This window comes from Rhinopithecus bieti, unplaced genomic scaffold, assembly GCF_001698545.2.
Source record: "Rhinopithecus bieti isolate Rb0 unplaced genomic scaffold, ASM169854v2 scaffold_7509, whole genome shotgun sequence".
NCBI classification, from domain to species: domain Eukaryota; kingdom Metazoa; phylum Chordata; class Mammalia; order Primates; family Cercopithecidae; genus Rhinopithecus; species Rhinopithecus bieti.
In genome coordinates, this window is record NW_016805750.1 from 1,881,215 (window position 1) to 1,953,303 (window position 72,089).

Genomic DNA, 72,089 nt, shown 5'->3' on the forward strand with positions numbered 1-72,089 from the left:
ATGTTCTTTCCAGTTTTCTGTTATTAGAAACAATTTGGCCCTAAACAGCTTTGTACACAGCTCTTTGCACACATCTCTGGTTATTTTCCTCAGGATGCATTCCTAGAAGAATAATTGCTGGGCCAATTGTACTTTTGAAAAATTGGACCTGAGTACATAGAATGGCTTTAGCACAATACTTAGTTCACATACAATCTTCCTTGCTCTATGCATGGCCTATACACGGTGTAATTATTTAAATGATACTTTTTTTTGTTTGTTTCTGAGACAGAGTGTTGCTCTGTCCCCCCAGCTGGAGTACATTGGTGCAATCATAGCTCACTGTAGCCTCGAACCCCTGGGTTCAATAGATCTTCCCACCTCAGCCTCCCAAGTAGCTGGGACTACAGGTGTGTGCCACTACATCTGGCTAATTTTTGTTTTTTGGGATTCTTTGTTTTTTTGTTTTGTTTTGTTTTGGTAGAAATGGTCTCAAAGTCCTGCGCTCAAGCAGTCTGCCTGCCTCAGCATTTAGCCACCATGCCTGGCCTAAATGATACTTTTTTTTTTTTTGAGAAAGAGTCTTGCTCTATTGCCCAGGCTGGAGTGCAATGGTGTGATCTCGGCTCACTGCAGCCTCTGCCTCCTGGATTCACCTGCCACAGCCTCCACCCCAGCACCATCACACCCGTCTAATTTTTGTAATTTTAGTAGAGACGGGATTATACCATGTTGGCCAGGTTGATCTCAAACTCCTGACCTCAGGTGATCTGCCTGCCTTGGCCTCACAGAGTGCTGGGATTACAGGCATGAACCACCGTGCCTGGTCCTAAACAATACTTTTAATAACATGAGCCCACCACCAAAACACAAACTAAGAACTTGACGACAATGTATGGCTCCCCCACTTCTCTATGTCCCCACCTCTCTTACCCAAGGTAACCATCTTCTCAATTCTCTGTTCATTCTTTTGCTTTTCTTTTTACACATTTCTCTTGTTTCTACATTGTATTTCCCAAGGCATGTATTTTCGTTTGGTTGTTTTTAACTTTAAAAGGTACCATCTTGTATATACATTTTGTGACTGACTTTTAGGATAATGCTGAGATTCTTTCATATTGTTACATCTCAACATTGTTCACTCAATGTAGTGTTCCACTGTAGTGTTCCACTGGGTGAAAATACAAGCTAGCTATCTGGTATCTTGTATCTTGTAGCTCCTGTTCAAGAGAGTTTGGGTGTTTTTAGCATCTTGATATCATGAACGGTGCTGGCACAGCACTCCTGCATGTCTTTCCTTTTGCACATGTGCAAGATTTCGTCTTGGGTATATATACATAGGAGTGGAGTTTCTGTGAATATTCAACTTTAGGAGATAATTTCAAGCTGTTTTTCTAATGTGGTGAGCCTCTCCCACAACACATAAGCAACGCTGTGGCTCCATATCCTCTCCAACGCTTGGTGTTATTAGACTATTAGTATTTATTAATCAAATAGGTACAAAGTGGTCTCTCATTGTGGTTTTGATTGTATTTCCTTGATCACCATTGATGTTAATCTTCTCTTAATATGGTCATATTTATTTACTCTTCTGTGAAATGCCTATTGATGTCCCTTGCCTATTTTTTCATTGTATTGCTTATGTTCTTACTGATATGCAGTCCTTTTTTTTTAGATGGAGTCTTGCTCTGTTGCCCAGGCTGGTGTGCAATGGCACAATCTTGGCTCACTGCAACCTCTGCCTCTCGGTTCAAGTGATTCTCCTGCCTCAGTCTCCCAAGTAGCTGGGACTACAGGCGTGTGCCACCACACCTGGCTAATTTTTGTATTTTTAGTAGAAACGGGGTTTTACCATGTTGGCCAGGCTGGTCTTGAACTCCTGACCTCAGGTGATCCACCTGCCTCAGCCTCCCAAAGTGCTGGGATTACAGACTGGGATTGTAGGCATGCACCACCACACCCAGCCCCAGTGTATTTTTGATATTAATCCTTGTCAGTTGCATGTGTTGCAAATATCTTGTGACTTGTCTCCACTTTCAGAGTTGTCTTTGATAAATATAAAGTTCTTAATTTTAACATAGTCAAATGTGTTAATCTTTTTCTTTATAGTCACTGATGTTTGTTTAAGGAAATCTATTCTTACCCCAAGGTCTAAATGATATTTAGTTATATTTTCTACTAAGAAGTTTAAAGTTGTGTTTTTAACATTTAAGTCTTTAATCCATCTGGACTAGATTTGTCAACATGGTATGAAGAGAAGATATAATTTCTTCATTTCCCAGATGGCTAATCATTTTTCAACTTCACTTATTCAATAGTAATTTTTTGTTGTTGTTTTTCCCCTACTGATCTGACATGTAACTGTCATATACCAAATGCCATAAACCTTAATGTGAGGTTCCTTTTCTAGACTATTTCTCTGATTGATTTCCTTTTCCCTGCACTAATATGACACTGTCTTAGTTACTATAGGTTCATGCTAAGTCCTAAATAAGGTGAGGGAAGTCTTTCCTCCCTCCTTTTCATCTTCAGAAACATCCTGCTTATTCTTGCCTGCTTGCTCCATATCATTTAACAAGTTTCTTTAAAAGTCTCTGTTGGGACTTTGAAATAATATTGAATCAATAGATCCATCTGGGGAGAATTGATATCTATATAATGTTCAACTTTCCTATCCATGAATATGGTATATTTTTCCATTTAGGATTTCTCTAAGAACTCTTAGATAAAATTATATAATTTTCTCTGTAGAGATTATGAACACAGTTTGTTGGATTCTTTTTGTTGTTGTTGTTGTTTGTTTGTTTGTTTTTTGAGACGGAGTCTTGCTCTGTCACCCAGGCTGGAATCAGTGGTGTGATCTCAGCTCACTGCAACCTCCGCCTCCCACGTTCAAGCAATTCTTCTGCCTCAGCCTCCCAAGTAGCTGGGACTACAGGCATGCACCACCACACCTGGCTAACTTTTGTATTTTTAGTGGAGACGGAGTTTCACCACATTGGCCAGGCTGGCCTCGAACTCCTGACCTCGTGATCTGCCCACCTCAGCCTCCCAAAGTGCTGGCGTGAGGTTTGTTAGATTCTTTTTTAAGTACTTGATATTATCTGTTGATGTGGATCTCATTGCCAGGTAGCTCTTCTAGCTGCTTCTGTTTATTCCCCTTTTCTCTTAGCAGAGTATTGGAATCAGGCCATTGAGAGCTGGGGTGAAGGAATGTTTTGGGAATGGATGGTCTGGCCCATTTGCTATTGCCTGAGAAAGCTGGTGAGGATCTCTGCTCTGGGCTCATTTGGGAGGACAGCATCTCCTTTTCTCTGGGGAAGTGTCATGGGTGCCCTGGGTGGAGTAGGGAGGAACTGCTTAAGGGAGAAACACCCAGCTAGGAGATACTTTGTAGGGAGGAGGTAGGGGCTCCCAAGATTCATACTTGAGTACTGGCCCTGCAGTCTACCAGCTGAAGACTTCAAAAAAAGACTTAACCTCTTTGTCCTCTATTAGCAAAGGAGCTCAAAGATGAGGTTCACAGGAGGAGATTTCTGCACAGAGTTTAGAAAAATATGAGGGATTTTCTTTTTATCTCCTCACCAGCTGAGATTGGTGAGCCATTCACATTGTCAGAATGCTCATGACAAATGAACAGCCACAGAGGCAAAGCCAGGCTAAAGTTTGTCACAAAACAGAACAGATGTTCCCACCCCCTGAAGACAGAGTTGTAGTTTCATAGGCCTCAAAATGGAAAGGTTCATCCAGGGAGTATAAACTAAGGGGACACTGAGCAATGCCACTTCTGCGACTTTGAGAAACTGGGCACTACTTGTTCCCTTCTATGGCAGAATGCTAAGGAGAGGAGCTGTCATTGCAACGTGAATAGAGGCAACTGGGAACTGCATTAAAGGGACTTCACAGATCTCCCAGCTTCATTCTGGCTACAGCCAACATAAAACCCTGCCTTAGTCCCAATCTATATAACATTCGTCTCTAACCCTTCTTGACCTCGTGGTAGGTTTCCTCCAATACTCCAACTGGGACCTTTGCCATGATGACATCAGGGTATTTTTTGAGTTCCCTTTGGATTTCATCGAGACTTCCCTATGATGCTTGAGAGGGGCTGCCCATCTGGCAACCTTTAAAACACAGTGAAAACAACCTTCCACAAGTTCCTGGAAACTCCCTGGTGCCCTTCTCTGAGGTAAAGGTCTTTAGGTGGTACCTAGTCTTGTGCTAGAAGCTTTTACACCAAGCAGCCAAAAAGGCTCCATCCTCACCTGATTTGTGGTCCCCAGAAAGGAGCCTGCATTAGGCCGGTAAGTCATCATCCAGAGAGGTGATGACAGTCATCTCTATGACCATTGATTAATGAAAACAGGGCTAGTTGGACACAGAGTAGATGGTTATAAATGGTGCTGTCAGAGAAAAATAATTATTGTATTAATAAGGAAACGGTTCAAAACCAGGCTCTAAAAAAAGAGAACTGGCAACTTAGCATTTCCATGGGTTTCTGAGGCAGACTTGATGGAATAGCGGGGAGGCTGGGGAAAGTATTCTAGCTCCCCCACCACCCACCTCTCCAGAAGGCAGCCCCTCCTTGCCTGTGCACATGCCCACGTCCACGCATGGCTGTGCGGTGGGTGCGCTGGACCTGACCTACCTCTCCCGGGATGCGGCAGATGAGCTGGGGTTGCGTGAAGGCTTTCGGTACCACTTCCAGCAGGAACGGGGAAAAACGAGCATATCTTATTGTACCTGAAACACTCTATGATATGTACTAAATATTATGACTACTCGGGGCCTTGCAATAATTGATTCACCCACACAGCCATTTAGTCTGCGAGCTGTTCGTTTTACAAATTCTACAATCTTTTAGAAATTCTTTCAGTGCGGAAGATTGCTGCCTGGCCTCAGATTCATTATGGTGATTGAATCCTCTTCAATAGAGAACGGTTTAAAGAGAGCACAGGCCCCGTGCGTCTCACTCAGAGTGAAGGCGCATAGGTTAAAAGCTTGTCTGGTGGCATAATTCACTGCCGCTATGCCAAACAATCACGTCTTATTGTGACCTTCATAAGATACAAAAAGACAACAGGATAGAGCTTGGCTTTTTTTTAAACCCACTCACAGAGTTAGCTTCCCAACATCTGAAGCTTGGAGAATTCCTAATTAAATAACCAATTAATAATGTAGAATAGAAAAAGCTATTTTTTTTCTGAAATGCAAAATCATAATTAATCAGAGTACAAAAAGCTGCCTGTCTTTATATCAGAAAAATATAGACTAGGTATTTAAATATTCCACCACACCTGAACCCTGGCCATCCGTCATTGTTATGACTTAAAACATCTCAGACTAAATTAGGTTTTGTTTGTATAGAGCGGTGAAAGTCAGATGGCTTGAATGACAAAATTAGAACATGCTCAAATCACTGAGACAAAACCGCATAAAGAGAAAGATGTGCAGGAAAAGGGCTGCCAGTATGAAGCAGAAATCTTCCACTGATTTTTTTTTTTTGAAAAAAAAAAAAAAAATGCGTTCTTTCCTATTTATCCAACCACTTGGTGTAAGTATAAATTTTTGACCCCCAGGCAGACATTCCAGGAAAAGAAAATTATCCCCACCCCTTGTCAATTGTCCAGAATAGCATGCACAACTCTAAAGAAGTCGTACCCTCCCCATCACGTCCCCCACCCCAGTTTCTCCACCCTCGAGCTGGCCCTGGCCCTGGTGTCTACACCTTCAGCAGACCCGCCCACCGCTCCAGCCCACGCCCAGCCCCCGCCCACTGATATTGTCAGTAACACCAGGCAGCAGCCACTAAGGTTCTCCCCCGGCCCACCCAGGCACTCCGCACCACCTCCCAGCACATTTATAGTTCAAAAGAAAAGCTCATTTTTATAGTTGGTGCCACCTCCACAATTTATACTTTACCCATGAAATACCAAAACCAGGGAGTCAATTTTCCAAGGAAGAAATTTTATAAAAACACTTTTATTGATGGAAGAGATCTGCGGAGATGGTCGCCATCTGCAAGGAAGCGAAGGCTCCTGCAGGTGCGGGTTGATCCAGGGCTGCCCAAGCGTCCCTCACTCAGGACCGTGCGCCCAGGCACTAAGCATGTTATTTCTGTGTCTTCCAAACATGCTAAGCATTTCCTTACCCTCCGGCTTTTGCTCCTGCGGTTTCTTCCTCGTGGAAGTGAATATTTGAAACCTACCTGGTCTTCCCAAGATGGCCCAGTTATTACTGCGTGAGGACTTCTTCCTGGCTTCCCTGGTGAAAAACTGTTCCGTCCTGCCTGTGGGCTCCTGTGTTACTTTGCTGATCACATTCTTCCTCATGTCTGTGGGTGTGGACTCTACCCATGACTTCCCTGTCACCTGGGGGCCAGTGCCCTGAGCCCAAGCCGGCCCTGCATCGGGGCTGGGCAGAGGGTGTACTCAGGTGATGGTGGGGCCACAGTGCAGGCTTACAGGGGCCCTTTCTCCACCAACGATGCCACCAGCCTCTGTCCCACCCAACACCACAAATCTCCTTCAATATATAATTTGCTGTTATCATAGCAATAAATAATTTTTGGTGACGTTTTTACTGTGAGACTTTGTGTGGTGTTTTTTTATTGACAAAACTGCTATGAATCAACATACATGAACACAATAAAAACGTGAGAGCTATCTGCATTACGGCTGAGGTTTTGTCAATAGGGCAGTGCATTGATCTCCGTTCCTCTTTGGGGTTATTTGTGGAGCTTCAGCAGGTGGGTTTAGGAGCTACAGTGCTCAGGAGGTGCAGCCCAGGCCTGGTGTTTCCTGCCATACTCCCTTGGGCACCGCCTCCCTGAAGATGGCACAGCCAGAGAAATCTCAGCCTTGTAGGGCAAAGGGAAGAAGACAGGGAGCTGGGAGAGAGTGTGCTCACCCTTCCCTCCCACCACCCCATCCCCAAAACCAAACACACAAAACAACACCCAACATCCAACAAACACCTCACCCACTACCACACTCAAAAAAAAAAAAAAAACAACAACCCACAACATCAAAACCACAATAAAACCACCACCTCCAACCAAACCCTCCCTCCCTCCATCACTCCCTCCCTTCCTTCCTTCCTTCCTTCCTTCCCTTCCTTCCTTCTTCCTTCCCTCTTCCTTCTTCCTTCCCTCTTTCCTCACCTCTCCCTTCCTCCTCTTTCCTTCCCTCCCCTCATAACCAAAGCAGTCAGTCCATTGCCTTGGCACATCATGCAGCTGTTGTCCTGGGGGCCTGGGGGTCAGCCCTGGTCAGCTCTCAGGGTGCTCCCATCTGGAGGAGGCACAGACCTGCAGACAATGGGTTCTCCTGATGGGCATTCTGTCCCAGGGGGTATGGGGGTCAGTCCTGGCCATCTTGCAGAGTGCTTCCATCTGGAGGAGGCACAGACCTGTGGACAGTGGCCCCTTCTGATGGACGCTGTGTGCTGGGGGAATGGGGGTCAGCCCTGGCCAGCTCTCAGGGTGCTCCCATCTAGAGGATGCACAGACCTGCGGCCCCTTCTGAAGGCGGCTGCTCAGGTACTCACCCCCACCATTGACCGAGTGCCTCCTGCACACCAGACTTGGGCTGGGGTCTGGCTGTGACCACGGTCCCTGCTGTCAGAGCAGGGGGTGGAGGGTAGGTGACGTTAAAAACGTAATCACACAAAAAAGCCTGTTGCTCCCCAGAGTGGTGAGGCATCTAAGGAATGCCCCAGGGTGCTCTTAGTAGATAGCAGGGGATCTGCCCTGGTCAGGGGTGGAAAAACTCCTAGATGTGGTGTCTGTACCAGGCTCACAGGAGCCTGGAGCGCTCCTGGCAGGCACAGCACCTGGAACAAGCCCAGTGCCTTCGAGGAGCTGCGAGGGGGGCCTCTGTGGCTGGAGTGGGTCAGGGTGGGCGAGGAACAGGGAGCAGACTGCGGTCAAGAAGGTGGGGGGTGAGGCTGGGACGGTTTCTAAAGGGGCTGGGGCCCTGAGATTTTCTGGGCAGCAGGAGCCAATGTGACAGGGCTCCATCCCTCCACTGTCCCCACCTAGCCGCCACCATGGGCCTGTCCTCTTCAAGATCCCTTCAGATCATCCCTGCCCAGACCCAGACCTGGGCTGCCCTCTCCACCACCCTCCAGGTGGGAGACCAGGCCTGCACACCCTCCAGGACACATGTCTGCTCCCCACCCTCCCCTCAGGGCCTCGCAGGGGAGCCTGCTCACCTTCACCTGCCCACAGGCGGGAAGCACAGGGGACTGTACCCCCATCACACTATCCCTGCACTGGGGTTCCTTCTTGCTTACAGCCATCATCCAAATCCTACTTTCTACGGAGGCCCAACAGAACCACCCTCCTCCAGGCAGCCTTCCTGGACTGTGCTGCCTTCAGGGCAGGGCCAGGAAAGCGAAGACCCTAGGGAAGGAGAGAGGGCCTGTGGCCAGTGGTGTGGGTCCCCAACCTGCCTGAGGCCATCAGATCCACCTCCCTCCCTCCCTCCTTCTCTGTTTTTAGAGACTGGGCTTGCCACACTAATGATATCTGGGAGCTGCCCATTCATGTCCCCAGTTTAGTGAGGGAAACAGACCCTGACCCAGGTCTGGGGGTCCAAGTGAGGGGCCAGCAAGGGCAGGGTAGAACCTGGTGTCTCCGCAGACCCAGGGTCCCTCCGGAGTGCAGCAGGCTTTGGAGTCACGGGCCAGCCAGCTGTGAATCCCTGCGCAGTGCCTGTGCAAGTCACCCACTCGCCTGCCTTGTCATGACCCTCCATGAGGCTGGGGCCGCTTTTTCTGGGAGTTATCACTGTCCAGCTTGGTGGTTCACTCGTCGGAGGTCTGTCTCCTCCAATCAGACCCTGAGCTCCTTGGAGCAGCAGGAGCAGGGATGTCCTCCTGGAAGGACACGGGCACAATGGACAATCTCATCAGGAGAGAGGGGACTCGCAGTGGCACCTGCATGGAAATCAAAAGAGCACCAGCTCTGTGCTGCAGAGGAGGGGGTCCCTCCAACCCCCTTCATTTCCCGCGTCCGATCCTGTCTGTCCAACTCGGCACTGTCTCGCAGCACCTAGAGACACACCGGCCCAGGGTCAGCCACCAAGCACAGAGCAGCACTCACTGAAGCTCCAGGCACATTTTGGGGCACACATCAAGCCACCCCAGGTGGGGGTTCTTCCTACTTCACCCTCGAGGGTAAGGCCTGCCCTGCTGAGGGTAGTCGCCCTTCCCTAGTTCCCCGGGAGCTGGCTGGGAAAGCAGGCTTTCCCTTTAAGGGTGGCGCCTGCAGCAGCTACTGTGGCCCGCCTGGCCCCGCCCCCGCCCCGTGGCACCTGCCCACGCGGCACCTGCCCGGGCGGCCCACTGTGCTCCTGGCAGCCCTCCTGACGTCAGCGGCAGCCGTGGGGACGCTGCCTTCTCTGCCACACGTTGCTCACAAAGTGTAGGCAAAAGGCAGGCGTCCAATTGCTGCGGATGAGGAAGAGAAATAATTTAGTTTCTAAATCAGGACTCAGCACCGGTGGCCAGACCCCGGAAGGGGCATCTGTCGGCTGCGGGGCAGCCATTCCTGCAATGAAGGATAGGGTCCAGCCCTCCACGGGGACCTGGGGGGCTCCCCAGCTCTGGCCCCGGGTGTCGAAAGCCCTGAGAATAAGCCATCTGAAAATTAGGATTCTGCGTTGCCTGTCAATCCCCAGAAGCCCACAGCCTTTCATTAAGATCCGCCTGACATTTCTGTTATGCTCAGAAATCCCGAAGACATGCCAAGTGCCTGCTATTTGCCATCACATCCGCCTGGGAAGCCATGGGGCCGCCAAGCCCATTGTGCTGAAGTGCCCCCCAGGAGGCTGGATGGCAGGACGTGCGGGCCCTGGCAGGGGCAGAGGGTGGCTTGCCCCAGGGGCAGCTGACAGAGATCCCAACGTGGGGGCCCCTGGGCTTTGGGTTCATGCCCAAAGGGGGCTGTGGGCAGCTTCTCCTCACTCACATTCCATAAGGGTGTCTGTGTCCACAGAAGCTCCTGCAAAACCAATCAGGAGCTGTGGCATCCCACAAGCTTGCATGGAACCCTTCTGTGTGCCAGTGCTGTGTGGACCCCGGGGCACCAAGGTCTGGTTTCTGGGCTCTGGGGCCTCTCGTCTAGGGAGGGAGGTGGATGTGGAGCAGGAAATGGGTGAAAGGGCAGCCCAGGTGCAGGGAGAGGAGGCAGGCAGGCTCTGTTGGATCAGGGGCTTTGTGGATATTGACCATTGACCCGGGTGTCTCAGAGGGAGGACCTGTCATTTGGCCAGCGTGCCAGGAGTAAATGTGCCTGAAAGGTCACGGAGATCATAGAATGTGTGCTATGGAAATGCAGCCTCTCCAGGAAGGTTGGGACAAGCCTCAGGAAGGGAGGGAAGGACCACATTGTAGAGTTAGGTGACGTGGTCACATCTTAGCTTTGCAACCAGGTACCATGGGGCAGTGGAAGACAAACCATGCCTCTGTAGGGAAGTGCATGGCCATCCCCAGAAAAGCATGGGGTAGCAGAAGGTGTGTGGAGGGAGGAGGGCCATGCAGAGGCTGAGGAGGCAAGCCCAGCATTGCTATGGGAATGGCTGTAACAATTTGGATTGAAAAAAACCTGTGGTCATTCAGGAATGCCCACAGGACATGAGTGAGACTGGCTCTGGGGCCTGTATAATTCCAGGAGTCTGACTGCAAGTGACATAGATCCAGGTTTTGGCCTCCACCAAAAAGCAGAATGTATTGGTTCATGTAACATGTTGCTTTCAGGCATGGCTGGATCCAGGCTCCTAAAGAGTGCAATTAAAGTTCTGCTTCTCTTGAGCAGTCTTAGCTCTGCCTTCCTCTGTGTTGGCTTTATTCTCACCAGCAACTACCAGCAGCAGCTCCTATCACCTTAGCAACCCAAGGACAATTGCTCCTATAAAAGTCACAGGTAGGGCTTTGTTGGCTGGGCTCTGGGCATGTGCCTTTCTCTGAGCCAATCACTGGCCAGGGCAATGTGGTGCTCTGATTGGTTAATCCTGGGTCATGTAACCATCCCACAGAGTGTGAGTTGTTGCCTGAAGAAGAGGCATGATGTGGGACTGGGGATGGGGAGAGGGGACAGAGACAATAGAATTCACTGTGGCTTCCCCAAAGCAGGTCACACATTCGTCGTGCCCTTGAGCTTTCACACTTGTCCTAGACACCTTGCTCCTTCTAGGGTCTTCTAGCTTCACGCAGCCAATCCCAGTGAAGCCATAAGCATCACATACCTGCCCCCAAGCCAGGCTGAGCCTGGGGAATCTGGATGAAGGGGCAGGTGGAGCCCGGGCATCAGCTCCTCACCCCTGTGCAGGAGTTGGTGAGCTCCGGACAAAGAGGAAACTGAGGTGAGGCCACGCAGCCACTCTGGTTAATGGCTAGAGTGATCAGGATAGGCTTCCTGGAGGAGGTGGGGCTGGGGACAGAACATGAGAGGTGGACAGAATATGGCAGAGAGTCCCATTTTCAACCTTCGCCATCAGAGTTTCTTGCACAAGCTGGAAAGTGGTTGGGCTCAGACCTTCACCTGGAGCCCAGGTGCAGCCACGGGGCTGAGTTGAGACAGCGAGAAGCAAGTGCAGAGGCCCTGGAGTTTGGAGTGGGGTCCTGGCCAGCTGTCCCTCCAAGAGCAATTGTGGGTGCTGCTCACAGAGCTCTGTGTACCCATGGGGTGGTGGGCCCTGCATGGCACCCTCAGAGCTCACGCCACAGGACGAGCCATGAGGCCATACTTTGCCTTGCCCACCTGCTGCTTGGAGAAGCTCATGGTACTGCCTTGTGATTTTTGTATGGTGACCAAAACCCCACTTCCTGCGACACAGCAGCTGAGGGACCTCAGGTACCTTAAACAGTCAGGCTTGATGAGACTGAGTAACTACCTCTTGCCAGGCCCTGGGAGAAGACAGACCTTCTAGGAAACCTCCCCCAACCCTGGCCACCATCCATCTCCCTTACCACTCCAGCCACCAGGGAGCTTCCAGTCACATGCATGAGATCAGGAGCTGTGTGAAGCGAAGGGGAATAGGAATCACACCTGGTCTAGCCTTGAAGGGTGTGGAGCCTGGAGCTGGGGAAGGGAGAAAGGTCTCTGGAGACTATGCCTCGTCACCACAACCCCTGCGCTCTGCCAGAGAGTCGATTCCTGGCAATGAAATTTCAAATCGGCACTCTTAGGCTTCCCATTTCTCGGGCACCCCTGGCTCAAGGCACAGGGATCCCATGGAGCAGTGGTTCCTGCCCCTGACCTCACCTTTGGCAAGGAGAGAAGATGGCAACAAGCCTACCACCATCTGACAGCATGCAGAGCTCCAGGCAGGGAGAGGCCCAGGAAGCTTTCTGAGAAGGGAGACACACAGAGTATTAGTGATCCCAGTGTGTGGGAAGGTGGGGAATACATTACGAAAGTGTGTTGTGGGCAGTTGGCAACAGACTCAGCCAGGCTGGGCAGAGGGATCCTGGAGGACAGTCAGGGAAAGGCAAGCCACAGAGGCAGGGCCTGACTGGGAAGGCCTGGAATGCCAGACGAAGCTACCAACTTCATTCTGTAGCTCGCACAGCAGGAGAATGAAAAGATAAAGCAAGTCTCCAGAAAAGGAATCTGGCCAAGTTCACTGACCCCTGTCATCCATTCACTTATCTGTCTCTCCATTAACCCATCGATCTATCCATCCATCCATCCATCCATCCATCCATCCATCCATCCCTCCCTCCATTCACCCATCCATCTACCTATCCATCCTTCCATCCACCCATCTATCCCTCCATTCACCCATCTATCCACCCATTCCTTCATCTCTGCATTTTTTCCTCCATCCATCATCCATCTATCCATTTCATCCTTTTCCTATTCTCTCCCTCACCTCTCTCCCTTTATTTATCTATTCATCCATCTACCCATCCCTCCCTCTCTCCATCCATCCATCCATCCATCCACTCATCTATTACTCCATCCATTTATCTATCCACCCATTTATCCATCTATCCATTTATCCATCTACCCATCTATCTATCTATTAATCTCTCCATCCATTTATCACCCATCCACACATTCATCCATCCACTCACCCATTCATTCATCTACCTACCCATTTATCCTTTCATCCCTGCTTCCATCCATCCATCCATCCATCCATCCATCCATTCATCCATCCACCCATCAATTGATCTATTCATCCATCCCTTCATTCCTGCTTCCTTTCCTCCATTTATCCATCCACCCTTCCACCATTGATCTGCCCACTCATTCCTCAATCCATCCACCCATCCCAAGAGTTCACTCACTGGGATGTGACCTTTTGAAGGTCTTAGTCAATGGGGGCTGGGGGCCTAAGGACAGCAGACTTTGGTCTCTGAGCATGGTTTTCACTTTTGTTACTACCCTCCAGCCAGGAGACTGGGCATGTGGAAAGCCAAGGGCTGTGCTGTGTGACAGACAAACCCCTCCCCTCACCAGCTGCCAGGCGAGGGTGGCACTCATACCTCAGCTGCATGATGTGAGAGGAAAAGCTGGAAACAGGACCCTAATCCTGACCAGGCTGGGTGAGCAGGATGGGAGGTCTGTGTTCCCTGTCAGTTCACCCTGACCACAGGAGACAACATATTCTCATGGCTGTGCCCAGATGGGGTGAGTGTCCTGAGACTGTGGACGGTCGGAGGACAGAGGATCACTTCTCCTCTCCCTCCCTTTGAGAGTTATATAGATAACTCCACTGTGCCAGACCCTGGTAATACTATAGTGGTAGGCAAATGAGACTGGCCCTGTCCCTGGGAACTTGTAGCTCAGAGCGGGAGATAAACAGCAGTCAACAATCACCCATCTCTAGTTCTACCCTGCACCGGGCCTGCTCATGGCATCTGAGACACATGCACCTCATCTCTGACAGCAGGGGCAGGCCCAGCACCCCACCTTTAAGGACAGGGAATGGACCCGGCACCCCAACTTTGAGGGCAGGGATAGGCCCAGCACCCCAAATTTCAGGGCAGGGGGTGGACCACCTTGTCTTTGAGGGCAGGGGATGTGCCCCACCTTTGAGTGCAGGGATGGGCCCAGCACCCTATCTTTGAGGACAGGGTTAGTAGGCCCGGCACCCCGACTTTGAGGCCAGCACAGGCGTCTCCTCAACTAAGGGGCCCACACCACCCCTCCTCCGAGCTTGGCCTCAGAGCTGCAGGAAAAGCCTGCCCGGGCCTTGTTTATTTTTGGAGAGTTTTAACTGGTTGGGCGAGGAAGTGAGCCTTGTTAAAAGAGATTTAACTGTGGGTCACCGCGAGTTTGAAGGGCTTAGGAGGAAAGAAAGAAAGGGCTTTTCCCTTCATCTTCCCCGGAGCAGGGGCCCCTTCCTCACAAAGGCCCGGCCGGAGCGGGGACCTCAGTGCCAGCCCAGCTGGAGGGAGCGTTAATAGGGAGAGCTTAAGTCACTTTGGGAACCGGAAAGGTTTCTCAGCCGCGGGAAAGAAAGGCCTCCCAGAGCCAGAGCACCGAGCGGCTGGGCGGGAGGATTTCCTGGGGGCTTCTTTCACTGGCTCCTTCACTGGCGGGCTTGCCCCTCTGCTCTCTGAAACTTGGACACAGCTCGGGGTTCTACGGCATACTCAATATCCACCCCCCACCCCAAATGAACCTCAGTAACGCCGCCTCAAGGCCCAGGGGGCTGCAGAGACACCCCTGGGTCTTTGCTCCTATGGAGTCCTGTCCAGGAGACAGGAAAATGACCCACGGGCCGGCCTGGGGCCTGCTGTTCAGGGCCCTGGAGATGCCGCGCCACACCCCCGCCCCTGCCACTCCCTCTGTGACTGAGGGTGGGTCCGTTTCTCTTGCTGAACCTCCTCTGCGTGGGGTCCTGGGGTGCTGCCACTCCTCGCCAAGGGAGGAGAGGCGTCTTCGGCGTGCCCCGCAGTCCACCTTCTTGGTCTTTGTCAGCGGCCATGTTGGTAGCTTCTCCATCGCACCGCACAAGGGGCTGAGTCCCAAGATGCCCTTTCACCAGCGCGGGTAGAGTTCACATAATCGGATCCCATCCTGGCCTAGCGGAGGGTTTTATTATTATGGGAAACAGCAGAAGTGGGTTGGCGGGGGGTCCATCATCTCCTGCAACCAGATAAAATAGAAACAACTAAATAAAGCACCCTTGCCGCTCAAGGGAAAAATTATGCTTGTCAATTATGATTTATGAGTGATTGCCAAGCGGGGAATGGGGCCTGCCCGCCTTGGAGGCCACTCTCTGCCTCCCCCCAGCTTGGTGGGTGAGGCTGGGGGTGGTGAGGCTGTGCTGGGACAAGGTGGGTCCTCCTGCAGCTCTGACTGTTAACCCCTTGTTGTCTGCAAGGTCAGTGCCCGGCTGCTAGAGGGGAGGGAGGGGATCTCGTGCCCCCGATCTGGCACCGGGGTGGGGAGGGCATATGGACGGCAGCCATTGGCGAGGTGCCCACACCAGGCCCTGGCTTCGGGCCCAGCATGAGCTTGGCCCGGCGGTGGGTAAGCTCTCTATCCCTCTCTGCCCTATAAAAATCCCTAGCAGAGCCTCCGGTCCGTGCCCGCGCCGCCTCCGCGTCCTCCCGGGCTCCCCGTGGAGGGGCACCAATTTGTCCTCGCCTGCGCCTGCTCGGGCCAGATGGTGGGTATTTCCAGGCCACAAAGTCCTCTGACCTTTGAACAGTTGCCGCCGAATTTCAATAATAAAAGGGCCTTTTTTGAATATGTACAAATGAGACGTTATATTTCCATACATTTTATTTCCAACCTCATCTGCGAATCTAATATTGACCCGGAGTTATCTGTGATGGGGAAGTTATTAATTCTGACAGATATAAGGGAGAAGCTAATATTCGCCTTTTACAAACACCTAATATTAATCTCAGGCGCTGTAAACGAGTGCCGCACGCCGGCATGGGGGAGATGACACCAGCTCGGAATTTGATAATGAAAAACGGGAAAGTTTAATTTCAGGGAATGGATAAAAATGTTTGCCCGCTGAGAGGTGAGCAGCGCCAAAAGCTCTGGGTGAGCGGGATTCCCGGAGGACAGGGTGGAGGTCTGGGAGGTGACCCCCATCCGAAGGTCTGCGACTTGCGGCATGGGCCCAGGTGCCCTAGTGGGGACTGAGGTTGGAGCCCTCCATCCCTGCCACCCTCACTGCTGACACCTTTAGGAGCTGCCTCTGGACAGGCCTCTGCCCCTTGTTTTGTTCGGAACTCAACCAAGGACTTCTTACACTTTTTTTTTTTTTTTTTTTAACTTTCCATGGTCTTGTCTGCTCTTTTTTTTTGCCTCCTTTGCCTCATCCGGCTTCTGGGCCAGGCATCTATTGTAGGCTGCCATACTGCCACAGGTTGAATCATGTCCCCCAAATTTAGATATTGAAATCTTAATGCCAAGTACCTCTGATCGTGACCTCATTTGGAAATAGGATCATTGCAGAGGGAATTCGTTAAGATGAGGTCACCCTGGAGCAGGGTGGGCTCCTCATCGGGTAAGATGGTGTCCTTATAAAAAGGGGAAATTTGAGCTGAGCATGGTGACTCACACCTGTAATCCCAGCATTTTGGCGGCCGAGGAAGGAGGATCACTTAAGCTCAGGAGTTTAAGACCAGCATGGGCAACACAGGGAGACCCCATCTCTACAAAAAATAAACAGAATTAGCTGGGCATGGTGGCACAAACCTGCAGTCCCAGTTATTCGGGAGGCTGAGATGGGAGGATTGCTTGAGCCCAGAAGTTGGAGGCTTGAAGTGAGCAATGATTGTGCCCCTGCATTCCAGGACTGGAGACAGCACGGTTTTACTGTTTAAACCTTCCAGTCTGTGGTACTTTGGTACCCAAGTGCCCAAACGGGTTAATACACATACGTCTCCTTCAGAGCACTTGACACCACAGCAATTATGCACTGAGCTGAATGAGTTTTGTAACCTCCACGAGGGAAGGAACAATGTCTACAGTCGCCTGTGCACTCTGCCATATCCCAGCACCAGGCACGGTGCCTGGTGTACCCTAGATGCCCAAAGAGTGGCTGCTGGATCCATGGCTGAGTACCTTGCTGTCTCCAGCCAGAAATACATCTGTAAGCACTCACTGGATCCCTCTTGTTTGCCCAGGACTGTGCCAAGGGCTGGCTGTGTATGCGGGGCACACCCAAAGAACCTGCCTCAGCACATCTTGATGGAATATTATTTTTATTTCCTGCAGACCGTGTGTGCTAGGAGTTGGGTGAGGTGGGGGCTTTGCCAGGAGTTGGGAAATTCAGGATCGAACCCTGAAGGTAGCCCTCAGCTTAGCAAGAGGGGTGGTCATGGAAGACCTGGGGGCAATGGAAAGCTGGGGTTGCTGCTGGGGGCAGGCAGGGCCTTGTGGCCCCTAGCAGCACTGACTGGCTGTCCTCTCCTCGTCATCACAAAGGATCCTTGCACCATCTGGCTGATCAGGGCATGGAGTCGAAGCTCTGGAGACACCGCAGGGTATCACAAAGGATGGTTCCCACCTCTCCTGAAACACAGGGGCACTTGGCACTCCTTGCAGGAGGGGGCTTCATGGTGGAATAGACTTGGTGCCCTTAGATCACCAGCTGCCGGAACTGGGGAGGACTTCAGTGATCCTGGAGCTCATCCTGCGGCCAAGTTGTCAAATGAGGAAACAGAGAGGGGGAGTGACTTCTCCAAGGCCACACAGCAGCCCAGGTTCAGAGCATGGGAAGGGCGCTGTCCCGGCCCTGGACTTAGGGGGTCAGACGCTTTTCCAGGAAGCAGGGATTGAGGAAGCACTGGCATTGATAGGGAACTCAAGATTTTTCCTTTCTTTTCCCCTTGTTTCCCGCCCATGAAAACCTGAGTCTTCAGTGTTTGATGGGACCCCAGGAGCTAGCGGCTCTTCTGCTTCCTCATGCTGCTCCTTCTCACTCCCTCCTCTGTCTGGCCACCCTGGTCCTCACACTAACCCGTTCAAGCCCTTGCAGCCACACATAGTGAATCTTGGGGAGCCCACACACAATCAGACCAAACACAAAGTGTATCCATGTGCTATGCTTGTGCATCCACAGAGCCACACACAGGACACACCACACACACACGCACCTCAGGTGCAGCATGAACACGCGCAAGCCGGCACTCACACACATATGTGCACGCACGTGCACACACACACACACAGCCCCCACTTTCACCCCTCACTGTTCCCACCCCAGGCAGTCCCCTGCCTCTCCTCAGCATGGTGGGAACAAGGGATGCTGACACTAGATGAGCTCTAGGGAAGGGGTCCCTAGGAATAGACCACTGCAGACCAGCTTCTCAAAATCAAGACATGAGCCAGACCCACAAACCCACGTTTCAAGCAGAGCCTGAGGACTAAGGCTTGGAGGCTGGGAAAGCTGAGTGCCATGGTCTCCTTCCTCTTCCAGTCTCTCCCGGTCATGTGGACGCCTGGCCTGGGGACATGCCATCCCCTCCGGTTCCTTCCCATCCCCTGCATGGCTCATGATCAAGGTGATGGGGGGAAGACAGATGTCCCTCTGCAACTCCTACAAACTGCAAGCCAGGCCTCCTCCACTCCTAGCCTCTGGCATTCCTGGAAAACTGGGCTCTCAGCAGGAACTTCCAACAGGTTCAACCCAAGAGAGCTGGCCCTGACTTCGCCTGGATCCAAGCCTGCCGGCTCGCTAACGGGCTGGGAGCAGGTCCTGCCCTGCTCTGGTAACAGTCACTGTGGCTCCACCCATCCCAGGGCCATTCCTCCCTGGAGTCCTTCTCCAGCAGGAAAGCACTGAATGGCGAGCCAGTGGCCCCTCGCCCGACCTTTGTGAGCTAAGGCTGAGTTTATTGTCAGAAAGATGACTAAGAAATCCCCGACATATCGTATCATCAGCAGTATGATCAGAGAAACAACACCTACAAAATCTATTATTCATTAAGTGTAACCAATATATAATTTAAAACAGTGGGTTTTGTCAAATAATGTTAGGTCAGCATAATTTTCTGCCTATTACTAATATCTATAACATCTTTGCCTTAGTCAGCTCTATTTAAATATGCAATCATTTACAGCTTTTGAGAATATTTCTGTGCACTCCCAATTTCCAATATTCAACTACGACAAATTTTATGCTGACATCAATAGCAAACTATTAAAGACAGTATTTCATTATTGGTTTTTCATCCCAAAAGTTATTTACAATTATATACTAAGCACTAATATTAAAAGAAACCATTTAAATGAGGTGCTATCTACTTTAACAATATGTCTGTCACAGAATGAGATTGTGTTTAAAGATTTTATCAAGAAATGGTTGTTTGCTGAGGTTATGTTTTGTCCATGAAATATGCATTTCATATCTCTTTCATTTCATTAACATAATTTAATTTGTGCTTTGCATTTTGTGCATAATACATATTTGATTTACAAAACAAATATTTCCATTAGAAAATGAATTTCATGCAGGCAAAAAAGCAGAACCAAATGATGTATTGAAGGAAAATAAGAAGAAATGAAATGCATTTTCTCAGTCTATTAAAAAATCTATGGCATTGACAGAAAGTGCACTTAGTGCTACATTTAAAAAATAGCACATATGTCAATGTATTAACAAATAGAATTGGAAATACAAATATTTCCCTATATCAAGCCAAGAATCTCTTTATTTTAATTGAGTTGATTTAAAAGCCCAACTACAATTTAATTTTTATTTCATGATGTGGCGCTGGGGCTGGTGCCGTTGGAACTGCGTGGGGTTGGCGGTTGATGCAAGAAGATAGTTGACCTTAAAAATGGCTTTTATTGACAATGGAGAGACATGGTTGAATAGGAAGGAAATGGGAAGCAGGGCCTTTGTGATCTAGGGGACTGGGAGGGGTGAGTGGGGCTGGCAGGCTCCTGAGCCGTTCCTGGCTCGGCTGTTCCTCTCGTCCCCACCTGGGGCTGCTGGGCTGTTTGGGGACCCAGGAAATGAGGAATGTGAGTCTCCCTTGGCCCACGCCCATGATGGGGCTCTGGAGTTGGAGGAATGTGGGAGCTCAGGTCTCAGGACCCACTAGGACCTTGCTCCCCGTCCCAGCCCACAGTGGGGCCCGCTCCAGGCCAGGAGCGGGTCTTGTATGCTGGGGGCAAGTGCTTCTCAAGCTTATTGAAAGGGGATGTGTGGGGCTGACAGAGGCTATGTCAACAATGGAGGAAGTGGCTGAGATGCCCACGTCAGCCACTGACACAGGGCACCAGGCAGGACCCCCAACCCACTGGGCCAGGCCTGCGCCTCCTACGCCTCACTATCCCCACCCTAGGCAGTCCCCTGCCTCTCCTCAGTGCAGTGGGAACAAGGGGTGCTGACTCTAGATGAGCCCTAGGGAAGGGGGCCCTAGGGATAGACCACTGCAGACCAGCTTCTCAAAATCAGATGAGGAAACTGAGCCCCAGGGGTCTGTGGCCAATCTGTCTACACTGGCTACCATGACTCTGATCCTATTCTCTAATCTGAAAGCTCTCTCCTGTGCCCTGCTAATCCACATCCAGCCTACCCTGGGTCCCCACAGAACAAGGAAGTAGCCGTTGGCCTGCCAGACCCTGGGACTCATGAAGCAGGGTGGGAGGCTCTCACCTGCAGGCTCAGCCTGTTGAGAAGATCCCAGTAGCCTCTTTGTTGGGGCAGGCTCCTCAGGGTGCCTGAGAGCCTCTACTTTATGTATGCAGAGGGCGGTGGTGAGCATGCGGATCTCAGTGTGGCTGTGGTGTACAGTTGCACAGGCTGTGCACTGAACCACAGTAGGAGTGTCTTTCACACGGATGAACATGAGAGGGGCTCCCCCAGGAATTGTGTAGTGCAACAGCTCTGGCTCTGTACCAGAGCTCTCAACCAGAAGGTGACACCACTGTTGTGTCAGCCATGGGACATCACAGGCAGGGATGGTGCTGCTGCCACACACTCATACACATTTACACATGCTCATACACACTCTGACATACTCACACTCACAACTCACACTCTCACACATGCACACTCCTACCCACCCACAAGCACACACACTCATCCATGACCACCACCCTCTCACAACCTCCGGAGGCCCCGAGGATCAGCCTGCCCACCTGTGCACAACCTGGCCTGTGCTCTCCCCATTGGAAAGGGGCTCCCCTGAAGCTGGGCCATCCTTCCCTGACAGTCCCTCTAGAGCCTCCAGGCCAAGGAGCCTGGGCCACTGTATGTGGCATGTGGGCAATGTTCACAGGCCTCTTGGCCACAGGTGCCAGGCCAGGGGCCAAGGGGGACAAGGAGGGCTTCCCCCAGCATCTGGATGGGACCTTTGGGCTGAAGGTGTGTGCTGGCCAGCTCTGGGATGCCCTGGTTCCTGCTTAAAGCCTTGCTCCACTTCTCCAGCCTCTGCCCCTCCCATGGCCCCTCTGCCACCCAGGGCCAGAGAAGAACGTGGTTTGTAATTAGAAAAATCTCTTTTCTTTAAATCCCAAGGATTGCAAAACAATAAAGAGGGAGGAAAGAAGCAGAGAAACCAAGAAGCTAAATTTCCACTCAGGAGAGGCATGAAGGGGAGTAAAGAGGGTTGGGGCAGGCCTCCAGTGAGGGGCCAGGACGCCTGGCCGTCTGTCTTGAGACACTGTATGTCAGGAGCTCCTGGACAGCAGCAGCCCATGCCTGTGGGCACCCAGCCCCAGCCTGGGCTTCTAGCTGCACTGCCTGGGGCTGATGGGGAGCCAGAGAGCCCTCTTCACCTCACACGTCTCTGTTGCACCACGGGGCTGCTGAGGCCACTGATCCTGGAGGGGCAGCACAGAGGGTGAGCCTGAGCCCATTCTGATCCTGTCCCAATGCCCACTTGCGGTAACACCTTCCTTTCTCTGAACCTGGCCTTTCTCACCCACAAGGTGGAAATGGTGATTTCCACCTCTCAGGAGAAGACAGAATGGGTAAGAACTGGCTCACTGGGGACTGGCTGTGGGCTCTGCATGAAGGGAGCTGCTGGGACAGAGTGGGAGGTCCTGGCTCCCAGGAGTGCCCGGCCAGCATTCCCTTGGCCAGGAGGAGGGTGGGAATGTGCTGATACAGGAAGGCGGCCTGCTTTCTGGCTGGGATATTGGAAAGAAATCCATCTCTCGGGGAGGACAACCTCATCATATTAGAAGTATAGATTTCTGGCTTCACCTAGGCCAGAAGTCCTCCTTCCCAGGAGGGAAGGGCAGGCTCCCCTACCTTTTACGGCTCCTTCAGAGATCCTGGGGCTGCAGGAACCAGCGTCTCTGGGAAGGACTCACCAAGGTAAGGTGGTCAGGACCCAGTGAGCCCTTCCCATAGAGGGTTCAAAAGAATGGGGCCAAGTTCAGGTCTGGGGACGTGTCCATCCCTGAGGAATTTGGGAGCTCTCTCCTCCCCAGCCAGGTGCCATCTCCCATGGCCCTGACCCAGCTGCACATGGGACAAGGCATCCCATGCTGAGGTAGACACTTCGTGTGTGTCCCATGACACCATGTGTCTGCCTCACCTGATGTCAGGCACTGCAGAGGCTAAAGCCTGGGACCCTCTCCCCACCAACAGTGAAGCATGTTCACCAGAGGGAATTTATTCTGGAGCTATTTTAACAGACAGCTCAATTGCAATACTTCCTTTTATTATATATATTTAATTTGCATACAACTAATATAGGTGCAGAATTTTAAACAGCATGTCACACATGGAGTGAAAAAAAGCAGTCTCTGTTTTATCCCTTCTTGACCTGATGCTGGCTCCCCTGGGGGCCACTTTCTACACTTCGAGCTGTTCTAATTGCCCTGGGTTTTTTTTTTGTTGTTGTTGTTGTTGTTGTTACTGTTTTGCTTTTATTTTGTAATGTACCATTGGTAATTTATGCAGATTTCTCACAAGAACGGTGAACTCTTATTGTGATTGTCTACATATTAGGCTGTGTTCTGTTTCTATTTTTTTTCTCTTGAGGATGTCCTTCTGACAGTGTTTGGGTCTGCTAATTGCTCCCAAGAATCGGGGTTCAGCTGCTCTCCTGGTGTCTTCCTTCAATTCCTTCTTGCCACCTCTGTGTTCCATAAGCTACTTCCTCCTCTTTCTTGGTTGCCACCTTTGTTTTGGTGGTGCACATCCTCCAGTGGCTTTTGGAAAAAAGGAGCCTGGAAAATGGCTTTTTAAAGAATTGCATGTTTGAAATGCCATTTGCCCACCATCCCTCTTGATCAACCCATTCAGTTGGATCTAGAATTCTGGGTTGAGATTATATTTTGTCAATGTTGAAGGTATTACCCCATGGCTGTCTTAATTCCTGGGTAGCTTTAGAGAAGCTCAGTGCCTTTTCTAGTCCCAGTCTTTTGACTGTGGCCTGTTTTGTCCTCTGAAGCTTTAAGACCCTCTCCTTATTCCTGTCATTCTGAAAGCCTGCAAGGATGGGCTCTTTCTATCTGGAGACTCATGTCCTGTAATCTTAGGATGCCTCCTTGAGTGATTTCCTTCGAAGTGCTCTACCCAGACTTTTCTCAGTCACATCTTTCCGGCACTCTTATGAGTCCTCTATCTGAAATTCTAACTCTGCTATCCACTCTCTCCTTGGATCTCATCTTTCCTCTCTTATTTTTTTTTTATCTTTTTTCTTTCTGTTCTACTTTGCAGGGGATTTCCTTAAGTTTAATTTCCAACCACTCAATTGATTTATTTTTAAATTCTGTCCTCCTATTTCTACTTTTAAAAACACTCTTTCTTTCTCTCTCTCTTTCTCTCTTTCCCTCTTTCTTTCTCTCTCTTTCCTTCCTTCCTTCCTTCCTTCCTTCCTTCATTCCTTCCTTCCTGATGGAGTCTTGCTCTGTGGCCCAGCTTGGAGGGCAGTGGCGCGATCTCGGCTCACCGCAATCTCCGCCTCCCAGGTTCAAGCGTTTCTACTGCCTCAGTCTCCTGAGTAGCAGGGCTTACAGGTGTATGCCACCACACCAAGCTAATTTTTGTACTTTTAATGGAGATGCGGTTTCACCATGTTGGCCAGGCTGGTCTTGAACTCCTGACCTCAGGTGAATCTGCCAACCTTGGCATCCCACAGTGCTGGGATTATAGGTATGAGCCACTGTCCCCCAGTCTTTTTCTTTCTTTCTTCTTTATTTTAGCAAACGTTCTTTTTGTCAATCTCCCATTCCTGTGACATAGAGTCATGTCCTTTCTTCCCTCTCCGGGGTGTTCATGATGACTTTGTGGCTGTTTCCTCTTGCCCCTGCATTGCCTGCAACTCTGACAAGTTGCTCTTTTGGCCTCTGCCTCTTGCATTGGAGGTCCTCAGATGTGGTGGCCATCTTGGAATGAAGGGCTGGAGGAATTAACCAGAAGGTTTGCAGGCAGGGCTGGCTGACTGAGGTCTTGTGGTGGGTGACAGAGAATGCATGCCCCTTTCCCTGGGAACTGTCACGTATGGCATCCACTGGTCTTTATTTTGGGCCAGTCATTTTTTGTCCGTGAGAAGTCCGCTGATGTCCTGTGGGCACAGAGGTCAGTTCTGGGGTCCTGGGGGGAAGCTGGGCTCACAGTTCCCTAAGAAGCATTTCTACATATCTCGTTTTTATCAGGGGGTACTGCCTCTGCTCAACTTCTCCAGAGAATGAACTCCACTTTCTGCTAGGCTGATGGCCTTCTCTTTTGGCCACAGAGGGCTGGGAGATTATTGGGGTGACTCTGACTCTCAGCCAGCCCTTGGGTTTTAGCTCTGTCTACACCCCATGCTCAAATGTACCTGGTGCCTCCAGTCCCTGAGTGTCCCCTGCTGCAGCTGCACGGCTGCTCCCACTCACTCGGTTGCTGCTGCTCATCTGCTTTCTGTCTGTCTCTGTCTGTTTGTTCTGCTTTAACAAAATCCCCAAGACTGGGTAATTTATAAACAACAGAGATCTATTTTCTCACAGTTCTAGAGGCTGGGAAGTCCAAGACCAAGGCACTGGCTGTGGAGGGCCCAGTCTCTGCTTCCAGGATGGTGCCCTGTTGCTACATCCGCCTGAAGGGAGGAACACTCTGTCCTCTAATGGCAGAAGAGAAAACAGCAAAAAGGCCTGAACTAGTGCCCTCCAGCCCTTCTAAAAGGCATGGACTCATCCCAAGGGCAGAGCTCTAATGTCCTGATCACTTCACAAAAGGCCCCATCCCCCAACACCACCACAATGAAATTAAGCTTCAACATAGGAATTCTGGAGGAGACTCATTCAAACCATTGCACCATCTCTCCAACTTTTTGTCAAAATCTCTTTTGTATGTTGTCTCCCTTCCCATTCTCTCTGCTTTGTGGACTTCAGCCTTTTTTATTCTCTTACTGTCAGCTAGTGGGATTTGACATGAAAACAGAGAGGTACTTGCATGGCGACTCTTCCCCTTGTACCCAGAAGAATATGACTGCTGGATAGCTCTGTGCCAGTCCCTTCCTGTCCCTTGAACTCGGATTGCTCATGTGAGGAAGAGGGAAGTGTTGGGGAGATGGCTTCTCAAGCATGGCTGGCTCTGGTGGTGTTTCTGGGCTCTGCTGAGGTCTCCAGAAACCTTCATAGACTCTGCAGAATGAAGCACCACAGCTTGGCCTAGGGCATCTGCAGATTGAGACGGCCCTCTCTTCCTCCCAGGCCCAGCTGACTCCACCAGGATCCAGCACCCAGCAGTGACCATGCAAGGAGCCCATGGGCCCCCTCCCCAAAGGCTGGGGCATTCCTCCTGTCACACTCCAGCCCCCAGGGAAGGAGTCTCCTAGTTAGGACCCTAGACTCTTGAAGATTCAGGCCCAGCAGAGATGTGGGTATGACAAAAGAGGGAGTGGTAGAGACTGTGGCTCCAGGCAGCTCATGTTCTCTCAAAAGACATGCATTTCAAAGCTTATGTAACACTGAGCTGTCTTGTAAATACCACGTCTGTCAGCTGTATGCTCTGTTTTAAAATATAATATATTAGCAGGAAATTTGAGGTACAATACAGCCAATGGATCAAGAGACAACTGCTGCAGACAAGATGGTTTGTTACTCACAGTCCCCACCAGGAGGGGGCATGCCACAACCCCCAGAGCCATGTGGGGCAGCACCAGGGTGTGTCTAGAGGCAGAGGGAGAGAGGGGAACACCAGGCCAGGGCCTCCATTGTGGTTTCCATGGGCAGGAATGGGAGAGGGAGGGTAAGCAAGTCTAGGAGGGCTAGTCTGTATCATTTCAGCTGCTCTCGGGCACAGGGACTGTCCCTGATTCTCTGGTATTTGGCCCTGGGGTGATGAAAGCAAGTGGAGAGTGGCCTGGAAGACAAGAGCCAGCAGAGGAGGTGGTTGGAGTGTGGGCTCTGGATCAGTTGGGTTGCATTTGAAAGTGCCTTGCTGGTGATGAACTGTTTACCCTCTCTAAGCACTGGCTGGCTCTGGCAGGGGTGGTCCCTTCTGGGCCAGCAAGGCTCCACATGTCCAAGCAACAGAAATACAGAAAATAAGAGATGTAACTCATGCGTTCCTCCCTCCCGGCTGCTGGTGAGGCACCTCTGCTACGCATCAGGGGACTGGAGAAGGTGCAGACCTGGCCATGCCAGAGGCTGTGTGCTGGGGGTTTCCTCTTGGACTGAGGGAGTTCTGGGCTGTGTCGGGGAAGAGCAAGTTCTGCTCAGGAAATCCTAAGTAAGGACTTAAGAGGGAACAGGCTGCATTGGGCGGTAAGGGGTTTCTGGATGAGGGCTGTGAGCTGGCTTGCAGAAGTAGAGCTTTGAGATGAGTGTGGCTGTATGAAGGAGACACCCCTGAAGAGAGGGCAGATGATCACCAAAAGCTATGCCATAGGACAGCCCTGGCCACTGAGGGGTGGGGCCTGTGGCTGTGGGAAGTTCTTCCTCTTCCACTTCTCTGTGCCCAACCTGTCCCTGCCCTCTCCTCCTCCTCATCTGGGGCTGTCAACTTGTGGCCCAGTTCTGTGTGTCAATTGGCCTCTAAGAAGTACCCAGCAGCCCCTGCTCAAATCTCCTCTCCCCCTGTCCGGTGTGACCTGGGAGGTGAGTCCCTCCCCAGGCCTTAGGGTGTCATAGGTGATGGGGTACTGTAGACAGATGGGTTTGTGCTCCCCTGTTAATGCTCTTGCTGGCTGGGAAAGGCTGGGTACCACCCCATGGTTCCCGGACGTTGGCGGGTCAGGGAGCTGGCGTGGGGCATTGCCCAGGGGAGGGGTCTCCTCAAGTGGTTCCTGATGGCGGAAAAATAAAAGTGGTGATTTAGAGGCCGCCCCCACTCGACGGGCTTTCTTAGCTGAAGACGTTCAGCTAATGAACCTCAAGCAGATTCATGGTCGGGTGTGAAGTCGACGGAGTCCTCACTCCGTGGAGACGAGCAGCATAAATCTTTGTTTTTAATGTCTAATGATATGTAAAATATTTAAATTTGCAACGCAGAATTATTAAGCTGCCAAGGTTTTTTTGCCTATTAAAGTGTATTCTTGCCTGAGAATTTATGGGGCACCCTGTGGCCGCCGCCAGCCCCGTTAGGGGACAGGAGGTATAGATTTGTGGTCTCCTACTGTAAAAAACTTCAGGATCGCCTGACCCTGTAAACTGAAAATTCATGTCTCTCGCCCGGGGACAAATGCATTCTTTGTAAAGGCGGCCCATGGCCAGCCTTGGGCTCATGTTAGTTTATTGTCACTGGTTGATAACGTTTAATGGAAAAGATACAAGAGTGCCAAAGAATTTTAATTATTTTTGTGATAAAGTTATATGTTCGGCCTTGAAAAAGTAGAGATAATGCGGGGATTCATTATTATTCCCAGTGTGTTTAAACAGACAACGCAGAATGCAAACAAAAGCAGATGAAATTTGAAAAGTATTATCAATATTGCAGATAGCAGATGCCCTTTCGAATCAGAACAAGCATATCTTCTATAGCAACTTTATGGTTGAGTAGTTTATTCATTTCCATTAGAAGGTTGTACGTTTCTAAAATATGTAGATGGTATCTAGAAAAACCAACCAACCAGACGGGTCATTCTGCTTGTTTTCCTAAATTTATTATTTCACTTTTGAGGCCCGGATCGGAGGGGCATTAACATGGGAGTGGAGTCTTATTGTGTCAAATTTATCTTGTTCATGACCTTTGGCGGGCTCTGCGCTGGCACGGAGAGGAAGTCGGAGTGAGGTGTCTGGACCATGGTGAGGTTTGCGTTTGTCGTTATCTGGGTTGCATTGACGAAGCTGCCAGTCAGGGTCTGCCCGCCTGTCGTTAAACTTTCCATATTCTCTGGGCTCCCTCTGGCACCTGATGGAAGAAAGCAGAGTCCGGTAGAAAACTGCACACGTCCCTCACCATCCATTTCTTCTTCCTGTGCCCGCCGCTCTGCATTCAGATGTGCAGAGGTGGTTTGAGTCCTGTCTCAATGTGTAGAAATGGACCTGACTTCTTCCCAGGCCTGTGGGCTTCTCTGGTGTTGTGCTAGGGGATAAAGTTCTGGCTTTCTTGAGCAGTCAGGGCTTTCCAAGTTGTCCCAGTTTTTTGTTTTTTTTTTTTCTTTTTGTTTTTTTGAGATGGAGTTTCACTCTTGTTGCCCAGGCTGGAGTGCAGTGGCATGATCTCGGCTCACTGCAACCTCCACCTCCTGGGTTCAAGCAATCCTCCAGCCTCAGTCTCCTGAGTAGCTGGGATTACGGGCATGCACCACCACGCCCAGCTAATTTTTGTATTTTTAGTAGAGACAGAATTTTGCCGTGCTGAGCAGGCTGGTCTTGAACTCCTGACCTCAGGTGATCCACCTGCCTTGGCCTCCCAAAGTGCTGGGATAATAGGCGTGAGCCACCGCGCCCAGCTTTGCCAGTTGTTTTTTAAGGTTAGGAGCAGTCCCTAGAGAACCAACTGATCCCAAAGCTCCACTGACTCCTCTTGGAACCTGATCACATTCCTACCTTGATTTTTCTTTCTAGGAAATGGATCAATTATTGCCCTCGTGTTCACTGAATGAAGTGGCTTAGGGCCCCAACTTTGCAGCCAGACAGAGCCTTGGGCAAGTTACCCTGGCCTGGGAGCCCCCACACCCAACACCCCACGTGTTCTCAGCTATAACGTGGGTTGCAGACACCCATGTTGCCAATGTTATTACCGTGATTGTTGTTTTCTTCCACTGGCAGATGCACAGGAAATGGCTCTCTCTGCTGAACTGAGCACCTCTGGGGCTCCTTCCTGGCCCGGAGTTTCTTTGAGACAGGCCCAGGAGAGTGACAGCTGGGCCTGATAGGGAAGGACAGGCTGTGACTCACAAAGGTGCAGGAGTCCTCATCCTGTAGTCACCGGGAGCTGGCGGGCTAGGCCATGGGGAGGGCTTGAGACCAAGCTCTGACTTTGGAGATGAGCCAGGCTTGGCTGGGTGCCTCCAGTGGTTTTGAACAGAGGGCTCCATGAGTTAACTGGTGCTTTCAGAAAGCTAAACCTGGCAGCAAGTGGCTTCTTCAGAGAAGGGACTCACCCAGCATCAGAATGTTTACCAAAATCAATCACACGATGGGCCGTAGAGGAGGTCTCCTTACACTGCAAAGAATCTGTGTGGTTATACCGTGTCTGTGATCACAGTGAAATACAATTAGAAATTAAAAGCAAAAGAATAGCTCAGAAATTCTCTTTGGAAGCTAAATAGCATATTTAAAATAGAAACAATAAAATAAATCAGAAAAATCAAGGATGACATGATTTTGAGGATGCTACATGCCCAAATTTGTGGAACACAGAGAGAGGGAAATCTATGCCTTTAAATCCATTTATCAGGAAACAAGAAAAGCTGAAAACAAACCGGCTAGGTGTTTGCTCCTAGAAACTGGAAAAAGAGCCACCGAGCAAACCTAAAGGAACGAGAAAGATGACGGGAATAAGGACAAGGGCGGGCACAAATAAAATAGAGATTAGCAAAGGTGCAGACAGGTTGTTTGGAAAGATTAACAATGGCAGAGGGAGGGCCACGAGATGGTGCTGTCAAGAGGGAGTGCAGGACACAGGATGCTTTGGGCTGTAGGCATGGGGAAAAGGGAACCAGGTTTCTCTGCGCATCTCACAGGACTGGTTCGCCTGGGACAGCCCTGGATTCTGCCTGTGGTCCTGGCTATCACTCATGGCATCTCCCATGAGGACCCCTCAAAAGGTCCTGCTTTGGAAGGTAACTGACACCAGTGCTGTCCAATACGGAACCAAGACCCATGTGTGGCTACTGAGATGTGCGGTTGGTGCAAATTCACACCAGATTTTGAAGATTTAGTATGAAAACAAGAAAGTCAAACATCTCATATATATATGTATATGTGTTTCTGTGTATGTGTGTGTGTGTGTGTGTGTGTGTGTGTGTATTTTTTTTTTTGAGACGTCTCAAAATTTTTTTTTGAGAGAAACTTTTTTTCTCTCTCTGTCATCCAGGCTAGAGTGCGGTGACATGATCTCAGCTCACTGCAACCTCCGCCTCCCGGGTTCAAGTGATTCTCCTATCTCACCCTCCTGAGTAGCTGGGATTATAGGTGCCACCACCACGCCCAGCTAATTTTTGTATCTTTAGTAGAGACGGCGTTTTTGCCATGTTGGCCAGGCTGGTCTCGAACTCCTGGCCTCAAGTGATCCAACTGCCTCGGCCTCCCAAAGTACTGGGATTACAGGTGTGAGCCACGGCACCCAGCCTCATTAATATTTTCTATATTGATTTTAAGTTTAATAATATTTTGGATCTATTGAATTAAGAATTAATACATTATTAACATTATTTCCACCTGGTTCTTTGATGTGATTACTAGAAAATAAAACATGATGTCTGTGGTTTGCATTCTATTTTTGTGTTCAGTGCTGATTGACACGGTCACTCCAGCCATGGGCAGGACGCTGGGATAGGCCTGGTTAAAGGCAAAGGCTTGAGGTTTAAATGCAGACCCCAGAATAAACTTGTCTTAGTCAAATACCATCTCCCTACGTTTCAATTTCCCCTTCTCTGAAGTGGCAATAGGACGGGTCTCGGTCTCCAAGTGAGGAAGGTCCACTTAGGTAACTTGCATAAAGCACTCAGCGCTGTGTGGTTGGCACTCATTAAGTATTAGTTGCCAGTCATAAAACAGCATAACGATGAGACGCTTTTTCCCCACAGCCCTGTGACGCCGCTTTATTGCTTAGGAAGTGATGGTACACTGAAATGTTCAGCGGTTTGCCCATGGCCTCAGGAGAGCAAAGCTGGCCTGCCCACCTCACCGCACGACAGTGGGGTAAGACAGACAGCGGGATCTGTCGCCTGTGCTCCTGTGAGCTGCCTGGCCTGGCAGAGGGGGCTTCTTTGCTTCTAACCAGACTTCCTTCTTCCGGCTCATCCTATGCTTCCCTAGAAGCTTTGTCTGCCCACCCAGCCCACACCAACCTCAGCCTCGAGGGAGGTGAGGATGTTCTCTCAGCCTCCTCTGCACATTCCGGGTTCCCCAAGTTTGGAGCTTCGACTTTCCCCCTCTTTCTCCCTGCTTGGTGCCCCCAGCACAGAGCATGAGTCTTGGTCCTCCACAAAGCTTGGCTGGGAGCTTGACAAATGTTTCTTGGTTCGTCAAACAAACTCTCCGGCTTGAACTAAGTGCCTTTCTTTCAGATTTTGGAATGGATGGGTTTCAGCCATAGCAAATCTGAGAGTCCTGGTGTGCAGAAATGCCCTTGGGTGCCCTTGTCTCTGCACGGCTGCCAGAGCTGGTCACCCCAGCCAGACATGCTGGTCTGGGTACCTCCTGGGAGGAGCCCCAGGTGATGGCACCTGTTTTCATGAACAACACAGCAATCTCCACTTTAGTAAGGGCCGACCCTGCTGTTGATTCCTGTCCTGAGACACTTCTCCCCTGCCCTGGTTGTAAGTGTAGATCCCTGGAGATCTAGGTCTGACCAGATGAGACTAAGAGGGGGCGTAGACAAGGAGCCATGGAAGGCAACACTCCCGGTGGTGGATTCCCACCTCAGTTCCAGGGAACTCAGAATCTGGGGGCCATGCGGACAACATCTGTCTCTTGGCTTCCCAAAGAAAGACTAACGTGCCAGCAAAGCCAGGAAATGTCAAGACCAAGAGCTCACATGGACGTAGAACTTCACAGTTGACAAAATACTTTATGGTCTTTTATTTAATTTTCACAAAATCTCTGCTGAAGAGTGGTATTATCCCCATTGTACAACAGAGGAAGCCCAGACAAGTGAAGTAACTTGGCCAAGAATTCACAGGGCTTGAAAGGGGCCCGCCCCTCACCTGGCTGGTGTGAGGGTTTGGATGAAGTAATGCATACCAGTGCCCAAGACAGAGGAAGCGCCCTGTGAATGGTGGCCACTGTTGCTACCATTGGGCCCGAGATGTTGGAGAAGTCCCTGAGTCCAATCAATTACCTGGGAGGGTGAAGCGGTGAACCCTGGGAGAGGGCGAATGAGGTGCTGGAGACCCGGTTCCCTCCAGGCTGGGAGGCACCTCCAGCTTCCGACTCCTCCCGTTCTCCAGACTCCTCTGGGACCAGACCCTGCAGCCTGGTCTCTCTCACTCTTGCAGGGTCTCTGACCCTGAAAGCAGCTTGGGAATGGTGTTCTGTTGCAAGGCGTAGCGGGTTTATCGGAGGAGTCTGGATAACCGGAGGAGTCTGAGGTTGGAGGTGCCATCCAGCCTCCAGGGCACCATCCTCCCTCGACAGAGTGTCACTCACTCTCTCCCAGGGCTGCACCGCTTCATACTTCCAGTTCTCTGTATGTCTTCTGTCTCCTGTCTGTCTGCACCAACACGGTGACTTGCCCAAGCCCCATGACCGTGCAGGGCCAGATCCCACCACTGTTGCACTGCTTGGTCAGCTCAGTTCCAATAGGCTGTCATCTGGTTTCCTGGGCCCTGCATCCAGCCCTGAATTAGCCACATGTCATGGCACACTCAGGCCTAGTCATAAATTCGGAAGGGGACAATGACTGGCTTGACAGGGCGGACACACTGAGCTGGGTCCTAGGATGAGCTTGCCCACCCCGTGGTGTGACCAGGGGAGCCTTACACCTACACGTATTAGGGACCAAGGAGGGAGGTGGCCACGTTCATCATGGAGCTGTCTCCGCAGCCCGCAGCCCTGGAAAGGAGCCACGATTTCCCTGCCTGGCTGCTCCCAGCCACGACCCCAGTAGCCCTCCGTGGGGATCAGCTGAAGCCACTTTTTCTGAGTGCCAGCAGAGGGGAGGTGCCTCTGTTTTCTAAGCTCTGCCTTTTTTTGTAAATTGAGCTTCTTAAAATCATCCCCTTTGGGACAAGCAGCCTTGACTCTTCTCCCATGATGTGCAGGGCTAATGTTAAAAGGTAAAATTGTGTGCAGGTTCCCAGGCAATCATAATTAGAGTAATTGTCCTGTGTTGCAGACACCCCTCTTTCTTGGAAGCTCAAAGCACTCTGTGAGCATTATCCAATTAATTCTGGAAATAGCCGGGTGAGAGAGGTGGGGACAGACCACGCACTGTTTCTGGCCGGAGAACGACAGCCGTGAGAGGTTAAGTGACTTGCCCAAGGTCCCAGAGTCGGAAACCAAGACCTGTTCAGTACTCAGTGGATTAGCATCCAAAAAGCATTTACTCCACAGCTGCAGCTCACATGGCAGGTAGGAAGGCCCAGTTTCATATGAGTGGCAGAAATTCCCCATCTAGCTCCCAGGTTGCAGTTTTCTCCGAAACCCAGTGGCGTAGCCCCTACCCTGTCCACCTTAGCTGACTACTGGGCCTCCCGCCCTCCTCCCAGCTCCTGTAGACCCCTGAAGGTACTGAAGAGCCTGAATAAACATTCCTGTAGATAACAGGTGGTGGTGACCAAGAGAACTAACCAAGCCAGATACATTTTATGGGTTGCAGAACAAATTAGCTCTGAGGAATAACTGTTTTTGAGAAATAACAGTCATAACTGTTTAAGTAACTCTCTTGCTGGTGTGGGTTTATGGCTAGCCTCCACTGAACTAGAGACACGCCAACCCACGGGGCAGATGGTCAGTGGGACCCCTACAAGTGACTTTGACCACAGGTTCCGTGACAGAAATGGACTATGGACACCCCAGGTCATGCTGGGGAAACCGGTGGGAGAGGGTGAGGCCCTGCTGGTGACCTGTGAGAGTCCAGGGTGTGCTGGGACACAGGTGGGAGAGGATGAGGTCCTGTTGGTGGCCTGTGAGAGCCCCAGGGTATGCTGGGACACGGGTGGGAAAAGATGAGGTCCTGCTGGGGGCCTGTGAGAACCCCAGGGTGTGCCAGGACACGGGTGGGAGAGGAAGATGCCTTGCTGGTGACCTGTGAGAGCCCCAGGGTGTGCTGGGACACAGGTGGGAGAGGATGAGGTCCTGCTGGTGGCCTGTGAGAGCTCCAGGGCATGTTGAGACATGACTGGGAGGAGGGTGAGGCCCTGCTGGTGACCCGTGAGAACCCCAGGGTATGCTAGGACATGGGTGGGAGAGGATGAGGCCCTGCTGGTGACCTGTGAGAGCCTCAGGGTGTGCTGGGACATGAGTGGGAGAGGGTGAGGCCCTGCTGGTGGCCCGTGAGAGCTCCAGGGGATGCTGGGACACGGGGGGGCGGGGGGAGAGAATGAGGCCCTGCTGGTGGCCTGTGAGAGCCCCAGGGCGTGCTGCCATTCAGGATGTGTATGGAGAGCAGGTTTGCTGGAAAGTCCTCTCCATGTGTGGGGTGATGACTGGAAAGATGGAGATGTGAGAATTTGTGAATGCTTCTGGGGATGGCCTCCATGCTGGAGTCCCAGAGCAGGAGCGTCCTTAGCAAATGCTGTATCTAACCAGGAGGAGGGACGGGCCAAGCCCCGTAAGGTGCATCAACATTTACACACTCATCACAACATAGCAGTGCCAGGCTCTGGAGAGGTGCCAGGGAACCAAATGAAATAACAAAAACCAAACAAAGCCCCAGGTCCTTGCCCTCCTGGGGCTTGCTGTCTCGTGGGGGAAGCAGACATCCATTTTTAAGAGCCACACGGATGCATGTATTATATATGTGGTGAATCCCAGGAGGAGTGGGGCCAGGGAGATGTGTGGATAATGGAGCTGGGGGCGGGGACCGGCAGGGGCTGGGGATGTAGGAGACTCCCTAGGAAGGGGCGGTTGAGGAGGACCTGGTGGGCATCACTTGTGAAGCGGCATGTGTGTGTGTGTGTGTGGTTGTACATGTGTGTGCATAGAACGGACAGGAAGGAGGCTGTCCCAGATACAGGGAATAGTAAATCAGGCTCCCTAATGGGAAGGAACCAGAGAATGCATAAAGGGGGAGGGGTCTTGGTACTGCAAGCAAAGGAACCCTATATTCAATATACCTTTTTTGGGGTGATGTAAATCACGGATATTCAAGTCCATCTAAACTTTCCTTATGGGACTGTACAAGGGAGAGCATGGAGAAGCTTAATGGGGGCACATTTAGGAGAAGGTTAAACCCAGGGACCTTCTGGCTGGTCCCTGGCTCCTAAGCTGTGCCTGGATTACAGCACCTGGGGCCACACTCGAGCAGCAAGGCCCTGACAGCCCTCTGGAGACTTCCCTCTCACTCCCTGTGTCTGGGACAGGCCTGGGGCAGATACCCAAAGGGCCTTATCCTTGGCAGCAGACGCAGCCAAGGTGGACAATGATCTCTGGGAGGCTACCAGGGACGGACGATATAATCATGCTGGCCGCACTTCTTCTGTGCCAATCCCCTGTGTCATTGTGTAATCCCTTGGACTCTGGGCCTCCAGTCAAGACTCAGGCTCCAGGGACCCTCACTCTGCAGCCCTCCCAGACACAGGGAGTGAGAGGGAAGTCTCCAGAGGGCTGTCAGGGCCTTGCTGCTCGAGTGTGGCCCCAGGAAGTCATTGGGTGGGGTGTGGGGGCCCCAAGTGTCCTGTGATAATGTCGTCTAGGGCCTCTGCAGGTCCTTCCAACAGTGGGGTCTGCACTGCCAAGCTCACTCGTTTTGGCCCCCCCCCCCCCCCGCCCCAGTGACACAGGGAAATGGGCAGTTTTGCCTTTCACAGGGCTCATTACTTCACTATCAATGTCTTCTGCCCCCACCCCTACTCCCTGCCGCAAGGTCCCCCATCTTCCCATCTTCAACAGTGGGTAGTGGGCCTGCGGGCCTCTGAGGCTCAGCCCCAGCTCTGATCGGGCCCAGGGCTCAGCAGGCTGCTTCCTCAGGGGGAGGTCTCAGGCTCCTGGTGAAGCCCTCTGAGCGTCAGGAAGGTAACTGCAGCCATTTGAACAGCCCTCAGTGGCCGCCTTCCCATCACGGAGAATTAGGTGGCTGGGCTCCTCCCTCCTGCCCTATGATTATACAATAGATTTAAAGTCTCTGATATCCACAAATCTACATCAAAATATATTCTCTAGCTGTAGGGAACGTCTCAGAATTGTTAACCTTCTCCCCAGGTATTAGAGGTAACACACTGTGAGATTAGATGTATATTTTCTTCAAGATACACCACCCATTGAGGGGTTCATATTTACATCTTTTGTTGATATTTTTTATAGATTAAAAGCGCCTCTTTGCTAGGTGATAATTCTGCTAAGTACTGTAATTTGCTGCCATTAATATTTGTCTGAGTCCTAGTTTGCAAAATATATTTGAAACCACGTTAGAAAGTCGCATAATTGCTTCTTCGCGAGCTGGGGGAAATAAGCAGTTTCTTTACCCAGGCTTTATCCTGTTAACCTCGGAGGGGAGGGGTGTTCACGCAGTCCTGGGATCGGCTGAGCACGTCGGCCACTGAATTCCAGTGCCTACTGGGGGAGACGATGCGGCCCGGCTGGGCCCAGCTGCTGGTGGCTTATGGGCTCTGCCCTGCTCCTCCCTGGGCCACGGAGGGACGTGAGACCCATGGAGAATGCACCACTCCTGCCTAGGTCTTAAGCCCTGGGGTGTGGGCATTCGACAACTGTTCAGGGCATGTGTGAATGACACAGCTGGTGGCCTGGCCAAGCCTGATCCCTGGGAGAGTGGGCTGAGCATGCTGGGATGCACAGGGCTGGGTGGTGGGGCAGGGGGCTCTCTATGGTCAACACTAGGGGCAGGAAGCCCAGGGTGACCAGCACCTGAGCCTCTGGTTTCCAAGGCAGCTGGAGACCCCGGCTGTCTCCTGTGCTCCCCACACCACACACACCCACTCTCCAGGCCTCCCACCATGGGAACAGGCAGCTCCAGGCCCTTGCAAGCAGGGGGGTTTTATAGTCATGGGACTGCTTACAAGAGGCTGCACCACACAGATCGAACATCCCTCTGTTTCCAGTTTCTGTGCGCATTCTTCAGGGTCTTCCTTTGCACCCCAAAGTGGCAATCAACTGGGGTATCTCTAATCAGAGGAGCCTTCTGCCTTCTGTTGATCTGAAATCTTTCCTCTCCAACTACCCAGCAGCTGCTCCCAGGCATGAGCTAGGGCCACACGGAGCAGGACTGAGCTCTCACCCCCTCCTCAACCATCAGAAGCCTTCCAGTTAGCCTCAGTTTACCCAGCAGTGAGATGGGGGTAATGATGGTCCTCACCTCACGGTGGTGTTTGCTGTGAGGATTAAAAGAGTGAAGGTGTGGCGAGCATTTGGAATAGCACCTTGTGAGAGTATAATAGCATTTGGTAAAGGTTATTGGATATTATTTTATGGTACATCCATCAGCGTGCAGAGTGTATATTTGTGTGTGCAGAGCCTGTGTGACTGCATGTGTGTGCTCACTATGTGCGTGCTCACATAGTGTGTGTGTTCACATCCTGTGGGATGTGTGTGCACACACAGTGTGAGTGTCTGTGTCTAGAGGGGTTGCCCATGTCTCTGTGGGTGATCGACCCAGGCCCACACCCTTCTTGGGGCACACACCAGCATGGCCTCCTAATGGCTTCGTCTCTTGTCCCTCGAATTCTATTCTCTGATCTCCCCATGTCACCCTCCTGCCTTGGCTCCCAGCCCAGCCTGCCCATGGCCTCCTGACCCCTCCAGCCTGCCCTGACGTCCTGCCATTGCTCGAAATACCTTCAGCGATGTTCAGGCCTTTGCCCTGCCATCCTCCCTGCCTGGAGCACCCTCGCTTCCTCTTAGCTGGGCCAACTTCCACTCCTGCATGGATCCTGACTGAGATGTTGCCTCCTCTGGACCCTCCTCAATCTCCCAGGGCCCCTGCATTGAGCTCACCCTGCAGCCCTCTTCTGCATGGTGCCAGCAGCTGCCTGCTCCCCTGCCTAGGTAGGGATGCACCTGAGTTGGGAGCCATGTGGCTGGGGCTCACTCCCACAGCCTCCTTATCTCCCGTCCTGGCTTAGCCCATTGTGGTCCACAGAGTCCTGTCCTCTGTGGCTCCTGAGGGTCTTGGACACTCAATACCCTTGCTGAAGGTGGAAAGGCTGTCTCAGGGGTGGGGCCAGTCCTCAGACACCCGGTCATCACACACCTGGTCATCATGCCCCCGTCCATGCCTCAGCATGACATGGTGGAGGGTGAGAAAGTAAAGGGATAGTTTGGGTGAAGTCAGTGAGTCAGCTGGCTCCAGTCTTCTGGGCTGCTGGGCTTAGGACAGTTGGGAGCCAGTGCCCAGCTTGAGAGAGGCCCCTCTAGCTGAGGCTGGCCACTGGGCATAGTATAGCAAGGCAGATGGTTGTAGGGTCCAGCCCCTCTGAGCCAGGAGTGCAGAGGCTGCCCTAGCCTGCCTGGGCCGCTCTGCCTGCTAAGAATCTTCCACCAGTGGCCAGTGTCCCTCTCCCACACTGCAGTTTCTGGTCTTTGGAGGGCGAGTGCTTGTGTCTTCAGGCATGATCCCAACTCCTCAGATTCCCACAAGGTAGGGAGGGTGCCTGGTGGAGCCCTACTTGGCTGAACAAGAATTTAAGGCTCAGAGAGAAGTGAGTGACCCCAAGTCACATGGTTCACTGGGCCTTGGGCTTCTGATGTCAAATTGGGTTATTCCTGAGACCCACAAAGGGTGGTACAGCCACCCAGGTCCAAAGAAAAAAGCTCACGGCAGGAAAAATTGGGTGCTTGAGCTGGTAGGGGGAGGGGCTTTGTCCTATGGGCTTTGCTCAGCAGATTCTGATGCAGGCCCAACCCCAGCCAGACCCTTCTCTGTGCCTAGCCACTGGCCTTGCCCTGGCCACACAGGCCACGGAACGGGCCCTGCACTCTGGGCTGAGGGAGGGCTGGCCCTGGCCCTGGAGGTGCAGTGCCAATGACCCTACAGAAGCCTGTCCTGAATCTTGAGGGGTTGGAAGACTGGGTCATCCACTCTGATGGGGTGAGGCCTTGGGGCAAATTCCCCAGCGTCAGCAAAGTGAGCTGGAGCCTGCAATAGGGCTCAGGCCGTCAGCTACATGCCCTGTGCCGTCCCTCACTTGCTGGCCCCGGGGTGAAGGGGACTTACTCCTCTGAGCCTGGTTCCTGTCTGCAGAGTGGTGACTGTCCTGGCACTTGCTTCCCAAGAGCGTGGTGAGCATTAGAGGAGATGTGGTCATTCGGGTTTCCGCAGAAGCAAACTCTGAGAGGAATCTGAGTGCATTTGGGAGGAAGTGCAGGGAGTTAGCAGGGGAAGAGAAGGCAGCCAGGCACCGTGTTCAGAGGCAGCTTAGGGCTGCTGGCAACAGGGGCTTGGGTCTGCTGGGGTCCCCCAGGAAGCAGCAGAGCACAAGAGCCCTGGGAGTTATCTTCCCCAAGGGCAAGGACCCTGGGTGATTATCCAGCAGTTTCCCTCATGGCAAGGGCTGCTCCTATGGTGTGAAACCCCAGGATGCATGGCCTGTCCATGCACCTGCTAAGGATAGTCCAGGGCCAGTGACCATCCTCAGCACAGTGGTAGGTGCTGGTGGTAGGAGGCCGGGGGCACTGGGAATACGGGGGACAGGGGTGGTGCATCGACATTCTAGAAATATAGGCTGGGTGTGGTGGCTCATGCCTGCAATCCCAGCACTTTGGGAGGCCGAGGCACGGGGATCACATGAGGTCAGGAGTTCAAGACTAGTCTGGCCAACATGGTGATATCCCATCTCTACTAACAATACAAAAAGTAGCTGGGTGGCATGCGCCTATAATTCAGCCTACTTGAGAGGCTGAGGCAGGAGAATAGCTTCAATCTGGGAGGCAGAGGTTGCAGGGAGCCGAGGTGGCGCCACTGCACTCCAGTCTGGGTGACAGAGGGAGACTCCATCTCCAAAACAAAAACAAAAACAAAAGAAAAAAGAAAAAAAATATGCCTGGCGGAAGTCAGTGCTTTCTAAAGACTGGCTTCTATTATTATTATTTCACATTGGAAGGGCCTCCAGAAATGGTCACATCTGACTTCTATATTTTCATCAATAGAGAGAAACTGAGGTCCAGGGGGGAGGCCTTACCCAAGGCCACATGACACGCGTTGGTGGCAGGGCTGGTACTGCACTCAGGGAGTTTCCTCTAGGGCATCCTTGGTGTTTCCCTGTTTAGCTTGAGTTTATGGGACCGTCCCTCTGTTCTAGGCACCCCACGCACTGTGTGCCGTCAAATCCTCACCAGACGGTGTGCAATAGAAATCACAATCCCCATTTCACAGATGAGAAAACCAAGGCCCAGGAAGGGCAGAAGAATGACCACGGCCACACGTGTTAGGGAGTGGCAAAGCTGCAGTTTGAGCCCCCACACAGGCGTTTCACTCTAGCACACACTGATTTCGTGAACATCCAAGCAGATAAAGGAGAGCTGCGGGAAGCTCGGTAGTTTCAGAGACAAATACGTTTTGTTCTGTGGAACAAATGTTCCGGCTATAATCAAGCTGCTGTAACCAACCAGAAATGCACAGGTCAGGAATGGACACAGTTTCCAGGGAAGCCAGGGCTCAGAGCAGGCTCAACAGATGGGGGGGTCGCAGCCCCCGGAGCTGGGGAGCCCACTTGAGAAAGGGTTGAGGGAGCAGTGGGGACTGCAGAGAGAGGCTCCTGGAGTGAGGGTGAGATGCCCAGGGGGCTGGGCACACCCGTTGCCAGTCTGCCCACTGCCAGTCTGCCTGCTGACTGCCATCCGCCCACCGGCCTGCTGGGTGACAGAGGTCAGGAGTTCGAGACCAGCTTGGAGCTGAACCATGGGAGACACGCCACCCCCGTGCAGTGGGACAAGGATTTGGGCATGGATTCACACAGTGACTTCTGGAGGGAAGAGGCAGTTGCCTTCCTGTACTTCCTCCAGATCTGTCTCCGAGCTCCGGCACACAGGGAGATCACGTTGACTGTTAATGGGATATCTCTTTTGTCTTTTCACAGCTGCAGACACTGGGAAACCAGGGTGAGGCTTGCATCCACGGCACTAATGTTGCTTTTGTGGTTGCTTGGCTTGACATTATTTCTCAGGCTCTCTCTCCTAGGCCAGGCTGGGTCCTCGGCGGTCTCTGCCTGTCCCCTTCAGTATGTTTGAAACACCAAGGCCGGAAGGATGCGGTAGTGATGGACTCATCTTTTTGATCTGCGAACAGGAACGAGAGATGCTTTGGTCTTTTTTGAGCAGACCCAACACGACTCCCCATTTCCCCAAAACCGACACAACAATTCAGCATACCAACTCTGTTCTTGTTCTTTTCAACACTTCATTTTGACACAAGAGCTTCTCACACACCTTGGAAGGGGCTTCAGCCCAGATGAGGGGTTTTCATTAACGTTGGAGAGGTTGGGGGCCTCAGACAAATCCATCCTCCAAGGCAGTGTATTCTGATGCCACAACTGGGCCCTGAAATGGCTTAGGAATTTCAGGTTTTCATCTAAATGGTGACCGGGGTGGTCAGTGTGTGGTCAAACTCATTGGGGGAGAAGCAGTCAGTTCTGCTCTCTTGGGGCCTGTGGCTAGGTGGGAGGTGAGATGGTCTCAGGGGAAGGCCTGAGAGATCCGCAGGAGCAAAACCTCCCCACTCAAGGGGCAGCCTGCCCTCTGCAGCTGGGTGTGCGAGAGGAGGGGCCAGCACCCCCAGGGAAGGCGGGATCGAACCAGGGATCTCCTTGGGCTGCCCAGATATTACTCTCCAGGGCTGTCTGGCCTCATCCTAGTGTCAGGCCTGCAGCGTAGCCTTGCCTCGTTGGTCCTTCAGATTACCTATCTGTAGCAAGGAGACGATCACGTCTCCCCTGTCCACTGACTGCTGAACTACCGGATATGGGCGTCTTTGTGTTTCCGATTTCTTGTCCATCCTCTGCTCTTGGGTGTCTGAGGTCCCAGGATCTATTGTCTTGTCACCAGTGGCTCATTGACTCCTGTAGCCCAGGATTCCACTTTTGTCCCCGGATTTCACCCCGCCTCCTGCTCTGACCACTGGTGACCTTCACGTCCATGGACCTAATAGGCTTTTCTGCCTTCATCTTAGTTGACCTCTTAGCCACATGCAGCATGAATATTTCCTATTTGAAATACGTGCCTTTCTTGGCCCACACTCCACGTCCTTTCTTCTGTCTTTCTGTGAAGTCATTCTTGGGTAGCTCTTCCTCCTTAATCTAAATGCTAGAGTTTATCATGTTTATTCCTTGGGCTTCTTTCCTGCCCCTCCTTCTCCCTGCATGATCCTACCTAATCCTACAGCTTTAAAACTCACCTTATCAGTTAGCAATTGCTGCAATATTACTGTGAGACAACTTCCCTGCCATTCATTGTCAGACAGCAGTGAGCATGCATCTCTCGTCTGTGCCACTGTGGGTCGGCTGCAGCAGTTCTGCTCCATGCACCTCCTTCTGGGGCCAGTTATATGGGCTTGATCTTCTCATAGCATGTATTAGTCAGGGTTCTCCAGGGAAACAGAAGCAATAGTACCTATACAGTCATGTGCCACATAATGACATTTTGGTTAATGACGCTCTGCATATACGACAGTGATTCCATAAGATTATAATGGAGCTGGAGAATTCCATTTGCCTAGTGTTGCAGGCATCGTAACATTATGGAGCATTGCATCACTCCCCTGTTATAGTGATGTTGGTATAAACAAGCCAGTCGTATTGTATAAAAATCTAGCACATACAATTACATACAGTACATAGTACTTGATACTGATAATAAATGACTATGTTACTGGTTTACATGTTAACATACTTTTAATCATTATTTTAGAGCCTCATCTCCAGAGTTGAGTCTGACCTCCTAGCTCACAACTATCACAGAGTAAACTTGGGACTCAACTCTGGAGGTGAGCCTATTTATATAAAAAAGGTAAGTGTCCTATACAGGTATACCATTCTTTAGGTTCTTCAGGAGGGATTCCAGAAGTCAGCATTGTTATCACAGGAGGTGACAGCTCCGTGTGTGTGACTGCCCCTGAAGACCTTCCGGTGGGACGAGATGTGGAGGTGGAGGACACTGATGATCCTGCCCCTGTGTAGGCCTAGCCTCATGTATGTGTTTGTGTCTCCATTTAAAAAAAAAAGTTTAAAAAGTTAAAAGAAAAAAGCTTATAAAAAAGATATAAAGGAAATAATTTTGTACAGCTCTACAAGTGTTTGTATTTTAAGCAAAGTGTTATCACAAAGGAGTCAAAAAGTTAAAAAAATAAAAAAGTTCATAAAGTGGAAAGGTTCCAGCATGCTAAGGTTAATTTATTACTGAAGAAAGAAAATATTTTAAAGTAATTTAGTGAAGCCAAAATGTGCAGTGTTTATAAAGTCTGCGGTCATGCCCTAGGCCTTCGCATTCACTCACCGCTCACTCACTGACTCACTCAGAGCAGCTTCCAGTCCTGCAGGCTCCATTCATGGTATGTGCCATTTTTTATCTTGTGTACCATATTTTTACTGTATCACATGTATGTTTAGATATGGTTTTGATACACAAGTACTTCCCGTTGTGTTACAATTGCCTACAGTATTCAGTACAGTAACATGTTGTGCAGACGTGTAGCCTCAGAGCAATACGCTACACCATACAGCCTAGGTGTGTGGTAGGCTGTACCATCTGGGTTTGTGTAAGTTCACTCTAATAGTTGTGAGATAGGAGGTAGGACTCAACTCTGAAGTTGGGGCTTAGATATTGGACCTAATTCAGAACTAGTTAAAACAGGGACGGGGTGAAAGCACCTTTCCATAAGACATGCCCGCGTGTGTGCCATGTTGGTTTACCATTGCCATGGCAACACCTGGAACTTACCACCCCTTTTCTAGGGATTTCTGCATACACTGTCTTTAAATTGGCACGTGATTGAAAGTGGATATAAATCTGACTGCAGACCTGCCCTGAGCTGCTGCTCTTAGCACACTGCCTGTGGGGTAACCCTGCTCTTCAGAAGCAGTCACAGAGCTGCAACACTGCCTCTTCAATAAAGCTGTTTTCTTCTACCGTATCACTAACTTGCCCTTGAATTCTTTCTTGGGCAAAGCCAAGAACACTCCTGAGGCCCAAATTTGGGGCTCGCCTGCCCTGTTTCAGTTGCACAATGGCAAAATTGCCTGATGATGCATTTCTTAGGCTGGATCCCCATTGTTAAGTGCACATGACTGTATAGAGACACAAAGAAATTTATTATGACGGATTGGCTCACATGATTCTGGAGGCTGAGAGATCCTATGATCTGCTCTCTGTGCTGGAGGCCCAAAAGCTGGCGGTGTAGTCCCAGTCCAAGCCTGAAGGACTGAGAACCAGAGAAGCCCCCAGTCTGAGTCTGAAAACTTTGAGAACCAGGAATGTTCAGGTCCAAGGGCAGGAAAATATGGTGTGCCAGCTCAAGGAGAGGGAGAGAAAATTTGCATCAGACGAGGCCCATCCACATTGGAGATGGTGGTCATCTTCACTCGGTCTGCTGATTCAAACTCTAAACTCTCCTAGAAGCATCCGCAGACACATCCAGAAAGAAGGTTCCACCAGCTATGTGGGCATCCCTTAGCTCAGGCAAGGTGACATAAAATTAACCATCACACAGAAAATGCTGGAGCTCAAGAGAACAAGATGATCCAAGCTTCTGCTTCTGCTGTGTCTACTGCTGCCTCACTGGTCTGCTTTGGGTTGACCCCAGAGTCAGGCGAGAGGAAGCTCGCTTGGGCCACTGAGAGCTGGGACAAGGATGTAGATGGATGATTCCATTACAGGAGAGTGAGGAGCTGAGATAAATAATTTGGTCTCCCCAGCACATCGGTGCCAGTGACTCCCAGATCTATTTCTAGGCCAGGCTGTGAGCTTTAGACTCACTCCACACCTCCCTTGACTTCTCCACTTGACTCTCCTGAAGGCTACAGGGGATTACTCCGTGCATCTGATCTCCCCTTGAAGACTCAGATTCCCTGTTTGTCAAGTGAGCAGGTTGATTAGATGAGCTACTGGTTCTGAGGGCAAGTGTGGGACCTAGAGTCCTGCATCGCCTGCGTCACTTCAGACTTTCTTTTGGCTTTACGCCCCGTTGGGATTTACCTGATGGTTGAGAACATGAACATTTAACCAATGACCCATTTGGGGAGATGGAAGAATCTTCTGTTGACCCCTCCCAGGTCTGTGAGCTCCACAAGCTCTCTGGTTCCCTGTGCAGAAGATTAGCTGGGCCGTGCTGAGTAAGTGGATGAGGATGGTGTCTTAGTTCATTTGTGTTGCTATAAAGGAATAGTTGAGACTGGGTGATTCATAAAGAAAAGATGTTGATTGACTTATGGTTCTGCAGGCCAAACAAGCATGGCGCCAGTATCTAATTGGCTTCTGGTGAGACCTCAGGGAACTTTTACTCATAGCAGAAGGCAAAGGGGAAGCTGGCATGTCACATGATGAGAGATGGAGCAAGAGAGGGAAGGTGGAGAGGGACCATACTCTTTTAAACAATCAGATTGCATATCAACACAGAGTGAGAACTCACTTAATACCCCGGGATGGAGGGCACCAAGCTATTCATGAGGGATCCACCCTATGACCCAAAAACGTTCCACCAGGCCCCACCTCCAACACTGGGATCAAATTTCAACATGAGATTTGGAGGGGACCAACACCCAAACCATATCAGATGACTTTGCCATTCAGGCTGTTCACGGAATGAGGGACCCTCACGATGGCCACGAATCTGTCCCCCAGCTCAGGCTCTGAGTTCAGAGAGACGGGACTGAACTTGGAGGCTCTAAGCTCAGAAAGTAGGATCTGTGGGGCCACACTTTGGGCAATGTGTGGCCCTGCAGTTCCACCACTAACAAGGTGATCAATTCTTCTGCAGTCATTCTTGTAGAGGCAGGTGTGGCCCGGGGACATCGCGTCCCAGGCAGGCCGCCCTCTGTCCTGAAACAGCCTTCCTGGAGCCCTGCGCACCCCAAACAAAAGCTGCCTCTGACTCCTCAGCCTTTGTGCACATCTGCATTATTAGCAATGCTAATACCATTCTGCAATGATAAATAATTAAACAATTATGGTCATGAATCAATAAGTTTAGCACATTTTTTCATCAGCAAATTGTACTGTATAAAAACAAGAAATATAAATTACCAAGTCTAATTTCCCCCTAAAATTATAAGCATTTTATATCTAATAATTAAAATAGTATTAGAATTCAATGTAGGATAGTTAGAACTTTAAAGAATTTTCAGTTTCCACCAAACACCATTAAATTGTCATATTTTATGTCTCTGAATCTGATTAACATTTTGAGATCTGGCCTCAGAAATCTTTCTTTGTTAGCTCCCAGAGATGCTCCACCCAGGCTCCAGCTTCTCCCCATCCTCACAGACGGCGAATCCACTGGGCTCCGGCTTCCAAGGGTCTGGATCTGCGGGTTCCACTGAAGAGCAAGGATTTATAGGAATTTTTGATTGAAAGCACGGGTGACAAACCCATAGCTTGTGGGCTCTGCGCACCCTCCATGGTCTTTTGTTTGGTCTGCTGGCAGTTGTTTGATTTTTATGTTTTGGGGGGATGTTGTTTGCTTTGTCTTTAAGTTTAGATGTCCAGGTTGTTTTGAGGAAGAAAAAACCCACACCGGATTTACAGTCCCTCATATCCCCCATATTCTGCACAGCAGCTGCCCCGTCTCAAGGGAGCCCCGTCTCAGTGGAGCATGTATGGTCCAGGTGGCTGCAGTCCCCACCACTCCCCACAGTGTCTTGCTGTGGCTGAGGCCACCAACAATTGTCTCAGAGGGCCACATGCTCTTTTTTCTGGCCTTGGCCCTGGTCTCTTTTGCAATCTCCGATTCAGTGGTTAGAATTTGATGCCTTCCCACCCCCTACTCAGTGGTTCACGCCTGTGATCCCAGCACTTTGGGAGGCCAAGGCCGGTGGATCACCTGAGATCAGGAGTTTGAGACCAGCCTGGCCAACATGGTGAAACCTCGTCTCTACTAAAAATACAAAAATTAGCCAGGCATGGTGGGCACACATCTATAATTCTAGCTACTCAGGAGTCTGTGGTGGGAGAATCGCTTGAACCCAGGAGGCAGAGGTTGCAGTGAGTCCAAATCGCACCACTGCACTCCAGCCTGGGAGAAAGGGCAAGACTTCATCTCAAAAAAAAAAAAAAAAAAGAAAAAAGAAAAAAAGAATGTGATGCTCTAAGCGTGTAAGATAAAGTTCACAAAGGCCCAGAATCCCAGCACGTTTTACAGAGGGAAACACTGAGTATAAGGTGGGTAACGGTTAGAGGGTCAAGGTCACCCCCAGGCCAGGTCCCTTCCAACTGCTGCCAACTGCTTGTTGCTGCCATCCCACCCACCTCCAGCCCGAATAGCCTCCCACCTTTCCTGGTGTTCCTGCTGCCTCTGGAGAGCCAGACATCTCCACACCAGCCCCTCTTCTTTCCTCCCCTCTCCCAGGTTCCCAGAGCAGTGTCCCAGGCTCCAAAATGCTCTCTTTCTTGGTTTGACCTGTCTGCCACCAAAAGATGAAACTCAACCAAGAGAACATCAAGGAACCCCAGCTTCCTACCTCCACTCATCATTGCCAGCTGCAGCAGTCCCGATCACGTGGTGGGGGCAACTAACAGGATTCCGTCCATCAGTGGCTCACCCACAGCTCCTGCAACCCCTTCCACCCTCGCGAAGGGCGCCCCCAGGTACCCAGGCGGCCAGCCGGGTGCTGGGGGTCATTCTGGCAGTTCCCACCCTTTCCCTCACCTGACCACCACCCACTCACCCGGTCTCCCTGCCTCCCCTTCCTCAGGCCTGTGGATTCCAGCTCTCTCCCGCCCTGTATCCCCTCCACACACCCACTCCACAGCCCCGGCTGCACTGCTGTTTCCAGCTTCTCAACTTCTTTGAAAAAACATTTTCAGCACAACTGAAGAAGGGAGGTTCTAAATTGCAAATCTGGCGAGGTACCCCCGGCCCCAGTTTAAAATATTCATTGACCCCAGTTCCTCAGGACCAAGTCCGTTCTCCTTACTGCTTTACAGTGTAGGTGTGCTGGAGGCAGCGCTGAGAAGTCCACCCAAGGTAGTTCATGAACGGGGAGAGTGATTCTCAGGATAAGGTGTCCGTGTATCGGAAGCGAAGGCTGGAGGCCATGCAGGGTGGTGGCCTCTGTGCTGGGCTCCCCCAGCCTTTATTCCAGTGAATCCCTCTTGCCTTCTGTTTCTCCCAGGTCCCCGTCATCCTTCCTGACCGAGTTCTTCACCTCTTCGAGGAGCCTTCCCTCCCTACCCCCGGGCCTGTAAGTGATTCCCTCCATCCCCTCTGTGTCCATGCAGCTCTGCATGGTGGGGACGGGTCCTGGGGACACCCCTGTGTCCATGGAACTCTGCGTGGTGGGGACGGGTCCTGGGGACACCCCGTGTCCGTGGAACTCTGTGTGGTGGGGACGGGTCCTGGGAACACCCCTGTGTCCGTGGAACTCTGTGTGGTGGGGACGGGTCCTGGGGACACCCCTGTGTCCATGGAGCTCAGTGTGGTGGAGACGGGTCCTGGGGACATCCTTTGTCCATGGAACTCTGTGTGGTGGGGACGGGTTCTGGGGACGCCCCTGTGTCCATGGAACTCTGTGTGGTGGGGACGGATCCTGGGGACATCCCTTTGTCCATGGAGCTCTGTGTGGTGCAGACAGGTCCTGGTGACATGCTGGTCCCCACAGAGCTCTGTGTGGTGGGGACATGTCCTGGTGACATCATGGTCTCCACAGAGCTCTGCGTGGTGGGGACGGGTCCTCATGACACCCCTGTGTCCATGGAACTGTGTGGTAGTGATGCGTCCTGGTGACACTCCTGTGTCCATGGAGCTCTGTGTGGTGGGGAAGGGTCCTGGGGACACCCCTGTGTCCATGGAGCTCTGTGTGGTGGAGACGGGTCCTGGGGACACCCCTGTGTCCATGGAGCTCTGTGTAATGGCCATGGCCATGGGTCCTGGTCACTCTGTGGGTACTGTGAGACTCAGCGGCCACTGCGCCTTGTGGACTCTGGATCTACAGTCCTATGGGACAGCAAGTCCAGTGCTCAGGTGAGTAGACCCCAGAACCTGGAAGCAGTACTCTTACCCATGGAATCATATGGAGTGCAGACGGGGGCAGAACTCTCACTCCCACCATGACCTGTGGACTGGGACACACAGACATGGTCCCTGGTAGGCCCCAGCCTTCCCTCTCCTCAGGGCTGACCTGTCTGCCGTGTGCCTGGCCACGCCTTTCTTGAACCTGGGGACATTTTCAGCTCTGCCACTGCCCTGGGTGATGCACATTTCCTCATTTTTCCAGGTCTTCCCCGAAACTCTGACTCTGGAGTGAGCTCTGTTGCCTCCTCAGGCCCATTGTGACTTAGGATCTGTTTTCTTGCCCACCATCTTCTAGAGTTGGGCTGGGCACACAACACGGGCTCAGAAGGGATCCTGTGCTTGAAACATGAAGTACATCACGCAGGACGACTGAGGCTGAAACTAACGAGGTGACTGACAAGTACACAGACGTGTTACATTTCACCACGGCCAGTGTCCAGTCAGAGGGCCTGTGCTGAGAGGCACGGCTCCCGCGGCCCTTCTAGGGCTGGTCTCGGTCCCTGTGGAATGTGCGAGCTCAGGAATCATTGTTCCTGGGGCTGCTGTCACAGTGTGCCAATGGTATGCCATTGGAGGACATCTCTTTGAATGAACTAAGAATGCTTAAAAAAAAACAGTAGCTGGCCGGGCACAGTGGCTCACACCTGTAATCCCAGCACTTTGGGAGGTGGAGGTGGGCAGATCACCTGAAGTCGGGGGTTTAAAACCAGCCTGACCAACATGGAGAAACCCCATCTCTACTTAAAATGCAAAATTACCTGGGTGTGGTGGCGCATGCCTGTAATCCCAGCTACTCGGGAGGCTGAGGCAGGAGAATCACTTGAACCCAGGAGGTGGAGGTTGCGGTGAGCAGAGATCTCGCCTTTGCACTCCAGCCTGAGCGAGAGTGAAACTCCGTCTCAAAAAAAAAAAAAAAAAAAAAAAAAAGAGGACAGTAGCCATCTAAGTTAAAGACATGCACCCCTTGGCTGAAACAGACTGATCAGTCCCAGAAAATCCCTGCTAATCAGTCAGCTGCTGAAAGCACCTGCCTGGGGCCTGGACCCTCGCCAAATGTCAACACGATGTTGGGGACCAACAGGACCACTAGAGGCTCAGTGTCAAGGAGACTGGACATGGAGATTGCCTCAAGCTGGGTTTCCCTTGGAATGCAGAGCCTGAGGCCGGGCCTGAGGGCATATAGCTTACTGGGGACATCATCCCAGTTGGTGGGGGCAGAGGGAGGTGGACAGAATTGTCCAAGGAGTCATATAAAATGCAGCTCTCAAGTGTCCACCTAGAGAAACAAAGCAGGGACTCATTTACCCATTGGCACTGTCCCCTTAGGTCGAGATGACCCCCGAGGGCATGGATTCCTCTTCATACTCAGGTTGCCCACATGTGTTCTGCTAGAGACCTGGGCGTGGGCTGGGTGAGTGGGTGAGAGGGTCTCTCGCTGCCCCTGGCCCACGAGGGGTGTCTACTGCAGGGGGATGCAGAGTGATATTCCATGGAGGGTGAGAAGCAGCGCTGCTTCTGTCTGCTCAGGGGCTCAAGTGATTTTGGAGGAGACGAGATATTCCAGGCAGAGAGGTCACACCCAAACGTTGTGGCTGTGTCAGCGTCTCTGAGATCAGCCCCTTCAAGGCCCCTGGTGGAGGTGGACCCCCGGGAGCCGGGGCAGCCTTTGAAGATGTGCAGCATGGAGGGCGCAGCCAGGTGCTGAGAGGCCTCTGCTCGGTGTCACCCCTGCAGCAGGGCTGGCCTGTTCACCTGGCCGTGTCCCTGCCTCCATTTGCCTCTGTTCGTGGGTGGAAGTTATCAGGGCCGCGGGTGCCAACGCCAGGATGCTGGGGCTTCCAGATTTTGTTTCACTTGGTGGCTCTTAGCAACATGTTTCTTGCATTCTGCTCATTCTGTTTCACATTTCACACTTCCCCAGGCTGAGCGATCCATCCATCTAGTGCAAACGCTTCTGACAGGGCTGGGGTGGAGGACGCCCTGCTGGGCCCAGCAAGGGGAAGGAAGAGGGCTTGTTGGGTGGGTGTGGGTGGCGCACGCTGGCCAGGACAGCCTGGGGTCTAGTCCCTGCACCCCCCACCCCCCGCCTCCTTCCCTGTCTTGCAGGGCCCTCTCGGAACTGGCGATTGCTCTGAACACACCTTCCTCCTCTTTTCATTCCAGTCTCTCTGATCACCTGGGGAGGTACAGACCTTGCACCTTCTTCCTCACAGCGCAGATGCCACCCGACTCACCTCACACACCACCTGAATCACCACACATCTCCAAACAGCCCTCAGGCTTTTACACTGCAGGGACAATTTTTTAAAAAAAATTTCTCTTCAACCTTCTCCAAAGTCTCTAGTCAGCCACTTAGAGAAAAACTCTCCAAATTTCCTATCTCTCCCTCTATATTTTTATTGATTTACATTTAAAATTATTTTGCACAGGGTTTTCCTTGATTTTCTTTCTTTTGCAATTACAGATTAATCTGAACCTCTAGATTTTTAAGTATGTATCTGTGTCTCTATCTATCTGTATTTTATTTTAAATTTGTGATAATATTCAGAATTAGCTCACAAAACTGGATTACACAAAGCCAGCAGGTTTAAAAATATTTCAAAGATGTTGCTTTTATGCTTCAAATCCTTGAAAAGCCAAATACATTCACTTCTGAAACTAAGTCTTGGGTTTTGCTGAAAAAAAAAATAAGAAAAGTGTTTAATAGCACATATGGCATAATTTTATTTGACATCTGTTTTGTAACAAACAATATTTAGCTCACTTATTTGCTGAATGATACAGTACACAGTGCAAACAAAAAGTCCAATGAACAGTTTTTCCAGAGTTTGTAATATATCAATATTTATTGCAAAAGAATGCAAAACTTAAACATTTAAGTGTGTTATTGATTGTAATATGCAAAACATTGATTACTGTATGTTGCCATTGCAAAAAAAAAGTGTACTAAATGCCTTCTGGGGTATGAAAATGAGGTGCATTTCAGCAAGAGGAGCTCACTTGCTCCCTTTGGTGACATTTAGTCTTAGGTCTGCCCCCCCCCGCCTCCGTTTGTGTCATCCTATTGAAGACAGCTGTCAATATATTTAGGATGCTTTAGCTCATAGCAGCAAAAATGGTGAGACTATTGGCTTAATTGTGAGGAGTGATTGATTTTAGTGGAAACAACATTTAAAAACTCAGAATGCACTTTCTGTTGGCAGTGCTAATAGAATCCTGTAATGAATTGAAGCTTTACACATAAATGCATGGTACTTACTGCAACAATTAGCAAAGGACAACAATGGTTGATGCATTAATTTTTTTAACTCTAAAGTTGAAATAAATCATTTGTTTACATAAAGGGACCACAGGAACCAAGGCAGAAGTAGAACTGGATAACACCTGATACACAAAGCACACACCAACAAAACTCTGGTCAAGTGAAGCCACGAGCAGGTCCCTGGTGTTGTTTTCTGTCATTGCCATTATTATTGGAAAAATAATATCAGAAACAATATGTAAACAGATCACCCTTCAGGTCATTGGGCAGCGGGAAATGGCGAGGACTCCCTGTCCTGTTGAGGTTCTGTGTGGTGGGCACATTTTTCCTTGAGTTGACATCAATACAATGACAAATGCAGCCAGGAGGGGTGAGCTCAACTGGAGGGTCTTGAGGGATTGCCTGGAGCACACTCAGAAGCCTCCAAAACAAGACTTGGAAACTGCTCCCCAACCCCAGAACAGAAAAGTTACAGATTTGATTAGATTTTCGAAACAATCATAATCATGAAAGTAAAATAAACAGCATACATTTACTAAACATCTCATGTTCCAAACCCCATGTAAGAGCTTTTCATGCCTCTCCTCAGGCCATCCCTGACCTCGACCCTGAAAAGCAACCTGCAGGTTCAGAGGGCACTTATTTTGACCTACACTGGGGCTCTAAGCGCTTGGAGGAAGCCATGACTTGTGTCCTCCATTTTGCAATAATTCTCATTAGCGCTTGGTGCCCACTCTGTGCCTGGATCCCCACCAGGGGTGGGTGGAGTGAGGGCAGAGATGGCGAGACCAAGCTTCTGCCCTCTAGTGTGCTGATGATGAGGCCTTCCAGGAGCCCAAATTTGTGTGTGTGTCAGGGGCAGTATAGGCTCAGAAAACAGCTTTGAGAGGTTCAGAAGGGAAGAGGTGGATGACGTTGAGTGTGTGATGGTTCTCAGGGCCCAGCAACTTCCCCTTTAAAGGGGCATCCTCTCGGAGCTGAGAGACCAGAACTGCAGACAACCTGGGCATCCCCTGGTTCTTAAGCTCCCCCTGTGATTTCTCCACCAGTTCTCTCGGCCTCTGGCTGAACTGACAGATTCTCAGTCTAACTGGCTGCCTCTACCCAGGGTGGCCTTCATTACCCTTACTCTTAACTTCTCCAAGCCTCAGTCCTCACGTTTTTCAAAGGAAGGTTAAAGGAGGGCCAGGTGTGGAGGTTCACGCCTGTAATCCCAGAGTTTTGGGAGGTCGAGGTGGGGGGGTCACTTGAGCCCAGGAGTTCAAGACCAGCCTGGATAACATAACGAGACCCCATAAAATAAAACAATTAGCTGGGCATGATGGTGCATGCCTGTAGTCTCAGCTATTTGGGAGGTTGAGGTGGGAGCATTACTTGAGCCCAGGAGTTTGAGGCTACAGTGAGCCATGGTTGTGCCACTACACTCCAGCTTGGGTGACAGAGCCAGATCCTGTCTTTAAAAATTTAAAAAAGGAAGGTTAGAGGATAAAGGAGATAATATGTGGAAAGGACTAGACAGCACCTAGCACAGAGTAAGCGTTTGGAAAATACCAGTTTTTGTTTGTATGCTTCTTATTCATTGTTCGTGCTCCGGGCTTCTGTGAGAACTTGACTACTGTGTAATCTCTGAACCTCAACTTCCTCACTGTAAAATCAAGAGAGCACTGCATTTTATACTTCAGAGGGTTGCTGGGGTTGTTAGACCAAGATGATTCGTGGACAGTGGCCTGCACTGTGCCTGATACAGAACAAACACTCAGATGTTAGGTGGCAGTAACAAGAATGATGACATCTTCTGATATTGAGAGGCAGCCCTGGGTCTATTCAGAAACAAAGAGCTAACCCTGGCTGTGAAAGGGTTTGTGCTTCGGGGTCTGTCCTTGCAGAGATGGTAGATGGGAGACGAAAGGAGACACTAGCATCCTCTTTTGCGGGAGAAGGTTCTAGCAGATGTTGTGGCTGCAACAATTGGCATCAGTGACTTGGAGCTGCAACCTGGCTTGCAGGGCACTGGGGGAGATCTCGGGGCAGCCTAACTCACCTACCCTCTTCCTCCTCCGTCCTCTGCAGCAGTGAGAAACGATCCAGGAAACAGAAAACAGAGGCGAACAATATATGTCACGAGGAAATAAGAACACTGCACCACTAGAATAAATAATAATATTTTTTTCCCTGGCTTTAATGAAACTCTATAGATATAAAAAGCTGGAGAAAGGGGATTTTTTTTTTACAGACCTTAATTATAGCAGGGTTGTTAGTAAATTTACTGAATTGCAAATGTAAAATATTCTGATGGCCTGAGTAAAACCACATATTTAAGCCTTCTAAATGAACATTTCTGTTTTTTGAGTAATTTGTACCATCTGTGTCAAAATTCTGAGTCTAAAAAAAAAAGCAGTGGAACAAATGTTGGTTCCATAAAACAGTCCTAGTTCATTGTTGAAATTGTCACACATTAACATTGCAGGCCATCTGGGAAGACAAAAGCCTCTAACCAGATTGCGGAGATGATTTTATTGGTCTGGTATTAATCAGGATATGGCATAATATTTAAGCAGAAAGGAGAGATGAGGTGAAGTGGGGCCCTTCACCCACCCCAACTGTGCGCGAGTTGTACCAGAGCCCCCTCCACTAAGGCGTGGGGCATTTTAAAGCCGGTTTCATCATCAGAAAATGTAAATAAAAGCCAAGGTAATATTTCTGGTTTGAACACAGGCACACAAAACACAGAAACTTCATGGACTTAGGCGCCTGGCTCAGGGGAGGGAGAGCTCTTGTTCAGCGGGGTCTACCCAGAACCACGCCGAAATGATGTGGAGTGGAGCTTCCCTTTATCACCGCACATCTGACCCTCAGCGTGAAAGTTCTCACGCCCAGGACGGTCCCCTGCTGCTCACTGTCCTGGCAGGTACACTGTGGCGAGGCCAGCCTGGCCTGTGGCAAGACTGACCACGGCCGGGGTTCAGCCCTGACAGCTCCATCCCCCGCACCTTGGGGCCCGTTCCCCTTTTGCACTGAGACTGGGGACCCTGGGCCTTAGCAGATCTCAGCCTTGGTCCTGCTGGATCCTGGCGTGTGCCTAGCTGCAGCTCCCATCAGCTCAGAGGTCGGTGGCTTGGTGGAGGCAACTCTTCAGGCAGGTCACCTGAGGATTCACCTCTGAGTGACAGGGGGTTAGAGGCCACAGTTTAGATCATGTGCGGCTTCTTCCGGCCACTCTATATGCCCCCGGGTGAACGGGCTGGCAGTCAAGGATCTGATGTTACCCCCATGGGTCCCACTTTCTACGTACCTCTCAGATCTCTGCACTGATCATCTCACAGCACAGAGGGATGCCTGGACTTAAGGATGTATTTTTCATACAACTTGCCCCTAAATGCAAGCCATCAATTTCATCAAGTGCTTAACGGAAGGAACACAGTCTGCCCCAAATGCTGGCCTGTGTTGAACCCACTGAGGGGAGGGAGGTCGGCCTCCCAGGTGATGCCTTCCTGAGAAACTTTCAAGGGAACTTTTGAATTTATGCTAACTTGTACACACTGTACCCTCCTGTGCTATGTGGCCCTGTGTGACTGGGGACTCAGGCGGGGGTGTCCAGGGTGCTGCTGGATGTGCGTGCCCTGGGTCTGCTGGGGGGTGGAGAGCTGCAGCGGCCAGATCTGCCCTGCTGGCCTTAGGCCTTCCTGCCAGGAGAAGATGCCACCCCTTCTGGGCAGCTTTCAAGGCTGGGGGAACATGGGGCTCCCTGTGGAACTGCCTTCATACTTTCTTCTTTATCTTTGTCCGTCAGGAGGTTATGCACAAATAAATGCCTTAAGCAGACTGACGGCATTCACCTTTGCTCCAAATGCTAATGTATGTAGAGTCTCTTCTCAACATCTCCTGCATGCTGAGTCCTGTTGCAGAGGGAAGGGAGAGCCCTGGCCACAGGGAGTTGAGTCCAGTTTTCAGGAAAAACTTACCGGAAACAGTAAAGGACGTGATAATGGGAAATGCAAGTTGCCAGGTCCCCAGAGCTCAGACAATGAGCATGAGAATTGTGGGATATGTTAAGAGGGACCTCTTAAAAATAAGAACCTGAAGGCCAGGCACGGCAGCTCATGCCTGTCCTCCCAGCACTTTGGGGGGCCAAAGGCAGGCAGATTGCTTGAGATTAGGAGTTTGAGACCAGCCTAGGCAACATGGTGAAACCTCAACTCTACAAAAAATAGAAAAAAATTATCCAGGCATGGTGGCATGCACCTGTGGTCCCAGATACTTGGGAGGTTGAGGCAGGAGGATTGTTTGAGTCCAGGAGGTTGAGGCTGCAGTGAGCCAAGATGGCACCCCTGCACTCCAGTCTGGGTGACAAAGTGAGATCCTGTCAAAAAAAGAAAAGAAAATAAAACATGAGACCTTGTCTCTAATAAATAAATAAATAAGACTCTATCTCTGAAAAGAAAAAAAGAAAGAAATCAACACCCCATCTCTTAGAACAACAGCCGCAAAATGGACACAGATCACACTTCTCTGCTATATAAAATCCTGTAGTGGCTCCCACTTGCCCCGGAAAGAGAGGTCAGAGTCCCTGAGAGGCACTTGCCCCCTGGGTTTCCACAGGAGGCATCTTCCTTGCTCCTCCCCACCACAGGGCCTTTGCACTTGCTGTGCTCTCTGCCTGGAAGCCCCTTGATCACCAGCTGGGTCAGCCCAGCCAATCTCTTTTCTTCTTTCAATACCAACGCAGGCAGCGCTTCTTTAAGGATTTGTTCCTCTGATCTCATAGCACCTTCCACTCCTCCCTTGCTGCTCATACCACTGTTTTAATTAAGTGGTTTACTATGTAATTATTGTTTGTGCCTTCATGTCTGAACACTAGGAGATCCACTATTTTCCCAATGAAAAGATGAGAACTTTTTTGGTGGGGGTCCTGCTTGTATATAGAAACTCATAAGGATGAAGTCAAAATAGTCCAATACTTCTTTATGATAGTTATTAGCTATGTTGCAATGCATACTTGAAATCACTTTTTTTTTGAGCTAGGGCTTCCTTCTGTCACCCAGGTTGGAGTGCACTGGTGCAATGGTAGCTGACTGCAGCCTCGAACTCCTGGGCTCAAGTGGACCTCCTGCCTTGGCCTTCCAAAGCCCTGGGATTATAGGCATGAGCCAGCGTGCCCTACCCCGAAATCACATTTTTAAAAAAATTTCATTTCCACAGGTTATTGGGGAATAGGTGGTGTTTGGTTACATAAGTTCTTTAGTGGTGATTTGTGAGATTTTGGTGCACCCATCACCCAAGCAGTATACACTGCACCCAATTTGTAGTCTTTTATCCCTCACCCCCTTCCCATCCTTTTCCCCTGAGTCCCCGAAGTCCTTTCTTGTGTCTTTCTTATGCCTTTGCATCCTCATAGCTTAATTTCCACTTATGAGTGAGAACATAGGATGTTTGGTTTTTCTGTTCCTGAGTTACATCACTTAGAGTAATAGTCTCCAATCTCATCCAGGTCGCTGTGAATGCCATTAATTCATTCCTTTTTATGGCTGAGTAGTATTCCACCATATATCTGTACTACAGTTTCTTTATCCACTCTTTGATTGATGGGTATTTAGGCTGGTTCTACGGTTTTGCAATTGCGAATTGTGCTGCTATAAACATGTGTGTGCAAGTTATCTTTTTCATGTTATGACTTCTTTTCCTCTGAGTAGATACCCAGTGGTGGGATTGCTGGATCCAGAATCTACAATGAACTCAAACAAATTAGCAAGAAAAAACAAACAATTCAATCAAAAAGTGTGCTAAGGACATGAATAGACAATTCTCAAAAGAAGATATACAAATGGCCAGCAAACATATGAAAAAATGCTCAACATCACTGATGATCAGGGAAATGCAGATCAAAACCACAATGCAAACCACCTTACTCCTGCAGGAATGGCCATAACATAAAAATAAGAAAAAAAATAGATCTCAGCATGGATGTGATCAGGGAACACGTCTACAGTGCTGGTGGGAATGTAAACTAGTACAATCACTATGGAAAACAGTGTGGAGATTCCTTAAAGAACTAAAAGTAGAACTACCATTTGAAATCACTTTTTATGCAAGGAAGTACACTCACTGAGGATACTTTTTTATTCTCCCACGTCAGGAATAAATTGCACTAAGATTTTCACACAGTGCCCCCTCCACTTTCACTGCCTTGGCTGTCGGGGGAGCTGTTTTCTCAGGCTCCTGCCTTCAGTGGTAGGGATTCATTTGAATCCCTCAAGATGCTTTGGCTCATGCCTGTAATCCCAGGACTTTGGGAGGCTGAGGTGGGCAAATCACCGGAGGCCAGGAGTTCAAGATCAGCCTGGCTAACATGGTGAAACCCTGTCTCTACTGAAAATACAAAAATTAGCTGGGCGTGGTGGTGTGCACCTGTAATCCCAGCTACTCTGGAGTCTGAGACAGGAGAATCACTTGAACCCAGGAGGTGGAGGTTGCAGTGAGCTGAGATCACACACCACTGCACTCCAGCCTGGGCGACAAGGGTGACATTCTGTCTCAAAAAAAAAAAAAAAAAAAAAAAAAGAAACGTATCCAAAGCTGTGAGTTCCGTTTGGGATCCATACACTCCATAAAATAACCACTTGATTTACTTTCCTATGAGACCCCTAAAAAACTGCTTTCCTGTGGTGCCCAGCACCTGCAGTTTGGAGACCACACCTCCTCCCCAGGAATAAGTATTGTAGTTCTGTTTATTTTCTTTCCCCATCTTTTTTTAACCTATCCCGTCAGGTGATCTCTATAAGCATCCGACACTAGCATTGACGGGGGACTTGCAGGACGAATAGGTCTCTTCCTTTAAGTTCAGGCTGAACGGAATTGGGAGCAGAGCCCTGCGGCAGGACAGAGACTTCGCAAAGCCCGGAGCACAGAGCACCACCCTGTCTTCTAAAGGACAATTTTGGGAAACTTCTTGCCTAATATTCTGGCACTGAGGATCATTCTGTTACATCTCTGCTCTGGACTGCAAGCCTGCAAGCCCCACCCAGGGCAGGGTTCCTCATTCCTGTGCACCGTGGAAGCCCTGTGGCTGCCCAGGGCCTGGCACTTGTACGTACTTGAAAACCTCGTGTGGAGTAAAGAGAGGAGTGACGTGTAAAGGTCTTGAAGTGGGGAAGGGAAGTTGAGGTGGCTCTGGACTCAGCGTGGTGACAAACAGAGTGGGGAGGGGATGGTTTTTCATGAGGCAGAGCGAGGAGGCACTGTCACACATGCATACACACACACACACACAGACATTCACACAGACACACACAGACACAAAGACACGCAGACACAGACACACAGACACGATAGGCACATAGATCACATAGACACAGACGACATGAGACCCACCACAGGGACACACCACGGACCACATATAGAACACAGTGAACACACAGACACCACAGACACACAGACATATAGACACATAGACACACAGACAACAGACACACACATACAGATACAGCCACACATGTAGGGACACACAGGGACACACAGATATAGACACAGAAACAGACACACAGATGCACACACAGACACATTTACCACAGACACGCACAGAACACACAGAACACATCAGACACACACAGACACATGTAGAAACACAGGACACACACACAGACACATATAGACACACCACAGATACAACATGGCACACACACAAATACAGACACACAAGACACACACAGACACATATGGACCACACCACAGATACCACAGGGGCACACCACACACAAATACAGATACAGACACACACACACCAGACACACATATGAACACACACACAGACACAGACACACAGATACACACACAGACACAACATTACAAACAGACAACCACCCACAACATACAGACAAACACACCCACACATACAGACACAGACACACACACAGACACACATATAGACACACAGACACACAGGTACACACACAGACACACACAGACACAGACACATACAGACACACGGACACAGACACACACCCACACATACAGACACAGACATACACAGACACACATGGATACACATAGACACACGGAGATACACACAGACATGCACAGAGACACAGACACACACACACACACACACACATGCACGAGAGTTCCAGAGGAAAGGTGATCCCAGGCCAATCAAGCCTCTGGAAGCTGGAGCAGAGGTTCTGGGACTTGTACCCCTGTCTGTGGCCACAGTCCTTGCAGGACCTGCCCAGTGATGAGCGTGGACCAGGAGCTCTCCGGAGAAGCCCCTCCTGGCGAGACGTTGTTGTGAGCGTGCTAATGTCTTCCACTTAAGCAGCAGCCACCGAGGTGTGGGGCTTCCTGGTGCCTAATGGCCCGGGGTGTCGCCGAGCGCTATTAATCCTGCTGGCCATTAATTCCGGGAAATGCTCAGGGTCATTACAGGCTGTGTGGCTTCCAATGAGCAGTAACCCTGCGAGGTGAGCGCCCTGGCCACCGGCCCTGGGAATGGCCCCCTGCAGGGAGAACCCCAACCGGGGCAGGAGGGGGTGCCTGGCCTTTGCGTGTGTGTGTGTGTGTGTGTGTGTGTGTGTGTGTGGGTGGTGGGGGGAAGGGGGAGCAGGCATGCACCCAACATCAGGGGACGGCATCAAAATGGGGACACAGAGATGTGCAGCAAGGGCTGTTCTCTGCAAGGACCCAGAGAGTCATCCCCCAAGTGCTGCCTTGAAGGAGCAACTGGCTGGGATGTGGGGGTGCTGGGGCAAAACTGGAAGGAATGATTTTTGCTGCTGTGAGTGGAGGGCGGGGACAGGAAGAACTATTGGAGAAGGGTTCCAGGTAGCCTTGGTTGATCTCCAAAGTGTTAGGAGAGTACTCAGTTTCCCACTCTGGTGAAGGACAAGGAGGCACAGAAGGGCTGCAGCCGTGCCAGGGAGAGCCACAGGCTCGGGTTGTGGCTCAGGACAGGCAGCAGTTCCGCCAACAGTGGAGGGTCTTGTGCTTTTGCAGGACAGCTGCTGTGTCTCACTCTGCTCCTGCTGTCCTGCTGGCCCAGCCACTGGCTCTCCACCTGGATGGCCTCTGTTGCCCCGTGGCCTCTGCTGCCCCGTGGCCTCTGCTGTCACATGGCCTTGGCTGCCCATGGCCTCTGCTGTTCCGTGGCTTCTGCTCTTCCATGGCCTCTGCTGCCCTGTAGCCTCTGCTGCCCCATGGCCTCTGCTGTTCTGTGGCCTCTGCTGACCCATGGCCTCTGTTGCTCCGTGGCCTCCACTGTCCTGTGGCCTCTTCTGCCCCGTGGCCTCTGCTTTCCCATAGCCTCTGCTGCCCTGTGGCCTCTGCTGGCCTGGGGATTCTGCTACCTGGTGCCTCTCCTTACTCTTTATGAGATCTGTAGTCAGGCCTCCTGGGTTCAAGCTTTGGCGCTCCTGTTTCCTAGCTGGGTGGCCCTGGGCAACCGACTGACCTCCTCTGAGCTTCAGTTACGTTTCCCACAAAATGAGAAAAACAACAGAGCATTATGAGGATTAAAGATGACAACAAGTAGATCATTTGGGACCAGCCTGGGACCAGCAAAAGGTCTGTAAATGCTTCCTCCTCCTCCTCCACTTCTCCTCTCTCTTCTGATTTTATTGTTTCTGTTATTCTCTCTGTGTGTCTTCTGGCCTCGATCCCTGACTGTGAGGCTCATGGGCACTCTGTCACTGCCTCCACAGAGTGGCTGGGCCGGGCCATTACGCACTTTCCAGAAATGAACGTCCCTCCAGAGTGGCCTGTCCTCAGGCCATCGCTGGCCACTCGCGGCAAGTTGTCTTTGGAAGAAAAACCAACCTCCAGTTTGGTGAAAATGTCAGCGTTTTTGTGTGCAGAGCATGTGACCCTAGCATAAGCCAGCACCCCTGGTCCCTGCCTCGGGGGCACTGTGGTCCTGGCGCACACCAGAGCACAAGTCCAGTTCTGTCCCCTCCAGGGTCCCTCCCTATTCACTGCCTCAGTGACCACCACGTGGGCAGAGCTTGCAGTTTAGCCAGCACTGTCCCAGTCCACCTCAAAGTCTGAGAGGTCAGCCTGGCCAAAATTCAAATCCCCACTTTCCAGATGCAGAACAGACTGCCAGAGCTGGATTTTCAACGCAGAGCCGCCAAGACTGGGGCCAGCTCCCATCCCACTGTGCCACGCCGTGTTTGTGCATTTGTGACACCGTGGAAGGCAGAACTGGCTGCTGTCATGTGAGTGGATGGAGATTTGGGACCAGGACACAGACACAGTTGGCAGAGAGTTTGACCCCAGATGGAGGAACCGGGTTTGGCTAAGTTTTCTGGAATCCTTCAATGAGTCTGGCTTGCTGCTATCTTTAATTTTGAAGACCCTGCTAAGGGCTGGCCCCACCAGGATGCGGTGGTGGGGGACAGCAGTCCCCAGGGCCCTGAGGCAGCTTTTCCTCTACCTGGACCCCATTTCTTTCTGGGTTCAGTGGTGAGTCTCAGCCAGGACTCTGTGTTCTGGCTGACTTTCCCGAAGCCCAGAGAACAGGGAGCAGTGGCCGTCACCATGAGTGGGCTGGCAGTGGGTGTCACATCGGGGCAGAGGAGAGGGAAGTCTGGGAAATAATGCCCAGCTCCACCCACTGAAGGACTGGGATGCAGAGAAATGTCACTGCTGCTGCACAAAAGTGCGGCATTATCAGCCCCTTGCAAGGACAAGTGAATTAAAATGCCATTAACACAGCAAATTAAGCTTACAGTGAAGTAAACAGAAATTAAATCAATAACCAGCACAGGGGACAGTTGCCTTTTTCCAAATGGTCCCCTGGGGATTGGTGCTAGTGGGTGCATAGGGTAGGGGGCAGGGTCTGGCTGGAGAGGGGAGGGAGTAAGTGGCATGCTTAGAGATTGAAGGCCCGGGCACTGGCAATGGGTACTTGGAGGGTTCAGGCTGAGACCTGTCCCTCCACCGGGGAGCAGCTTCGCTTCCTGTTTCCACCCTGGTGGCTCCCCCTGTTTCACCAGCTCTCCATACTTCTGAAAGTGATGCCAGATAGTTGTCACCTGCTTGGCATCCCCCCACTCTTCTTTTGGCAATCGCACCTGGATTCTTCTTTGGGGACACTCCGTGCTCCCAAAATCTCTTAGTCTGTCCTGTTCAGTTAGACCCACACTTTGGCCGCAGGCGGTCCCTTGCCCAGGCTTATAGCACAAGACAGTTGTGTCCCTATGGTCACATCATTTGATTTGGGGATGTTCAGCTGATCCACATCTGTGCCAAGAGGCAACCTAAGGACTTTGACTGGAGCCTTCTGAAATGTCCTGAGGGGCTGCTAAGCTGATGGGATCTGGCATCCTATTGCACCAGGAGAGCTTGGGCTGGGATTGGGCTGAGAGGTAAGGAGGTAGAGGCTGGATGTGAGTGCCTGGATCCAGTTGTGCCTGAAGCTATGCTGGATTTACCCCTGCATTCTTTTTATTTTTCTTTTGAGATAAGATCTTGCTCTTTTACCCAGGCTAGAGTGCAGTGGTGCAATCACATCTCACTGTAGCCTCAAACTCCCTGGCCCAAGCAATTCTCCCACCTCAGCTTCCCAAAGTGCTGGGATTACAGGAGCAAGCCACCACACCTGATCTATCACTGCATTCTTCAGGAATCTGAACCTCTCTGTCTCCCATATGTTTATTCTTAAGCGAGTTTAAATCAGGATGTGGTCATTTGCAACTGAAAGAGTCTAGCTTGAAAAAGAATTTTATTTCTTTTTTTAAAAAAATAAAATTAATTTACCAAACACCTCTTAGGGGCCATTGAGCATGGTGGTGTCCCTTGGTCTCACTTGTGTTTCTTTTGCAGTCTGGATGCTGTTTCCTAATCTACCCTATGGGGTTATTGTGTTATGCCCTCCCAACCTGTGTGGCTGTCCCTCCTCAGGCCACCCAGCCACGCATCCATCTATCCATTGACCCATCCACCAATTCATCCATCCATCCACCCATCCATCCATCTACCCACCCACCCATCCATCATCCACTCATCCATCCATCCATTTATCTATCATCCATCCATCTATCCATCAGTTCATCCATCCATCCACCCATTCATCCATCTAGTCATCCATCTACCTGCACATCCATCCATCCATCCATCCACCCACCCATCCACCCATCCATCATCCATCCATCTACCCATCGATCCATCATCTACCCATCCATCCATTCATCCATCCATCCTCCATCAACATCATTCATCCCATCTCCATTACCGCATCCATTCATTATCCATCTATCTACCCCATCCATCCACCCACACCCATCCACCCCATCCCATTTATCCATCCATCGCATGCACCCACCCATCATCCATCATCCATCTACTGCATGATCTCATCTACCCATCCATCCATTCATCCATCCATCCTCCATCCAACCATCATTCATCCATCCATTAACCCATCCATTCATTTATTCATCTATCTACCCATCCATTCACTCACCCCTCCACCCATCCACTCATCCATCCACTCATCCATCCATCCATCCATCCACTCATCCATCCATCCTCCATTAATCCATTCATCCACTCATTCATCCATCCATCCATCTATCCATCCATCCATCTACTCATCCATCCATCCCCCATTCATTCCTCCATCCATTCATTCATCTGTCCAATGAATGGAGTCCTCCTCTGGGGCAAGTGGGCTCTAGGCTGGGCTATCTCAGCCCACTCCCTTTCAAGCCTCTGATGTAATACATCTTAGGCAAAAGAAGAATCTTTAATGGGGGACACAGGGATGGGTTCTTATTCCATTTCCTCTCAAGGTCTCTTCTTCACTTGCCTTACTGCAGAACTCCTGGAGAAGGCGAAAGACCCAGGACTGAGAATAGGATGACTTTTTCTCCTGGCACCTCCTACTGAGCTCCAAGCCACATCCATCTGGAAGCCTTTCATGACTGTCCTCACATCTGGGAAGGCACCTCCCCTCTCTGTGCGTCTGGGGCCCCAAGGTCTTCCTTTGTATAGCACTGTCAGGCTGCTTTGTGACTGACGCTTCCCGATTCTGTTCCCTCTCTGTTTTGTGAGCTCCTTGGAGGTAGGGATCGAAGTTTTTTACTCCCTCTGGCTCCAGCACAGAGCTCAGGGTATTGTGCAGAGCAGGCTTCAATATGTGCCTGCTGAGTGAATGAATGAATGACACCCAGTCACAGATGCTTTTCTTGAGGCTCTGATTATAGGTTCTGATCTGCGCTTGGGGCACTTGTTAGGGGCTATGGCCTCCCTGTGGGGACCTCTGCCCCACCATCCCCACTCCCTCCACCTGTTCCCCCTTGTTTCCTCTATTCTAAAGTGACCCCTTAGCCCCACCTTGTCCAGGGCAAGCTCCCACAGCTTCAGGCAGTGGGGTGGGTGGGCTGCCTTGAGAAACCATGTTTTGGGGATTGGGTGGCGGTCAGGGTGGAGGGTGCAGGGGACTCCCCAGACCAAGGTGGCATGATCAGGACACGCTTTTCACTTTGCTTGGTTATTGGTTTTCCAGAGATGCTTCTAGGAACACTTCATACGGATGGAGGGAGGCACATTACCAGGGTGATTGTTACTGTTCTTACTTTTTGGAGGAATGGTGGGGGTGAAGCATGTAGCTGCCTTGCACCTCACAGGCAAGGGGTTCACTTTTTAAAAGACCCTTCTATTCCCCTAGCTTGGCTCTGACCCTCTGGTCTGTGGCCACCAGGGTCTCTGGAGGCCTGACACTCCCTGTTTGGACACCTCGCAGTGGAGGGGAGACCAGGGGCCGCCCCCACCCCACCTGCCCCACGGACGCTATCCCTGGCCAGGTCAGGGAGGGAAAAAGAAAATGGGTCCAACTCTGAAGAGTTCTGCATTCCTCTGTTGATTTTTCCCTTCTCCCTCCCTCAGGTTCCAAATCCAATTCTAACTCCTGGCCAACTGGTAGAATTAAGGGATTAAGAGCTACCCAGGTCTTATCCCGATATGAAAAGATTTCACCGAGAGGCTCATAGTTCAGTGTCCAAAGCTGAGGAAATCACTCCCCGCCTGCCCTGGTATTGTTTTGCAAGCCTCGCTGGAACCACCTTTTGAGCTCCTGGCTGAGGCATCGCTGTTTCACTTATCTCTTAAGGCCTCACTCATAATTGCTCAATGTCCGACAAGCAGAGAGAACTCCAGGCATTATCTGTTAAGGGCCCTCTAATCCAGTTCATAAGGACAGAGTGTAATCAGGACACCTTGGAATCTTTCTAAAGTCAACGCAGAATGTCACATGAGCCCTGAGCTGCTTCCTGGTGAACCCCGGGGACCAACACAGATGCCAGCCCTCCCCACTTCACCACAGGAGGGCACACGGGGCTTGAGGGCTTGTGTGGGGCCAGAGTGAGTGCAGGCTGGCCGGAGAGACGAGACCAACTTGTGGGGGAGAAAGACTGTATTAAAAAGCAGAAGGGAATTTCTAGCATGTGCCAGAGTTGATATGTAACTGCATATGCGTGTGTGTGCATATGTGTGTACATATGTGTGTGTGCATGGACTTTCTGGATAAAATTTAAAAGAGTGAGCCCTCTCCAGGCTCCCACGAGTCCAGCGGGTCAGCTTAGGCAGCAAAGGGCCCCTGCAGCCAGGGGCGCAGGGCTGTGCAGCTGGTGGCCCCCAACAGGCAAGGTGGCAGAGGTGTGGATGAGTCAGAGGCTGCATTTCTGCAGGCCCGTGGGAAGCTTGCTGACAAATGCTGTTAATCTTCGGCAGGGTGGGGGCACCGCCAGCACGCAGCTCCATATGGGCGCACCTAGATCTATCAGTCGACTGTCGACTGCCGCCCTTCATGGGACACAGGTGCGTCCCTCTGACTGATGGAGCCTTTCTGGAGGCTCACAGAGACTCTGGGCAGGTGCAAGCTCAGATGCCAGAATCCCCTGGCACCTCTCATCGGTTCATCCACCTACAGCTGACAAATGGAGCTCCCTTCCCCACTGCATGACAGGGAAGGATGGCTTTAAAACAGCCCGCAGGACTAAGCGGGGTGTCTTCTTCCTGTCTAGGGCCTCACCTGGCCAGATCACACTCTTAGCACTTTTCTGATGTGAGCCAGCCACAGTGTGGTGGCTGTAACCCTCTTCTGGCCTCTGGACATGTGGCTCCACCCCACCCATCTCTCTGGATGCCTGAGCCCGAGTCTGGGCTCTGACAGCCACTTTCCACCCGCCGATGGACCCCTCCGTGGCTGCATGCTCGGAGTGTGCCGAGGCAGCCTGGGATTCCTGCACAGAAAATAAGAAAGGGCTGGTGTGTGTGTTGACGTCTTGGTTTGGGCCCCCCAGAAGCTGACCTCAAGACAAGGATCCCATGAGAGTCATTGGTTTGGGAGGCAACCACAGAGAGCGTGGTGGGGAGGGGAAGTGAGAAGACAGGAGAAAGCCATTAAGCATGGCGCAGGATCCACAGGCACCAGCATGCACTGAGCTCCCCTCCAGCGGGGGTGTGGGGAGGCACCATGACACCTACCATGGGGTGTTCCCCAGGAAGGGGAGAAAGCTGACACGAATGCTGCCAGTTCCTAGGTGAGGGTTACCCCCAAGATATTAGTTACCTGGACCTTCTGGTTTTGAAGGCCAGGAATTTCCAAGATCCTGGAGAAGTTCTCAGGGACAGAGGCATAGAACCTCTGCCTCTGGCCTTGGGAAACTGCAGGTACATGCTGGCTGCTGAGGTCTGAGAGATGTGGGCAGAGAAGAGCCAGAGTCGGCTCTGATGGCTTTCCTAGGTCACATTTCCTGGGCTGGTTGGTTGGGGAGATGGGACAAAGTGTATATGAATGGCACCAAGGCTGGATTCTGCTGGCCAGCTTTCAGCTCTTCCTGTGCAAATTTCTGGAGGCCTGGCCCTCTTGTTGCCTCTTTCTAAGGCAAACACAGTCCCCACCCTCTGATCTAAATGACTGTCCATCGACCAAGGGCAGTTGCATTTTTGATGCCGGTCAAGACAGCCACTGAGTTGTTACCCTGAGCCAGTGACATCCACCTCAGGGCCTTGCTTTCTCCACCTGAAAACTGGGCACCTTGCCGATAAGCAAGGGATAGGCCAGAATAATCCATGGTATTGGAGATGAATTCAGGACACTGGTGTGCACTTCTGCTTAGCCTAATATAGATACAGATGGTTGCACATAAAGATATTTTAGATATGTGTATATACAGGGATTAGTGTACACACATCCGCTTCCTGGCTCTGTCTGCCAAGAGGGCCTAGAAACAATGACACCCCAGTAATAACACTAAAAACCGGGCCTGGTTTCTAATACCATTCTCAAAACCAGGAGCAAGAATTCCTTGAAGAAACAGCTGATTCTAGGATTGGGACAGGAAATGTCAGATGAGCCTGAAGCATATTGCGGGGCCAAAAAGTAGAGTGCACACACACACACACACATATACACACATATACACATACATAAACATACACACACACATAGACACATATAGACACACACATAGACACATACACACATACACAAATATACACATAGACACACATACACAAACATACACACACACATGCAACTGTGGGGCATGTCAAAGGGATCAGTGAAAGAGCCCCCAATGGCCAAAGTCAGAACAATTTGAGCAACAAAAAATGTAGTATTGCATTACAACCCAAAGTACAGGCCGGGTGCGGTAGCTCATACCTGTAATCCCAGTACTTTGGAAGGCCAAGGCGGGCGGATCACCTGAGGTCAGAAATTTGAGACCAAGCTGGCCAACATGGTAAAACCCCGTTTCTACTAAAAATACAAAAAGTAGCCAGGTGTGGTGGTGGGCACCTGTAATCCCAGCTACTCAGGAGGCTGAGGCAGGAGAATCGCTTGAATCTGGGAGGCGGAGGTTGCAGTGAGCAGAGATCGCACCATTGCACTCCAGCCTGGGCAACAAGAGCGAAACTCCGTCTCAAAAAAAAAAAAAAAAAGTACAAAATATATATCCATGAATCCATACTCATATAGCTAAGTACTTGAATAAATAAATAGATGGGTGAGAATAGATACATCTTGTGCAGAAGAATTCCATGTAATTGACGCAGATACCCCTCCCTCGAGGAGGCGGGTGATCATCCCGGCTCTTAAGTGTGAGCTGTACGCAGTGACCCCCTTCCCAGTGGTACGCTATGGAAACAGGGTTGGGAAAGAGGAGCTTGACCCTGGAGAAACCTGAGCCCAACCAGGCGAGGAAGGTCAGGGGCGGGTCCTCCTGAGAGCGGGATATGGGGAGAACGGTCCTTATCCCCTATGGCCTTTCTCCCAAGAACCCATCAGCTCAGTCTAACAGTGAAAAAAAACAGCAGACAGCCCCAACTTGAGGGACATTTTACAAAATATCTGAGCCATGTTCCTCAGATCTGTCAAGGGCATTAAAAACAAGGCAAGTAGGAGAAACAGTTGCAGTCTAGAAGATCCTAAGGAGACGTGAGTTCTAAAAGCCACGGGGTGTCCCTGATGGGGTCATGGAACAGAAACAGGACATTAGGTACAAACCAGGGAAATCCGGATAAAGTGTGGACTTCAGGCAATAATGATGTAAGGAACATTGGCGCCTAATTTGTGGCAGATGTTCAGAGCAATGTAAAATCCTAACAACATGGGAACTCTACTATCTTTACAACTTTTCTGTACATCTAAACTATTCTAAAATTAAAACTTTGTTTTGGCTGGGTGCTGTGGGTCATGCCTGTAATTCCAGCACTTTGGGAGGCTGAGGCAGACAGATCATTTGAGGTCAGGAGTTAGAGACCAGCCTGGGCAACATAGTGAGATTCCATCTCTACAAAAAGTTTAAATATTAGCCAAGCATAATGGCATACACCTGTAGTTCCAGCTGCTCAAGAGGCTGAGGTGGGAGGATCGCTTGAACCCAGAAAGCTGAGGCTGCAGTCGTGATTGTACCACTGCACTCCCTCTTTAGCAACAGAATGAGACCCTGTCTCTAAAAAAAGATTTATCTTAAAAATGGGGCACGTCTTCTGGAAGGCAGCTCAGCCATTGCAAAAGGACCCTGACCTGGCATCAGGAGACTTGTATTCTTGTCACTAAGTGACTCTGGGCAAGTCTCTTCCCTGCTGGGCCTCATGTTCTTCATCTGCCAAATGGCAGGGTTGAATTTTCACGTCTGACCTTGGTGGTCTGTGATTTCCTTCATGCCTGGCTTGAGTAGCTGGAGAAGCCTTTTAAAGAAGAGGGGCGCAGCTGAGGGCATCTTTTGCAGGACGGGAGGTTGAGGAGCATCGTGGCTGGACCTGAGGCCACCTGCCCTGGCACCTGCATGACCGGCCCCTCTCCTTCACAGACCATGCTCCCAGGCTCCCTTGCTTTCATTTCCCAGCCCATTCTTGGGGGCAGGAGAGTAGCAAGCGGGGGAGTTTTGATGAGGTGAGGAAGCAGTGATGTGTTTTAATGCACTGTTTCCTGGGGACCTAGAATGAAAATTTTAACAACTCAGAAGCTGTGCACTGAAGGCGCCTCTGCTGCATGTTCTCAGAAGGGTATTCCAACTAAATTGCAGAAATATAAATATGCATCTTCCTCGCTTTTGATGAGCTATCACTGCGCAGAGCCCGCATTCCCAAGTGGCAGGGTATTTTTCCACTCAATGGGAGAACAGCCATCTTCGGTTGGCCTGGCTGTAATGCTCCTCAGCTGGGTTTGCACTTCGTGGCCGTAAGGCCGTGTGCTTCCCTGGACCTGCCGAGAGCTGACCTGCTGTACCAAGCTGGGAGACAGCCCAGGACAGAGAAAAGGAAAAAGATTATTTTAAAAACAATACACAAAGGCTGGGGCAGAGGCTCGCTCCTGCCTGTAATCCCAGTGCTTTGGGAGGCCCAGGCAGGAGGATCACTTGAGGCCAAGAGTTCAAGACTAGCCTGGGCAACATAGTGAAACCCTATCTCTACAAAAAATTTAAAAACGTAGCCAGGCACGGTGATGCATACCTGTGGTCCCAGCTACTCAGGAGGCTGAGGTAGGAGGCTCACTTGAGCCCAGTAGTTCAAGGCTACAGTGAGCTATATACAGTGAGCTGCAGTGCCACTGTATTCCAGCCTGGGGAACAGAGAGAGACCCTGTCTCAAAATTTTTTGTTTGCTTGTTTTTTGTTTTCAGACTGAATCTCACTCTGTCTCCCAGGTTGGAGTACAGTGGCATGATCTTAGCTCACTGCAATCTACGCCTTCCAGGTTCAAGCAATTCTCTTGCTTCAGCCTCCGAGTAGCTGGGACTATAGGCACATGCTACCACGCCCAGCTAATTTTTGTATTTTTTTTTTAGTAGAGATGGGTTTTCACTATGTTAGCCAGGCTGGTCTTGAACTCCTGACCTCAGGTGACCCACCCACCTCAGCCCCCAAAAGTGCTGGGATTACAGGCTTGAGCCACCACACCTGGCCTCAAAAAAACTTTTTTTTTTTTTTATATAAGTAAAAAATAAAGATAAAAAATGAAAAACAATGCATGAAGATGCCCGGCAGAAAAATAGGGTTTTACAGGATAAGTCATTGCAGTGCTATCCATCC